General features: G+C 33.3%; 2 long non-coding RNA genes and 2 pseudogenes across 2 annotated transcripts; 2 read left to right on the top strand and 2 right to left on the bottom strand.

The window, feature by feature from the left end:
* Nucleotides 1-11,045: 11,045 nt before the first annotated feature.
* LOC126767590 (putative nuclease HARBI1) lies at nucleotides 11,046-12,288 on the top strand (annotated as a pseudogene).
* A 113-nt stretch (nucleotides 12,289-12,401) lies between these two features.
* Nucleotides 12,402-12,793, bottom strand: LOC126767592 (uncharacterized). The gene is made up of 2 exons (XR_007669125.1): nucleotides 12,702-12,793; nucleotides 12,402-12,639 (listed from the first exon to the last, which is right to left on the bottom strand). It is a non-coding gene; the product is annotated as an uncharacterized LOC126767592 (long non-coding RNA).
* Nucleotides 12,794-26,635: 13,842 nt separating this feature from the next.
* LOC126767589 (putative nuclease HARBI1) lies at nucleotides 26,636-27,669 on the bottom strand (annotated as a pseudogene).
* A 9,057-nt stretch (nucleotides 27,670-36,726) lies between these two features.
* LOC126767591 (uncharacterized) lies at nucleotides 36,727-37,799 on the top strand. The gene is made up of 3 exons (XR_007669124.1): nucleotides 36,727-37,195; nucleotides 37,257-37,433; nucleotides 37,493-37,799. It is a non-coding gene; the product is annotated as an uncharacterized LOC126767591 (long non-coding RNA).
* The last annotated feature ends 16,824 nt before the right edge of the window (nucleotides 37,800-54,623 follow it).

Below are 54,623 nucleotides of genomic sequence, written 5' to 3'. Positions count from 1 at the left end.
GCAATGTGGAGTCTCCACAGGCAATAGGCACGGCAATACAGTTAGTAAGACATAGATTTTATCCTGTCGAGATGCCCCGTAATGTCCAAATAAAAGCTACTTTTTACAGACATAAGTATTTCTTATCTTTGATAATATTATAAAATTTAGTATGCATGTAGATATATATGCAATATACATATGTACATATATGAAATATTATCGTAATATCCTAAAAATGTAATTAGGCTGTTCACGGTAAGGTGGTTATCGGGTTATGTGATTATTATATTAAAAATAACCTCTATGCTCCGTGAACATCCTATGTATGGTTATTTGCTTATTTTTACACAAACAGCTGTTCATTATTTACAATTTTAGTTCAATGAATAATTGAATAAATAGCAAAATAATCGAATTTAAAATAAGTTCGGCTATTCAGGAAATGGACTTTATTGAAGGTGTGTGCTTATTAAATAATCCGAATTTTAAGGGTTCAAAAAATTCTTTGTATAAAATTTGCAGACATCTTGCGCCCTGAACAGTGTCACAATGCAATGGATGAAGTAGTAGACGGGGAGATGAACTACATGTTCGGAAATCTATTCATTGGCGAGAAAATGAATCATTAGAAATATTTTCTAATGGTATGAACTTTACTAATTCGAGTTTACAAATACCTCTAGATTTGCAACTCGCAATCGTATTGCTCCGATTAGGTTCATCGGGTGAAAGTGCTTCTGTACGTAAAATCGCTACAACTTTTGGTGCGGGAGATGGAGGTACATTAGACTGTGCCAAATAAATAAAATATTTTTTTTTTTTCGGTCCCATATCAAAATTTCGTTGAGAGTCACGAAAAAAAAATTGTGTCAAAATTTGAGCCCTTTATCTTCATTTTTCAGTTAGCGCTCGCAAAAATAAGAATTTTGGTCAAAAAATGTTTTTTTCATTCATTTTTTGGTTATAGATAATTTAAAATACCAAATATAAAAAAAACCCTTGGTATGGTTTTGCAGCAAATTAAATTCTCTACAAAAATTATCCTTTCCCGAGATTATAGAATCAACACCGTTTTTTTTATTGCTCATTCAATTACAATTTGCTTTATGATTTTTATTTTCAATTATTGATAAACACTTATTGAACTTCTTTCCAACGAAAAAAACAAACTAAATCAATTTTTCTAGGAATGTTTATGATGTAAACAAGTAGTGTTTATACTTTGATAAATGTGAATACTCTTAAGTTGTTAATATTTTTTATTTTTGAAATAATGTTTTATGCTAATTTTATCTTTTTTTGCTTTTGTCCTTATTATTGTGTCAAAGCTTAGTTAAATTCATGTTTAGAGTCAGAATTCCACAAATAGTAGATACATAGTTACTACAAACAAAATATCTTAAAAAGCTTACATTAAGTAAAGAAATGATGAGCTATTGTATTTTTATTACTTTCATTCACATATTTCATTAATTGTTAAGATCTTACATCTTTTCTCTAAAAGATCTTCCTCTGACATAAAATTATCATGATAAACATATTTCTGATCTTGTAATAATAAAGGCTGATAAGATCTTTACTCGAATGACTTTAAAGTCAATTATGAAATCCAAGTAAACATATTACTCACATAAATTTCGTTTATTACGAGTACAATTGGGATATTTTTTGCGATGTTCAGCAAATACGAAGTTTATAATAATTACCATGTTCATAGGTATCATTTTCAATTGGTTCAAGAGGAAAACTCTCATCTTCTACGTAATCTGGTAGAGGTGTTAACCGGCCTTAACTTTTTTTACTAACAAGAAAAGTTCTTCAGGACAGGAGTTATCAGATATATCTTTTTTGAGTCTTATATCAAATAATTCATCCAATTTATTGGTAAATGTTTTTATTTTCAACGGATGAAACTCAGAATGTTTTTTAAATCGACTTTTATCTAAATTTCTCCATTCTGTAAAAAGCGTTTCGATTTTTGTGATAGCATGTTGTTTTTTTATAAGTGGTATGTTCATAACACTCTAAATCTCTTGAGCTTCTTCTATAACCTCGGCAGCACATTCACGAATTGTTTTCTTTAAGATATTGTACTTAAACATGAAATAATTAAAAACATCTAAATTTTTAGGCAGCTTGCGTGATGCCAAATTATTATGAACGGCACCCAAAAGATAAACATAATTTGAACTATTTTCCGACATAAGTAATATATCATATCTTTACAAAACAAATAACAATAAATATCCACAGATCTCAAATTATAGAAGAGAAACTAGTCAGCTAATGCAGCCAATTTCATCTAATCAGGTGTGACACATACATACTTATACTAACGACATCTATAAGGTAATTTTTGCAGTTGTACACTGGCGGGGTTAAATAACTGCCGTTTCAAGTTACAAGCTCTATACCAGAATCCTTTGACGTATAAAAAGGTCCAAAAAAGATATATCTTATAAATTTTACATCATAAATAATTTATAAGACCGCGAGACTTATAAATAAAAATTGTAAAAAGATTAATCTTTTTGTCTTCATTATATTTGTTAATAAAATTATTTTTATATTTTACTGTACCATATAACAATCAATTAAAGTATAAAAACTACTTGTTTAGATCATAAACATTCCTAGAAAAATTGATTTAGTTTGTTTTTTTCGTTGGAAAGAAGTTTAATAAGTGTTTATCAATAATTGAAAATAAAAATCATAGAACAAATTGTAATTGAGTGGGCAATAAAAAAAACGGTGTTGATTCAATAAATTCGAGAAAGAATCATTTTTGTAGAGAATTTAATTTCCTACAAAACCATACCAAGGGTTTTTTATATTTGGTATTTTAAATTATCTATAACCAAAAAATGAATGAAAAAAAACATTTTTTGACGAAAATTCTTATTTTTGCGAGCGCTAACTGAAAAATGAAGATAAAGGGCTCAAATTTCGACACAATTTTTTTTTCGTGACTCTCAACGAAATTTTGATATGGGACCGAGAAAAAAAATATTTTATTTATTTGGCACAGTCTAAGGTACATTGACCAATATCATGATTTTTGATGCTTTATGAGGGGAATGTTCGTTCCAGTATCCCTTTTCGAAGAGGTTTTGCGCAAAGGGGGAGGAGGCTGTGGGCTTGCCCCTCATTTGAAAGGTAATGAATAGAGCTTTTGAATAATAGCAGCCTCCTGAAAATGGTGTAAAATCGTAGTTTTTCCATACAATTTTCAGTAATTATTATAAAATTTATGTATTTTTACGCATAGAGTGACTCTATGTTTATTATTTTTATTATTTCATTAAAGTGGAAATCCACTTTATTTAAATAATAAAAACACTGAAAATTAAAAATTGTATATGTATCAGTAATAATGCATACAAGTATTTGAAGTACCAAGATAACACAACCAACCATTTAAACAAGACCCCCTTAATAATAAAATTGGGTTTTCATTTGAATGGAGTTTTTTATTTCGTGTTATACGCATATTTAATAACACCCAGAAACGAAATAAATGGGTCTGTCTTTTTTGTATTTCCCGCCTCCATAAAAATTCTACTATTACATCCGCAAAGTTTGCCGAATTATTATAATTATCCTTATAAAAAAATCTCTTCACTACATGCCAATGAGATTCGATCCTTTGGGTGTGTGTGCCATCTTCGGCGATGAATGGATTGCCAGGGTCACTATGGTTAACCCTTTCATGGATGTAACCATACTCAGGAAGGCGTTCATATGCGCGCCAAAAATCGGTCCTTATGGTTGTTCCTTCGTGTACATGCTTACGAATAAGAGGGATGAGGACCTCAGCGGAACGTACATTGTCAGGGCATACCTCCAGTCTGAGGTCCTCACTGCCATCCTCTATCATTTCCAGCACCCAATGGCCTTCTGCGCGTCTTCCAGAAAAAAAAGAAAAGTATTTGAATAAACATAATTGCATTATATATAAATTATTGTTATTACCTTTGTTGTATTTGGGTTTCCCGAATTTACTTTCGTCAATCTACACTACCTTACGTGAACCACCAACCTTTGACTTCTTGGTGGTCTAACTGAAATATAACTACCGCTTCCCTGCAGTAGCTATACCAGTCGGAGATAGTGCCAGATGAAAATTTTTTCCAACGCTCGCATAATCCTCCCTATAAATACCTTCCCGCGTAAAGCGGTGGGCAAAGCAATACGTGAGGTAAAACACGTGGGGAAAGCTTAATTTGACGCCTTCAAACCACGTGCCCGCTGCCCTTGAAATAAGGGACTTTGTCTTACAATTGCCCCTACAGCATTTAAAGTACCCTACTGGGTGGCGTTTGCGCAATGCCATTTGGGTTTTGTGAACGGCAACAAGCCGGCTTTTTGGCAACAGACCGTATACCTCGGCAAATGATTCACAAAATTCATGTGAGCCTAAGTATTTGTCCATTCGCACTATATTCTACTGCTGTATCATGGTAGCATCACGACACATTACTGCTGCAGCGCTCGTGGATGGAATATCATCATCTTTGAAAAAGATTAGATATTATTTTATATAATACTGTTTTCAAAGAAAATTTCAAACCTCCCTGAAAAGCGCGGCAGGCGAAAATTTCGAAAAAAAATCGCGCGATTTTTTATTCCAAATTTTCGCTTGCGGCGCATGTTTCAATGTAATATATTATAATATAATTTTCGTTATATGGACGTAATATTTTGCCCACTTTTCAGAGAGCTAAATAACGTATTATATTTACCTGATTGGTTATTTGACATCATTATAAAGTTTGAAAGCAGTTATTTTATTTAATTATATTAAAAATTTCCAATTACAAAAACGCACGGGTTTTAATTAAGGCACGCGAATATAGTATAAAAAAAATTTTAATTCCATTGAAATCAATATTACACAAGAACAAAATTTTCATTCATGAACGCAAACGTACTTTCAGAAAGCATATTCGGTTGATTCATAAAAGCAGACGCCATTACATCTCCCCGAGCATACCTTTCCTGACAGGCGTTTCAAAATTTAATTTTCGCGATGATTTATTGAATATTTTCTTCAAGAAACAATTCTTGAATTGAAAATCTTCGAAAACAAATGTTGTCGCTAAAATTCATTGGTAATTTGCGGAGGTATACTACATACATATTTCTGAAATTTTATGGAAAGAGTCACAACCCCGCAAATATAAGAATTAAAATATATTAGAATAAAATTGACAACATAGTTTATTTGTCGATTTTCAATTCAAGAAATGTTTCAAAGAAAATATTCAATATTCCTCTGATTCATGGGTACAGTCAATCGCGGCTAAGTAGTACACCGCTTAAATGAAAATCAAATCCCTCCCTCATCACTCTTAACAGCCTAAATTATATCTTGCTGCATCTCACGGTTTGTTTTTTAAAATACATACATACTTATGTACATAGAAGTTATTGTTTAAGTACCACTTGCTTACGTATCCGCACTCGCTTATGTGCCATATTACATTTTTATTTTTAACAAACCACAAAATTCTGTATCTGTGATTGTAATACATAACTGGGATTGACTGTATTTCTCAAGGAAAGTAAAAAATATTTTGTAATTCTGAAATATTTTTACGCAGCTGCGTCGATATGTATGTATGCAAGCTCACGCATAAACATACATATGTACATATTTACGCTGGTTTGTAGGCGAAGCTGTTTCAGCGGCAAAGGGAAGCGGTGACAATCGGCGGCCATTCGTTTATTTTTTTCGGCACAGCATTGATTTTCACAAAGCATTTTGACAAAACGTGAAGATCGGCCAATGGTTGTCCGTGAAAACGGAGTTTATGTATGAAACTATTCGTGTATATATTTACATAAAAAGTTGTGTGTCGACAAATTTACAAACATTATGCGAATGATTCTTTCAAATTTGTTTACATGAATACAAAATTACATACATACATACATACTTATGTATGTGAATATGTGAACTTTATGCGTACGGTTTTTTAAAATCTGTTACATGTACACATACATAATTAAATGCATACATATGAGTTTTAAGATTTTTTTTTGATCCACATTAATATGCATTGATGTTTGACGATGAATATCTCGTAAGCGCTTAACTGAATCGAAAAATCATAATAGCCAATATAAATTATATACAGTTAGGGACTTAAGTCTTCATACATCCCCATAATTTCACATATTCGCTAATCAAAGAGTACCAGAAAAAAAAATTTTAAGCCAAAAAATTCCATTCCATATTAATTACTCTTCCAAAGCAAAAAATTTTAATTTCTTTAAAAATAACGGTAAATATGGAAAAAAAACGTAAAATAAAAAGAGACAAAAGTGTTCATACACTACATTCTCTTCTGGTAAACTTTTTAACAAACCTTTTGCTACGGTTCAGTGCTTTATAAAAAAGTTCAAAACTACTGGTTCTGTAGAAAACAAGCCAAGATCAGGGCGCCCAAAGAAACTCTCCAGGCGAGATGTCAGTCTTCTTTTAAGTTTCAGCGCCTAAATTAGCGGAAAGAATCGAAAAATCTACGGATAAAAAAGTTCATCCAAAGACTATTCAAAGGGCATTACGTGATCAAGGGTATGCAAGCCGAATTCCCCGCAGAAAGCCCTTGATATCTGAAAAGAATCGAAGACTTCGGCTCGAATTTGCGAAAACACATTTAAATAAAGACATCGATTTTTGGAAACGAGTTTTATATACTGATGAAACCAAGTTTAACTTGTTGGGAAATGATGGACGAGGAAAGGTTTGGCGTAAAAAGAACGCAGCACTTGAACCAAAGAATGTTGTGCCAACAGTGAAACATTGCGGTGGCAACGTAATGGCTTGGGGCGCAATGGCAGCATCTGGAGTTGGCCGGCTAGTGTTTATAGATGGTATTATGGATCGATACTACTATAAGCAACTTTTGGAACATAATTTGCAGCCATCGGTGGATATGTTGGGTCTTGGTCAGAGTTGGATCTTCCAACAGGACAACGATCCCAAGCATACCGCGATCATTGTCAGAGATTGGCTGCTATATCATGCACCAAGGCAATTAAAATCCCGTCCTCAATCGCCGGACCTGAATCCTATTGAGCACGTTTGGGATGTTTTAAAACGAAAAATTGCTCATGTTGATGTTCCCAACAAACAAAAGCTAAAAGACGCTTTACAAAAGTGCTGGACCGAGATTACACCTGATATGACCGAACATCTTGTTGCATCAATGCCAAGACGTCTGCAGGCCGTGATTGACGCTAACGGTGGACCAACAAAATATTAATTAAAAAAAAAATAACTTAAAAACTATATTTTTATTAAATACTAAGATGTGTTTTGCTATGTATGAACACTTTTGTCCTCTCTTCTTATTTGTTTTCTATTGTTTTTTTCTTTATTTTAAAAGTTGAATGAAAAATTTTGTTTTCGTATAGTAATTAAAATAGAACTGAATTTGTTAATTTAAAATTTTTTTTCCTGGTACTCTTTAATTGACGAAAATATGAAATTTTGGGTATGTATGAAGACTTAAGTCCCTAACTGTACATATGTAAATTAAAAACTCCGTTTAGTTTTCGTGGGCAACTACGGGCAACTGCCCGTGAGCAACTCCCCGTGGTCAACTACGGGCAACTGCCTCGTTTTCTTTATTGCATTTTCTTAAATACAATATTTTGCTTAAGCCTAGATACAAATATTAATCTTACATTCTAGTATATCTACAATCCACTTGAGATAGGACATATGTAGGACATATGTTACATATGTAGGACATATCTTACAATCTATGGGTTACATTTTTGGACCACCTAAGTAAGCAAAGTACATAATGTTTCAATACGGACCATATGGGTCGTAAGTGTCATGTTACATATTTATGACAGATAAAGAATATGTTCATGTAATGTGAACTGGTGGTATTAACTTGTATGTACTACATAGTCGCTTGCGCATTGTAAATATCCGCATCTGTAAGCGTACATTTCTAAACATTGAAATTAGCATAATTTTTCTCATTTATCACTGAAAATACTCAATTCTAATAGAAAAGAGTACCCCTGCTTTTGTGGTGAATTCCACTAATAGAAAAGAGTAACCCTCCAAAAAATGAAATATCGTTAATTTGGCAATGCGGTGAACGTTTTCTATGTTATACGTTCTCTGGTAACATCACCAAGCCTACAGCGCAAAACCAAATATGCCCTGCGATAAAAATTTTATGATTCTAAATGCCCTTCTAAATACCTTTTATGTTCCAAGTTTTTTAAAAATAATAGTGAATATATCCTTAAAAGACATTTTGTTAATTTTCATTATACTATTAATTATTTAGATGAAAAAGAACGAAAATGTCTTTTTAAAGAAAAAAGAAATGTGGTGTCGTGGGACACCAGGTAGGAACGAAGTTCCTTCGGCTAATGTAGAATCGATACAATTTGCAAAAAAAAAATTAATTTTATGTAGGTTGTCTTGATATTTCTCTCAAATTTTGCTGATTACTTTTAATTTAAGTACAGATAAGTTTTAAGAAAATTTAAGATTTTAAGAAATAATGAATTACGTAAAATAAAAAATAATTCAAATTATAACTAAAATAACAAAAAATATGTCTCTTTATTTTTGTTTGACACCATAAAATTACATAGAAATAGAGAGAGAAGGAATGAAAGAACGAAAGAAAGAGGGAGAAAGAGAAAGGTATTATGCAGTACTCGCTGGTGTATACGACTGTCGCATCTGATTTTTTAAGGAAAACGAATTGAAAGAATATGGCAACACAATGATACATTCAAAGCTCTAAAGCTAATTCACAAAAGCGCAACGTAAACTTTTTCAATGGTGAAGAAATGTGCAGGGGAGCGAACACTTAGTTAGAGCCCGCCTAAAAGTATGCAATTAATACTTACTGTTCATGATAAGGTGGTTATCGGGTTACGTGGTTATGTGATTAAGTAAACAACTACAAAATGCGGTATGACAAAATAACCAACTTTGACCAACCTAAGCCCTTGTTTACAGATTATGTGGTTGTTTGCTTAGTTAGAGCCCGCCTAAAAGTATGCAATTAATACTTAGGCTGTTCATGATAAGGTGGTTATCGGGTAACGTGGTTATGTGATTAAGTAAACAACTGCAAACTGCGGTATGACAAAATAACCAACTTTGACCAACCTAAGCCCTCGTTTACAGATTATGTGGTTGTTCGCTTATTATAAGGGGTATTCTCTTGCTCTTGCAAGACTCGGTGCACGGTGCAAGAATTGCAGATTTACAACGGCACAACAGCAAACACACGCAGAAAAATATTTGCAAGGGCTGTAAAATATGTCAGACCAAAACCTATGTATATTTGCGTGCAATGTCAAGCAAAAATATAATTGCAACCCTGTTGTAGTTGCCATTTTACATAAAGACATATTGCGTCGTTAAATTGTTGAGGAAGATAAGTTTTAAATGGATTTTATTATTTCTATTCAAATTATAAAGATTTGTAACAGTTTTTTTTGTTAAAAATGTATGCAGAAGGTGCGCCAATTCACAATAGCCATGCTTAATAGTCATTCACAACAAATTGACCGAATTAGCCATTCATATATCACTAGATTCTGCAATGGGTGCTCTCGTGCTCTTTTATATTTCGGTGTAGTATTTTCACAATCTGCAATCTTGCAAGAGCAAGAGAATACCTCTATAGTGTTAGAAAGTCGTTGGAACTTTACTAAATGGCAGCACAAAAAATAAATACAACTAAGCGAATGGCATTTCCATTTAGATTTTCTTTTTTCTTAAAGGAAAATCTGCTATTAACTTCTGTTTTTTGTTTACAATCAGCAAATTAAAACCGAAATGAAAAGCATCAAAAAATAGGAGATGAGCGAATTGGCATTTGCTGACGCGCAGCATTTGTAAAAATTTCCATCGTCAAAGCAACACAGGACATTTTCTCGCCAATGAATAGATTTCGGAACATGGAGTTCATCTCCCCGTCTACTACAGATGATTAAAGTTACATATATCCTCTAGCAGTTCTTCTAATACTTCATCCATTGCATTGTGACACTGTTCAGGGCGCAAGATGATGCAAATTTTATACAAACAATTTTTTGAACGCTTAAAATTCGGATTATTTAATAAGCGCACACCTTCAATAAAGTCCATTTCCTGAATAGCAGAACTTATTTTAAATTCGATTATTTTGCTTTTTAAACTTTGTTTAGGCATTTTATAAGTAGGAATTTCATTGAAATTAAATTCTAAACAATGAACAGCTGTTTGTGTAAAAATAAGCAAATAACCATACATAGGATGTTCACGGAGCATAGAGGTTATTTTTAATCTAATAATCACATAACCCGATAACCACCTTCCCGTGAACAGCCTAACTTTTTTCTAACGCCAAAAAATATGCAACAATTCAACTCCCCGTAAACGTACTTAGTGCAAGCACAATTCTCACCCAAAACTAATTTGCATACAAAATTATGTTACAGATTTTCATGCCTAATTATTCGATTTTTCGAATTTTAACGGTTTTACTATCACTTTTTTTCAGTTAGGTCCCGCAGCAAAATCCCTATCTTCTCCAAGCCTGCCGTAAGGAACTTCGTTCCAAAAATATATATTTTATTGCAAAAAATATCTGACTGGTTACCTAAAAACGAATACTTATAGCACAACCAGTCAAAAACGCTACTCCCCTTCCTTCCTTTTCCTTCCTTAGCAAGCAAAATGTGTGAACAGTTGAGCCCGTGGTAAAAACGGAGAAAAAAAAATGTTGCCATTGCTCAATACGCATATATATGTATGTAGTTTTGTACTCATCTATGTTTTCAATTACATTTTTTTATAATATAAAATATCAAAACTGAAAAAAAACTATTAAAAATAGTTTACATATTTATAAACACGAGCATTCGACTCTGATTTTCAGTTATTTTATGAAAATTTCAAACATATTGAACAGTAGTGCGTTTCTGTAAGACAATATTCTGTCGACAATATAATCGATTATAGTGACGTCATTTCGATTCGATCCAAATTAGTCGATTGATCGAGAACGAGTGTTTCTGTAAGCATAAGTCGACAAAATATGAAACAGTGAGAGAAATGGAACGCCAATCGACAAGAAATCTATCGAATCGGACTGACAACTTCATGTTTGAGAAACTATTATTGAGAAAAGTAAGCATTATAGAAATGTGTGCACAAATATTTAATTCTTATTAATAAATAAAAATTGATTGTGTTTCAGCTATGAGTTTATTGGTAATAACGCTCGCCATACGGCATGACAGAAGGAATATGTTGCGAATACAAAGGCGCACTTTAAGGGACTCGACAGATCCATTCAGCATTCCCGAGCCGCGTTTTCTTGAGTTATTCCGCTTCAGCAGAACTGCAGTACGGGCACTCCTTGTGGAAATCGAGCCTTTTATGGACACAGCAGTAAGAAGTACATTTATTCCAAACTCCACTAGGTTGTGTGTAGCGCTGCATTACTATGCTACAGGATCATTTCTTAGGGACGTAGGTCAGGATTTTGTTTGCCCTATAAGTAAGACCATGGTAAGCCGATGGATTTTGCAAAATCATATGGCGCAACGTTACATAATTTTTCCAACTACCTTAGAGCAGCAGAATATTGTGAAGCAACGGCAATTGAAGTGTTATAATCTTGAAGATTAATGGTTATTTATAGCTGGCTTATGTTTATATTCACTTCCCGGCTTCACTGCTACTGGATTTCCTGGCATCTTAGGAGCGATTGACTGCACTCACGTCAAAATTAAGAAGCCACCACTTGCAGTAGAACACTGCTACATTAATCGAAAAGGATATTTTTCCAAAAATGTGCAATTAGTGTGCGACTTTGATTTAATATCCTGGCGTGCTTTGCAAGATATGGGGGAAGTACGCACGACGCCTACATATGGGAAAGCAGTACACTAAAGTCCCATATGCTGAATGAGTACACTGCCAATGGGTCAACAGGATGGTTGCTTGGAGACTCTGGATATCCGTTGCAGCCGTGGCTAATGACTCCATTCAGAAATGTAGAGAGTATTAGTCAGCAAAGCTACAACGATTCTCACGCATGAGCTCGAAATTGTGTGGAACGCCTTAATGGAGTTTTAAAAAAATTATTTGGGTGCCTTTCCCAAGACCGTGGCCTAACGGTGAACCCCTCATTTGCAGGATCAATAATTAATGCATGCTGTACGCTACATAATATTCGAGATATAATTTTCCACTTCCTGAAGTTGATCCACTTGAAAATTTTCCGCATGGAGACAATGATTCATTACTCAACATTTTAAATGATGGAAGAGCTAAACGAAATACTATTTTAAGAAACCACTTTTGTAGTTAATTCACATACAGTGGTGTTCAGAAAAATATGAGGAACACTCCAAATGATACTGTTTGCAAATTATGTTTAACTCTTTATTTTTTATAATATATATTATAATAACAGTCGATTGTAGTGAACATTACTGTCCTTCCGGGAATAGATTTCAATGCAACAACAATTGGAGCGCGTCTATGTAACCCCGTTTGAAGCAGCTACTGCTATTGGTGTACATACGCAAAGCCTTGGCCCCAACCAATGAATATAATATTTAGAAAATATGAATATTTTGCTGTGCCTACTCCTTATGCAACAGTCGCTAGAAGAAAAGGAATATTTATGAGATTTAAAGAACGTACAAATTTTATCGCAAATTGTTACCTTCCGTCATGGTTTCCAGCAGAGCTCTCAGTGTATCGTGAATTCCATTTAAAACACCCATGTGCTCCTTGTGTTGTCTCTCCAAAATCTCTTTCAGCTGCATTCCGAACGGATCACTAAATAGCTTAGTTTTTAGTTTTGTAATATGTTACTTACGTCCAACCCAATGTTGGCAGTAGCATCACCCTCATCCTCAATGGTAACATCGACCATTTCAGCAGTTGTCTGCAATATACACCAATTTTATTATCACATTTACATATAATCACAACTTTAAATTTTGACAGACGTTACTCACCGACAAACCAATTTCGGGAGTGAGCCCATCACCGTCCATCATGTCGCTGGAAAAAAACTCCAGAATTTCCCGGTCCATGGCATCCAACGGTTTTGGACCGTCCTGCAACGTCAGGTTTCCAGTTCGTCTGGCGAACGCTCTGTGGGCATTGTGCAGCTTCTTGACTGCCGATTTCCAGTCTATCCAACACTAAAAACCAACACACATACAGTATGTCTCATAAATCTTTTCACAATGCAATATTTAAGTATTTTGTTTTTTTATGAGTAAATTACATAATTGTTTATTGGTTTAGATTATTTTTTTTTGCAAAAGAACACATTCCTGGCGCATATTTCTTGTTTATGTGAAAAAAACAGTTATTTGAATGTAACATATACAAAACCAACAACGTAAACAATAATGCGTCATGTTTTTCGTTGTCTCGAAACTGTTTTCACAATTCAGAGAAACGCAAAAAAAATACCGGACAATTAACGGTAAACTATGTTTTTGTACATTGTTTGATTGTCGCTGCTCTTAGAGTTGATGCAACATTTAGTTACATGTAATTCGCGTAGTTGGCGACACAGCATCCGTTATAAAACGTTTTAGCAATAATACCGGGTAATCGTACAAGTGAAAATATTATTCAGTTGGTTTATTATAATTTTCATAAAGGTAAATCAGCTAAAGAAATGGCTGAAATGTTTTCTCTAAATATTAAGACAGTGTACAACATTATATATCGCGCAGAAAAAGAAAATCGGTTAGAATTAAAAGAACCCAGTGGCAGGCCAAAAAAGCTTACATCAAGGATGGAAAGGTTAATAATCAAGCAAATTGACAATAAACCACAGTGCAACCTTAGAATGTTAGCTGCAGATTTGAAGGAACGCAATATTGTGCAAGTAGGCCATGAAACCGTGCGAAGCGTTCTCTTAAAACATAAATATAGTTCAAGACGTGCAAGAAAACAACCATTGCTATCACAAAATAACGTTGAAAAACGACTTTATTTTGCTCTAACTCACATTTCACATCCAATGGAATACTGGGAAGATGTAGTGTTTTGTGATGAGACGAAAATAATGCTATACTACCACGATGGACCTCAAAGAGTTTGGAGGAAGCCGCTTACAGCCCTACAAAACAAGAATATTACACCCACAATAAAATTTGGAAAGCTGAGTGTTATGGTGTTTGGTTGTATTTGTTGCAAAGGTGTTGGTGAAACCAGAATTATTGAAGATAATATGACAAAAGAAATATATTTCGACATTTTACGTAGCAATTTAAAAAGAAGTGTGCAAAAATTTGGGCTAGTGGATCCAAACAATCCCTATAAATTGAATTACAAATTATATCAAGACAATGATCCCAAGCACAAGTCTTATATATGCAGGACTTGGTTGCTATATAATTGCTCAAAAGTGCTAGATACTCCTGCGCAAAGTCCAGACATCAATCCTATAGAAAACTTATGGGCATATTTGGAAGAAAAAGTGGCAAAACGGTGTCAAACAAATGCACCTAATACAGTACATCAAAAGGAGTGGGAGAAGATCCCACAGGAATATGACATAAAAAGGCTAATTTCAACGATGCCACGGAGGCTACAATGTGTAGTAGACGCTGCAGGTGGTCACACCAAATATTAACATAAAAATGCTCGCATGTACTGATTGGAACTTTAATTGTGGTGAAATGTGAAAAGAATTTTGAGACAGTACAGAATAAGACATTTTTTGTTTTTTGATTAATTTCTTCTAATATACTTTAAATATATAATTGTTTTTGATTCAGAAATAATAAAAAATATAATGAAAATTATTATGTTATAAAAAAATTCTTAAATAAATATGTGCACTTTCAAAATTCACTTTGAACATTTTACTCCGTCAAATGTTGTCATATGAAAAGATTTATGAGACATACTGTACATATGTAAATTGTAATGCTATACACAAGAATATTTTAGTTTTACATTTTTCCACTTATTAGGGGACTTGTGGGACCCTCCCAATGCATTTAATTCAGCAGCAACGGCAGCCCAAACCTCTTCGTGCTCCTTCCTCGCGTTTGGTTTCATAAATTGGCCTCTTCCAACGCTGCAGTGCTGCTGCATTAAGTGCAGTAACCGCCTCTTTTTGCCATTCGTAACAGCCCCGACGTACTTCTCTGTAAAGAAAATGCATCAAATCTTTTTTAACTATTCATATGTAATATATTTACAAAAATTTACTTACATTTGCTTTAAATTCAACTAATTCCATTTTGAATTTAACGAACAATTTTTTTGTCATCACCTCAAATGTAAATGAGAAAACCAATCGACAGTATTTCATTCAATTTGGTTACAGAAACACATTCAATCGAGCATTCTTAGAGGTGTCTAGGAACCTATTTTTCAGAGTACCAAACGAAAAACAACGCTTAACTTAATCGAAAAATTATATGAGACCATTTTTATAGAGTAGTAAATTTCCTACAAAACTGTGAGTTTCATCATTCATAATAATTTTTTTTCATTGAGTTATAAAATTCATAAAAATAAAAAATTTTCCCAAAAATAATCAAACTTTAACTGTTAATATCTTTTAAACGTTTGGGTTTACGAAAAAATCGTAATAGACCTTTTTTGTAGAACATTCAATTTCCTACAAAATCTAAGGAACAAGATATTAATTTCTTTTCAATTTTGCCAGAATTCAATAATACTTGATTTGTATGAAACTCCCCGATCACTTCTTAGAATTATTAATTCTGACTGCTAGTAAAATTCATATCGACTAGTATGTATGTATGTACATACTTACATATATCGCAATGAAAGAGATTTTCAAACAAATCTAGTAATGGTTGGATTTTTTCAAATTTTTTGAATCTGCCTTCAAAACTATTAAAAAGAGTTTCTCATATTACAATGTGATCACATTGTTTGATATATTTAATTTTTGAGAAAATCAATGCAGTTTTGAGGAGATTTGCATAATTACCTTCTTCGATTTCTGCAATTAATAAAAATAACTTCGTTTTTTTCACATCCTCTAAGTGACTTATTTAATTCATTTAATATTAAGGAAATATCTGTTATAAATGCTTAATTAAAAATAAATTTATTATCTTTAAAAAAACCGACTACAAATTTTTCTAGACCTTCAATCTCGAGGAACTGCAGAACTTCTTCTCTTAGCTGAAATAATCTGTTGAGACACTCCCCTCGACTTAACCATCGAACTTCTCTAAGCATTTTTATGTCTGAGACCCAGCACTCTTACATTTTAAAAATTTTAAAAATTTTCTGTGGGTAAGTGGGTTATGCCCACCACGTATTCTGTTTATGATTTTCTTTGAGATTTTCACTAAATTTCTACTTAAGAATTTGGAGCAAGGTGCATTGCATCATACATCAAGATTATGTACATTTATACCATGCTTTTTCAGCTGCCCGATAAAACCGTCATAGTTACCAATCATAACGTTTTCTCCATCTGTACACACTCCTGCGAATTTTGTCATATCGACAACTGAAGAAAGCTTTTCATTAACGACCTCGAATAATAACTTTCCAGTTACATTCGAATCAAAGCTTTCTAGAGAATATACGGTTTCAAATATATCATAATTAGTATTTACGCATTGCACGCATTAAGCTTATTGAGATACGTCATTAAGGTCTGTGCTTTCATCTAAACAAATACAAAAAAAAGCATTTTTTTAATAAAGACTTCATCGGAAAACGGCCTACCCTGCCTAACAATCTCCAAACTAATGGAACTTTATAGCTGTGTTTTAAGTTCGGCTGATACAATCTATGTATCTTATGGGCGCCCAATGTAAGTGAACAGTGAAAAACGCTACTCCCTTCTCTCTTTGACGTAGGATGCCGTGAGAATTCACGGCATTTTGATTTTTGCCGTAGAAATATGGCAGCTGATTGCTCTCTCACAACGCAGGGTTGCCAATATCGATATACTCTAGTAATTATCACCTTTTACGTTTCTGTAACCCATTTCGATCAATGTTCTCGACTCAAATTCTCGATTTGATGTCACTCTCACTCAATGTGTTTCTGAAAAATAATTACTCGATTCAATCGATTGTCAGCTGATATGTTCCATTCCATTTCAGTATGAATGCTCGATTGAATGTGTTTCTGTAACCAAATTGAATGAAATACTGTCGATTGGTATTCTCACTTCCATTTGTGGTGATGACAAAAAAATTATTCGTTATGAGCACAAAATTGATGTCCGTTTTACGATTCACTATATAACTTTTCCGGAAAATGCGAAAAACCAGCGTTGCCATATGGTAACCGTGGGTCGCCTAGGGTACAGGTTTTTTGCTCTTCCTTTTTGAAATAAAATCTTCGAAAAATCTTGTTTTATGCATTTTTATTGAAATTTAAAGTAAGAAAAAATAAATTTTATGACAATACAGTTATGGTTTTGTATGGTAGTCTGCAAAACACTTGACGCAAAGTCCAACGTTACATTTTCCATATGCTGTTCGCCCGTTAACGCTACAATTTTCACCCGCACAACGTCTACGATTTGATGGCACTACAAAGTGCCCAGTTTGATCGTACCGGAGAGTATGTTCTACGCGACTTGGTTGCTGGGCATATCTGTGAGAAGTCATGGGACCAAGCGATTTGGCTTTGGTACCATAATGTCTGCAATAGTATACGGCCAGTTGTCGTCGAAATTCAAGTTGCGTCATTTTTGGTTGCTCTTTTCGATGAAGCTGCCAAGCATTTTGAATAGAAGCATCTATCAGCCAGGTAAATATGCTAGACCACCACTTTTTCCCCTGTATGCGATGCGGTACTGGGCCAAGTTTTGATCGAAACGATCTACTCCACACATATGTATATTTGTTATATTCAGTGATCGCACAAGGACGGGGTACGTTTATTCGGCATTTACTCTGCTTTGAATAACGTTGTGCCATTGACTTAGGATTTTCACCAAAAGTGGTAGACAATAAGCAGACAACATTATTATCTTTCCATTTCACCAAACGAATACCAGTACTTTTCATAACAATTGATTCCGAGTAACCTCTATCCATTGATTTAAAATTTTTCTTGTGCATCAGAGGACAGCTTGCAGGAATGCGGTTTTCACGGGATTGTTCCCGTGGCATTATATCCACATCTTTTCAGAAAAGCTAACAAAGGATAACTAGCGAAAAGGTTGTCGAAATAAAACGAAAATGGCAACACTTTCAATGAATCAGGAAAATCGTCAACCATACTGACCAAAGGAGCAGCACATTTTCCAAACTTCGCTTCATAATCTTCGTTTGCACGAGGATTCTTTCCTTGGTAAATTTCGAAGTTCACCATATAGCCCGATGGAGTGCAAAGGGACCAAACTTTATACCCAAAATGTAATGGTTTGCCCTTGATAAACGTCTTACATCCGTGTCTGCCAAAGTAGGAAATCATACTTTCGTCAAAGGATAGATTTTGTTCGGCATGAAAATGATCAATCATTTTTCCTTTTAAATGATCAGTCAATGGTCGCAATTTCCACATTTTATCGGGATTGCCGTCGCCGTTTTTTGAAGATGCATTAGAGTTGTCTTCGAAGTGAAGATTTTGCAAAATTTCCTGAAATATATTTCGACGCATTGTGTTACTCACTAAGCTGTTGCGAATATCTTCATCTATGCTTGGGTTAGGTCTATTCTGTCCGATCGCATACATTACGCTTTGTTCGCAAATGTGTCCCAATAATTCATCATCGAAAAACTTTTCAAATTGCTGATGCGGTAGTAAATAACGACAATCCTCGTAATTTGCATCTGGGAAAATGGGAATAAGAGATGACGCATCATCTTTTATCCATTGAAATGTTGTTTGTTTATTACTTTGTGGCAGTGAAGCATTTGAAGATTTTGGTTGCACTCTACGTAACCGCTTTCTGTCTGGTGATGTACAATTGGATGATGAAGGTTGACCATTAAAATCCATACTTTTATATTCTTTTTCCACAATAACGACGGGCAAATCTTCGATATTTGGAGCTAAAGAATCCAAGATAATTATTATTATGTAAATATGAAGCAATATTGTTTTCAAACATGCCTCCAATTTCATTTTCATCAAAATTTTGTAAACGTCGTCCACTAGCCATTACAACTTCACATCTGCTTTTAAGCTGAGCGGGACAAACATTATCTGGTATTCCCCCAGATTCGTCTTCCGCATCATCTTCACCAGATATATTGCCATCCAGAGGGGGTTCAATATAAATAGTAGCTGGTACATCATCTCGATCACCTGCTTCGTCAAGCTCTTCTATAAAATCAAGCATTTGTTGCAACGATAAACCTCTAAGCAAAATAAAACAAGAACATATTCAGACATTTGTTTAATAAAAACATAAAAATACTTCGTACAAGATCCAAAATGCAAAGAAAATCACAAAAAATTAAATGAAACACGAATAAAAAACCTGTCCCTAGGCGACCCACGGTTACCATATGGTAACGCCTAAGGTAAAATGTAAAAAAATAGTAAAAACCAACTATTTTTTTACCTAACTGAATTCACATTTTATGGTTTATTTATTTAGCTTTCGATTGGTATTAATAATTTTAAAGTCTGTCGAAATATAAGCATTATATAAAAGCACTTACCGACATGCCATATCGAAAAACGAGATTTTTTCACCTTTGCTTTCGTCAACTTATTTTCAGATACGATAATTACTCGAATTGAACTCCCAATAATTCAAATTTCACAATTCTGGAAAGCTGCAAATTTTTCGCATAAGAAAACGGTTTGTAGTTTGTAGTTTTGTAGTGTAGCTTTCAAGTTATTTATGAAAATGTAACATGACATTTTGCGTTACCATATGGTACGCGTGGGTTATTTCGGGTTAAAGCAAATGTAAGTATATTTTTGTTAATATATTATACAGTCAGAGTCATAAGTCTACAAGCAGTCAATATAAAAATGTTTGTTTCAAAATATGTCCAAAATTTATTTATTTTTTTAGTTCAAGTTGTATTTTTCTTATGTATACTGAATTGAATGTAGAATGCTGGCGCCAAGTTTCTTTGCACGTGTTCGCAAGGCAGACGAGTGAACGGCACTTTTCCCTTTCTAGGTAACAATACAAGCGATCAAAAGTCTACGATCACTAAATATACTATGAAGGCGTTACATTGTAAAATTTAAATTGTTGTTCTTTAATAACGAGTTGGATATCCACGGCGCTTTATGACCTCTGCTAACCGTTTTTTCATCGAACCTACAAGTTTCGCTGTTCTCCTGAGGTGTTATTTTAGACCACTATTCTAATACACCCTGCGAAATAAGTATAAAGGCACTACAAAAAGATTTCTTAAAAAAGGAACTTTCTAATATTTTGTGAATTTATTTATGAATTATATTAATGTATTTCAGAACGATTTAAAAAGAAATGAACAAAAATTAAATTTTTAACCCTTTGAGCTCCAAGGAGGAAAAATTAAAAAAAAATTCAAATCTAGTGCGAAATAATTATAAAGGCACAAGAGTATTTTAGTTTCTTAGGTAAATATTTATTAATTTAATAAGAAGTATGTCCTCCGTTATTGTTTAGAACTTCTTCCAAACGCTTTGGCATTGAGTTAATGAGAGAATGAATGTACGATGGCTCAATGTTCCTCCATTCTTGTTGAATTTTTACTTTGAGCTCTTTAATGTTCTTAAATTGACGTCCATGACTGAAAACCTTACTCGCTAGCAGTGACCAGAGATTCTCAATTGGGTTTAGGTCAGGACTAATCGCAGGCCAATCGAGAGTTGGAACTCCGCGGGATAATAGGAATTCTTTTGTCTTCCTTGAACGATGGATTGCTGCGTTGTCCTGCTGAAAAATATATTCTGGAACAGATATATCTTCTCCAAACGATATTAAGACATCATCTAGAAGCTGGATATAATAAGCGGAGTCCATCTTGGTGCTAATGAAGCAGATAGGTGTGGTTCCTCGGTAATTTATTCCCGCCCAAACCATTAGGGAACCACCTCCAAAGTTTCGGCGTTGACGTTTTTGCTTGGCAATGCCTTTCTGGCGCCAATACTTATCTGCACCATCCGGCCCATCCAAATTAAATTTCTTCTCATCCGAAAATATTACAGTTTTCCATTCTTCATCCCAACAAATATATTTTTCAGCAAACCGTAATCTAGTCAATTTATGCCGAGGTAGCAGTGCTGGTTTGGAACATTTTTTTTTCGTAGGAGAGAGTTAAATCTTTTTTTAAAATTTGTTGTACGCGTCGCACACCTACTCCTAAGTCCATTTCTCCAACTATCTCTTTTGCGCTTAAGTTTTCCTTCACTGCAAGCCTGGAAATCTCCCTTTTCGTCCTGTTGTCGATCCTTGATGTCCGTCCTGGTCGCTTTTTTTTCCCATATAGATGGCCCATTTTTATGAAGTTGTCGATGACACAGCTAGATCTGTTTAACCGCCTCGCAATATCGCGATTCGACCGTCCCTCTTCATGACACGCTTCAATTTTTCCCCTTTCCTCAAGGGTTAATGGTTTGCCGCGTGGCATTCTGAAATGTTTACATATTAAATATAAAATACTTGTGTTATTTATTAAAAATTGACTAAAATAAGAGATACTTACTTGTATTTCCTTGTAATGTCAGTATAATTTTTATAAAATATTAATTTTCACACTGCCTTTATACTTATTTCGCACTTACGAACGGTTTTAATCGCGTTTTATTTTTCATACACACACAAGGATGAGCAAAAATTATCGATATTGCCTAAAGTTGCCACAGAATTCAATTACGCATTTGCAAAAAAAAGTTATTTTGTGGGTTGCAAATCAAGAGAGTAATGATAAGAAAAACATCCGCCTTTATACTTACATATTTCGCAGGGTGTATAACGTTTTTAAGCTGCTGTGTACTCGATATTGAGTGATTACCTATCATTCTTTCCAAAAATGCCCGTAAGTGCTCGATTGGGTTTAAGCCTGGTGACTGTGGAGGTGTGCATAGTTGTTTGGGGGCGTTGTAGAGCAGCCAAAGCCGTACGATTTCTGCAGTGAGCTTGGGATCATTATCTTGTTGGAAGTGAAACCTGTTTGTCAATCCTAAGTTTTCAGCTCTCGATCGCATATTACGCTTTAAAATGTCTAAATAAATACACCTATTCATTGTAGTCTCCACAAATTCTAGGTTGCCGGGGCCGCTGGCTGACTTACAACTCCAGAGCATCACCCCACCACCTCTATGCTTCACAGTGGAATAAAGATTGCATTGGTTGAAAGCTTCACCTCGCTTACGCCACACTAATTTGCGTCCTTTTATACCGAATACACAATATTTCGTTTCGTCGCAGAAAAGCACATTATTCCAGAACTCATCTGGCATATTTATACATAAACATTTGTTTGCGAAAACAATTCGCTTTATTCTATTAATCCGTGAAACAAAAGGTTTTTTTCGTGCTACCCTACTATGAATCCCAGCCCGTCTCAAAATTCTTCGCGCAGTAACGACAGAAATATTTTTTGCGAGCCTTTCCTGCACATCACGTGCAATTGCTGATGCAGTTATTCTCGGATCTTTCTTCACCACATTCAGGATTGAGCGACATTCACGGTCCGAGAGTTTCGGTGGGCGACCAGATCTAGGCTTTGACGTGATGATTCCCGTACTTTTGAAGTTTTTTATTACGGTATAGACCGAACAGTGCGATCTTCCAACCAAATGTCCAATTTCCCCAATTGGATTTTCCTTAGTTCTAGAATTTAATGATAACAGTTCTTTCGTACTGATTTCTTTTCGATTAGCAAAAGATTTTACTTCACTTTTCTGATAAATTAAATCAAATACAATAAAATATAATTAAAATTTACTCAAATTTACATGAAACACGCACTAATGCCCTGATATTATTAAGTGTTTGTAGACTTTTGATCGCTTGTATTGTTACCTCGAAAGAGAAAAGCAAGTGCAAAGAAACTTGGCGCCAGCATTCTACATTCAATTTAGTATAAGACAAATACAACTTGAACTCAAAAAATAAATAAATTTTGTACATATTTTGAAACAAATATTTTTATATTGACTGCTTGTAGACTTACATATGACTCTGACTGTATATGAATAGTTAAAAAAGATTTGATGCATTTTCTTTACAGAGAAGAACGTCGGGGCGTGTTACGATTGGCCAAAAGAGGCGGTTACTGCACTTAATGCAGCAGCACTGCAGCGTTGGAAGAGGCCAATTTATGAAACCAAACGCGAGGAAGGAGCACGAAGAGGTTTGGGCTACCGTTGCTGCTGAATTAAATGCATTGGGAGGGTCCCACAAGTTCCCTAATCAGTGGAAAAAGTTAAAACTAAAATATTCTTGTGTATAGCATTACAATTTACATATGTATGTGTGTTGGTTTTTTTTAGTGTTGGATAGACTGGAAATCGGCAGTCAAGAAGCTGCACAATGCCCACAGAGCGTTCGCCAGACGAACTGGAAACCTGCCGTTGCAGGACGGTCCAAAACCGTTGGATACCATGGAACGGGAAATTCTGGAGTTTTTTTCCAGCGACATGATGGACGGTGATGGGCTCACTCCCGAAATTGGTTTGTCGGTGAGTAACGTCTGTCAAAATTTAAAGTTGTGATTATATGTAAATGTGATAATAAAATTGGTGTATATTGCAGACAACTGCTGAAATGGTCGATGTTACCATTGAGGATGAGGGTGATGCTACTGCCAACATTGGGTTGGACGTAAGTAACATATTACAAAACTAAAAACTAAGCTATTTAGTGATCCGTTCGGAATGCAGCTGAAAGAGATTTTGTAGAGACAACACAAGGAGCACATGGGTGTTTTAAATGGAATTCACGATACACTGAGAGCTCTGCTGGAAACCATGACGGAAGGTAACAATTTGCGATAAAATTTGTACGTTCTTTAAATCTCATAAATATTCCTTTTCTTCTAGCGACTGTTGCATAAGGAGTAGGCACAGCAAAATATTCATATTTTCTAAATATTATATTCATTGGTTGGGGCCAAGGCTTTGCGTATGTACACCAGTGGTCGGCAAGTGCCGAGTGCACGCATACAAAAATATTCTTGCTTGTGTGTGTGGCAAAAATACTCATTGCCGCTGTCAAATTGTACACCCAAAAAATTTTGCGCGCAAATAATATATGTATATTTTTTTGAAAATTTCACAGAACACTTTAAAAATAACTGAGAATTATTAGATATTAAAAAATAAAAAATATCAGAACTGCTTTTCGAAAATTTGAAAAATCATTCCCTTGTAAGGGGTAGATGTCTGAAAAAATGTTAAACGTATTTTGAATAATATTATAAAAATGCACAAAGCTAATTCGATTCACCTTGCAGTGCTAGCGCTCCGTAAATTGGCGTGATAGGCCGCGTGGATTATATAAGTATGTACATATGTCATTTTCAAGCTTAAAAATAAAACACACTAATCCACAAATTTGCTTACTTCTTTGTTTATTGTTTACTTCAGGTATTTTTCATTAAAACTAAGAAAAAAACGTAAATGTATTTCATTTCACTAAAATAATAAAAAAAAATAAAAACTTCAATTTGTTAATCATAAAAAGTTTATACATACATATGTAATCCGCACAACCACTGCAGGGTTAAAAATATGAATATTTAATTTAAAAGAAATATTATTAATATTATTTGAAATTATAGGTTAACTTTGCGTTTACTATTTGCACCTTAAGTTTAACCATTAAACAGTTTTTAAAATGTCATCTATATTTACTATATCAGTTTTGTTAAGTTTAATTCTCATGAGGTCTTCTAAATTCGTGTCTGTTAAACGATTCCTATGTTTGCTTTTAATGATTTTTAATACAGAAAAAGCGTTTTCGCACATATAGGTGGTGCCAAACATTGAATAGAGCTTATATATTTCGGTTGTGCAATTCGGGTATTTTTTTTGCGTACTAGTTGCTTCCAAAACTCCTTTCCCGTCGCCAAAGGTAATGAGACATCTTCTATCATTTGTTGTATTTCTTTTGTAATTGCAGGGCTTTGATTTTGTACATCAGAAACATAAGTGTTATTGTGAAGGTCTATAGCCGGTAATATTTTATTAAAATCTTCAAATCTCTTGTTTATGTTGTGAAATATTTCTTCACTTGTTGTAAAGAATTCTTGAAATAAATAATCTGAAATACATAAATTAAGTGATCCAGTTTTCGGCAGTGAGCTTATATTTTTATTTCTTAATATTTGTAATTTTCTTTTGAAATTGTTAATAATTGGAAATAATTCAAATATACATATGTTTATTTTCGCCCTGCAGTGCAAGATTAAGTTCATTAATCATATTACAAAAGTCAGTAAGGAATGCTAGTCTGATTAAAAAATCGTTCTCGCTTAAATGACCCGATAATCTTTTAGAATCTGGAGACTGATCCAGTTTTAAGAACTCTAAAATTTCGCATCGAAGTTCAAAAAACCTTTCTAGACTTCTTCCTCTGCTAAGCCACCTTACTTCTGTGAATAACAATAAATCACCGTAGTCAGCTTCAACCTCCTCAAGAAATGTTTTAAATTTTCTATGATTTAACGCATTGTGACCCCCTCTTATTTTATTTATAATTTCTACACATATTTTCATCACATCATTCAAGCATAAATTTTTAGCAAATAGGGCTTGCTGATGTATAATGCAATGAAATGTTGGCACATCAATATGTTTGGTTAAATGCCCAATAAAGCCCTTCTTTTTTCCCACCATCACCTTTGCTCCATCCGTGCAGAGAGCACTCAATTTATTTTTGTCAATAATTGAAAAAACTCTCTCATTAACAGCTTCCCACAATGTTTTCCCATTTACATGACCATGCAAAGAAACTAACCCAACAAAATCCTCATGAGTAACCAAATTTTCGTGGACTGTTTTCAAAAAAATTATTAATTGGCATGTATTACCTATGTCAGTACTGTCATCTAAACAAATAGAAAAAAAACAAACATTCCTGAAGGCGTTTTTTCAAATCCTCAAATAAAAAATTTTTGCTGTACGGCGATTAAGAGTTCTGGCTGATAATGGAATCGTTTCAACAAGCAAAGCCATATCTTTCCCACTTTGGCCAAAGCAATTTAAAACATTTTCAAAAAGATTTTTTACAAAAGGACCGTCTTCATATGGACGACATTTCTTTGCAAATGCAAGCGCAACAACATAAGAGGCTTTTAATATTTGGCGTTCTTCACAATTTTGATTATGATATGGCTGTTTTAAAAATTTATTGAACACTTTGGCTTTCATTTCGACAAGTAGTTCCGCTCTTTCATCATTTTTGTACTTTTCATAATCAAAATGGTGTGACATGTAGTGCCTTCTTAAGTTATATTTGCTGCATTTTGCTAATTGTGTCGAACAAATGTAGCATTGCGGCTTTTTTAAATAATTTTCAAAAAAAAAAAACATCAATTCCCAAGAATTGTCAAACATATTTTTGCAGTGTATTTGAATTAAACAAGCGCTCATAATGTTGCTTTAAGAAAAGTCAAGCAGAGACTAGCTGCTTTGTGTATACAAATCTCTTGCGTACATGTGAATTGCCGATCGTGTCTGTGTAAAAACACGATTGCAGTCGGGCCCGCGGGTCTATGGACTGTTATTATAATATATATTATAAAAAATAAAGAGTTAAACATAATTTGCAAACAGTATCATTTGGAGTGTTCCTCATATTTTTCTGAACACCACTGTATGTGAATTAACTACAAAAGTGGTTTCTTAAAATAGTATTTCGTTTAGCTCTTCCTTCATTTAAAATGTTAAGTAATGAACCATTGTCTCCATGCGGAGAATTTTCAAGTGGATCAACTTCAGGAAGTGGAAAATTATATCTTTTTCGAATATTATGTAGCGTACAGCATGCATTAATTATTGATCCTGCAAATGAGGGGTTCACCGTTAGGCCACGGTCTTGGGAAAGGCACCCAAATAATTTTTTTAAAACTCCATTAAGGCGTTCCACACAATTTCGAGCTCATGCGTGAGAATCGTTGTAGCTTTGCTGACTAATACTCTCTACATTTCTGAATGGAGTCATTAGCCAGGGCTGCAACGGATATCCAGAGTCTCCAAGCAACCATCCTGTTGACCCATTGGCAGTGTACTCATTCAGCATATGGGACTTTAGTGTACTGCTTTCCCATATGTAGGCGTCGTGCGTACTTCCCCCATATCTTGCAAAGCACGCCAGGATATTAAATCAAAGTCGCACACTAATTGCACATTTTTGGAAAAATATCCTTTTCGATTAATGTAGCAGTGTTCTACTGCAAGTGGTGGCTTCTTAATTTTGACGTGAGTGCAGTCAATCGCTCCTAAGATGCCAGGAAATCCAGTAGCAGTGAAGCCTGGAAGTGAACATAAACATAAGCCAGCTATAAATAACCATTAATCTTCAAGATTATAACACTTCAATTGCCGTTGCTTCACAATATTCTGCTGCTCTAAGGTAGTTGGAAAAATTATGTAACGTTGCGCCATATGATTTTGCAAAATCCATCGGCTTACCATAGTCTTACTTATAGGGCAAACAAATGAAATGATCCTGTAGCATAGTAATGCAGCGCTACACACAACCTAGTGGAGTTTGGAATAAATGTACTTCTTACTGCTGTGTCCATAAAAGGCTCGATTTCCACAAGGAGTGCCCGTACTGCAGTTCTGCTGAAGCGGAATAACTCAAGAAAACAACGCGGCTCGGGAATGCTGAATGGAACTGTCGAGTCCCTTAAAGTGCGCCTTTGTATTCGCAACATATTCCTTCTGTCATGCCGTATTACCAATAAACTCATAGCTGAAACACAATCAATTTTTATTTATTAATAAGAATTAAATATTTGTGCACACATTTCTATAATGCTTACTTTTCTCAATAATAGTTTCTCAAACATGAAGTTGTCAGCCCGATTCGATAGATTTCTTGTCGATTGGCGTTCCATTTCTCTCACTGTTTCATATTTTGTCGACTTATGCCAGAGAACGTACATTTATAGAGAAGGTTCAGGGTGTGCCGATTGTCAAAATGTTCCTCTTTTTGGAGGGGTTGAGTTTTCTATTAGTGGATCTCACCAAAATAAATTATTAGCGGATTGCACCAATATTTAACATGGAGGGGTCGAAAATAACAGAATATATATGTATGTACATGCGCTTTTCGGTTGAGGATTGGTATATTAGATTTTTTTGATATACATATGTATGTTTTCATGGAGGAATTGCGCCAAATGTATTTGCAATATACATACATATGTATGCGCTTTTGGCATATTAGGCTTTTCATATTTATGTTTGTACATAGATTTTTACGTATATATGGATATATGGTATATAATATAGGTAATATATGTTTTAACGGGGAAATCGCGCCAATAGGAACCGCAAAAGCTAATACAAATGTATGTACATATGTGTGTATTTACAATACACCCAACTCTTTTTTTTACACGGTTTGGAAGTTACGCGGTTGATTGTTTTTTTTGTAAAAAAGTCGACGGCGCAAGACCTTTCGGAAAGTAGTCTGACAGTTCAAACCATCGAATAATTTGATGAATATCTTCAGTGATGTTACAGACTTTAGTCCAGTTCATCGCAAATGCAAAAATGCAAAATGCACTTGTTATCAAGTAGCGCGAATAAGTATGTAGTTACATACATATGTATGTAAATATTTTTTCTTTATTTCTCCTCTAGTTTTTCTGCTCTTAATTTTTGATTAGCAGATTTCTTTTGTTTTTTTGCTCTTCCAATTTTTACCTGTATGAGTCATGTATTTTAAGTTTTAATGCTCAATAAAATGCCATATGAACATACAATTTGTATGCATATCTGAAATTTTATAGTTTTCAACATACAGTGGCTCACAGTGAAAATGGTCCACCTGTAACTAAACCCCTTTAACTGTTAAAAACCTAACAAATTAATACATATACCAAAAGTTCTTGTGAATTGGATCAGTTCAGTTTATTCAAATTACAAATTCAAAAAAACATTTTTTTTATTTTATTAATTAATAAATTTATTCGTCAAAAAGGATATCCAACAAAATATTAGTAATAAATTTAATAGCACTTTATTTAATAGTTGCTGTAATGGACCATTTTCACTGTGACATGAATTTTTCTCTTATTTTGTTAAATTCTTATTTTTATGAAAAATGTAATTGAATTAAAAAATGTTTTGTTATATTTATAATTGGAATAAATTGAACTTATCAAATTCAGCAAAATTTTTTGTATTTATAATGATTTTTCAGATTTGCTTGCAGTTGAAAGCACTTGTTTACATGTGGACCATTTTCACTGTGAGCCACTGTAAGTATTTTACACGGTTTTTCGAAGTAAATACATAAGTTCTTTATTTCATCTTACGCGGTTTTCAGATGACATCTAACGTATTCCCCATTTTACTATAGGAAACGCCTCTGTTTTTACACGGATTTCTGAGGAACGTATCTACCGTGTAAAAAAAGAGTTGTTGTACATATGCATATGTTTGCGCTTTTTGGCTGAGTATTGGCATATTCGACTTTTCTGATATATGCTTGTACTTAGATTTTATATATGTACATACATATGTATATGTACGCAATATGCAAGAATGATAGAATACAAGATTACTACAACCGCCATTATGAAACGTCATAGTTACGTGTTGAGAAGAAGAAGAGTGAAAAACTGTCAAATGGCTTGCAAATTGTAAACAGAAAAGTAAACACTTTTGTAAATTCGCAAAATATTATTAATTCTTTCGATTTTAATAAAAAGTTTTAGTGAAGCGATTGAATATTGTTGAGTGAAAAGATTTGGATCATTTCTAAAGAAATATGTATATCGGCCTATTGATAATAAAATTGTCTATTAAGTTGTGATTCAAATGGAGAAGACGTTTCTTGTGTTGTATATAAATATATACATATATTATAAGTTCAGATGTATCAGATGTATGAAATTATGATAAAAGAATTGTGAAATTATTAATTTAGTATTAAATATATCATTTCTTTTGCAAAAAAACACCAATTTTTTGGCAACTTTTCAATCGGCCGGAAAACTGAAAAAACTCGTTTTCGATCCTTTAATTGCATAATAATTATTACAACAAGCCACTGCACATTTCATTTTAAAAAATTAATATATTTATGCTTAGAAATTTAAATAAATACAACAGTACACTTACACTGGTTTTCTTCATTTGAACAATTTCCACTCATGCTACTCTATTTATTGTGGATGTGCCTAAAACTAATTGTATACATATTTTCTCGCAACAATATTCTAAACATTCCTCTGAAATTTTTCCTGCAAATACGAATGAATTAATATTATTTTGGGAATTTCAAAAAGTGTTTACTTTTCTGTTTACAATTTGTATGCATTTCTATGCTTGTTCGTCTTAACGCATAAGTGTGACGTCACGAAATTGTTGCACAATGTGTTTGTTTTTGTAAGAATTGTCAAGAGCTAAACCGAAAAAAACTAACTGTAAACTAGTGTCGTAATCTTGTATTCTATCATTCTTGCGCAATATGCAAGTAGTTAGATTATTATATGTACTTACGTACTACATAAGTTTTTGCGGGGAAATTGCGCCAAAACGAACCACAAATGCATGTGTGGTATGCAGGTGGTTTTTGGCTGAGTGTTTGCATATTAAATTTTTCTGATATATGTACATAGTACATATGTTTTCATGGAGAAATTGCGCCAAATCTAATGATAAAAAGTACAGTAGAATCGAGCAAAATTTGGAAATACAGTAGAATCCGATTTGGAGCGTCCATGTACAGCTTTAAAAAGTTAACTTTAGGTTAACGTTTTTGAACTTTTGTATCTATTTTTTTCAAACCCAACCGTTTGTTTGGCAAGATAAATAATTGTTATGTTTTCCCCGAATTTCTATGTAAAAAATTATTGTCGAAATATTAAAACACTCTTGGGACATTTTGGTTAACTTTTTCGATATTCTACTGTGCGTACATACATATGTACATATATGTATGCAATATGTAAGTAGTTAGTTTTTTCTAATTGGTGGTAATATATGTTTTAACGGGGAAATCGCGCCAAAATGAACCACAAATGTACATATGTATGTATGGTATGCAGGTGGTTTTTAGACGACAAAAGCTAATACTACATGCTTATGTACATATGTATGTATGTATGTAAATGAAAGTGCTTTTTGGATGGGAAGTACTTGTATACATATTTGCGTCAAAACCAACGTTAAAAAGAGAAGAATGTTCATGATTTGAAAAAATTCTTGTACATACATATGTACATACTTATGTATATTATATGCTTAGATTTTTTTTAATTGTAAGCGGTAATGGGGAAATTGCAAGTTAAGCAGAAAATTTTCAACGAAATTTTAGTTTTAAAAAAATTTCGACGCGTGAAGTCTAACTCTACCGTTCGTTAGTTAAATAAAATTATTTTTATTAATTTTTATTAATACAAACTTACATACTTATGTCAGAAAAAAGAAAGTGCCGTGTTCGCGAGTGCCGGTGCACGCGTAATCATTTTTTTCTTTCCCCAGCGATCCGGAGCAGGCAATAAAGTGGGTGGAAAACCTGAGGATCGCACCACCGCTGGACTTACCCGCCCACAATGCATTCGTTTGCATAGAGCACTTTGAACCAAGTGCAGTGGGCGTGAGGAAATTGAGGGCAAATGCGGTGCCAACCCTCAACCTCGGTGAGTTTTTTCATTTTCAATATATGTATTTAATTATTAATTTAATATATGTATGTACATACATATCTAATTAAAATGTGCGAATAGTGTGAATCTCAATCTGCCATCCCGATATCCATTTTTTTTTTGTTGAGTGGGTTGGTGTTGTGTCGTGGTGTATCAAGCTGTTTATTGCAAGGGTGCGCCAGTTTTTCCCGGGTAGAGTAGGTGGAGGCTTATCTCATATAAGCAATGTTTAAAAAAAAATTGTGAATATAGTAAATATAATATAGTGTCTGAATATAGTGATTTAATTATTGTAAAACTTGTGCACTATATTCAGATTTTTGATGAAAAAATATATTTAAAATCGATTTAAAATGTGTGTGCGAATAGTGTATAATAGTGTGAATAGTGTGAATAGTCTGCCATGCTGGTGTATCAAGCTGTATTTTGCAAGGGTGCGCCAGTTTTTCCCGGTATAAGCAATATTTTAATAAAATGTGTAAATATAGTGAATAAATATAGTGTCTGAATATAGTGATTTTATTATTGTAAAACTTGTGCACTATATTCAGACTTTTATGATAAAATATATTTTTTAAAATCGAATTAAAATCGAATTAGATTTTTGATGAAAAAATTTATTTTTGTGTACAATTTAGTGGAGGCTTATCTCATATAAGCAATATTTTAATAAAATGTGTAAATATAGTGAATAAATGTAGTGTCTGAATATAGTGATTTTATTATTGTAAAACTTGTGCACTATATTCAGATTTTTGTAAAAAAAAAAGTGGAAAGAAAAAAAATCATTGCACTGACCAAATACACACATTTGATTGCAGATCTATTCCACTATTCGCAATATTTAGCATTTTATTTGTACGCATAAGTATACATATGCACTTCATCGTTCCCGTTTAACCCTTTCGGGACGGAGTTTTATTTAAAACCCGGAAATAGTCTCAACAAAAATTTCTGCTCATACTGAAAGACTGAAATTTTGTCCTGCATACTCAGAAATCCTAAAATCGTCCTTTTATCCTGGGACATATAATCCCAATAAACATTTACTGTGGGATATAAAATCCCAATAATAGTTTTTAACGACTATTGTAAATTTGAGAAATAAATAAAATCTTAGAAAAATAGCTATGTACATTGTTATGAAATTTCATATTTATTATATATATATAATTATTCCCAATTTTATAAAATGAACTCTAACTTACCCTATAATAGCAAAAAACACCACTAAACAATTAAATGCAACAAAACGAACACTTTTTTATGCAAACAAATGCAAATTTTGTTGATCACGCTTTTATTTCGACCGATTTCAGCAAATTAGTGAAGACAACTGATCAAATTTCACGTATATTGCGAAATACTTTGCGTCTATGCGCTGAAATTTACCGCTATCTTTTTGTTTACAATTAAAAATATACACTTAAATCTGTTTGTGGTACTAATTATATAGGCAATCGCATGCAAGTTAATAACTCTGTTTGAGTTTTGTAAGCAACTACGGGCAACTGCCCGTGGTCAACTGCCTCCTTTTCTTTATTACATTTACAATTCATCTTAATTTGACTCCTAAATAAATATTCGATGCAATCGTCTTTGTATTCTTCTAATTCTTTTTTTATGGAAGTCTTTTTATATGTGATATCATTTAGACATAAAATTTCCTTTTCTTGTATGTTTAATTCTGCTTGATTTATATTCGGTATAGGTTGAATGTATATTGATTGATAGGTCTCTTTAGTAAAACTAGGAATCTTTACTAAAATCACAATATTTTCGTTTTGAGTGACAATTACAATTTTGATCTTACCCAATTTTTCAAAAGGTATATTCAATTTTAAACTATCGTCATCTGAAATAATATCTCTACTTAAGAGGTTATTTTGGCTCGTCATTATGATCTTTTTTATTCTTACGATATTAGTCTCAATATACAATAAATTCCCCAACAGTTTGTTTGTCCACCGTTCCTTTGCTATTTTATTGAATTCTGAGCTAACTGCGTTTATATTCTGAAATAATTTCCTGTAGTGATTGTTAGTATTATCGCTAATAGCTTTAATTTGGTAGTTAAATTTTTCATTAATGTTTTTCTGAACATTGATTTGTTCGATTGCATTGTGCATTGATTGTATTTATTTCTAATTTGCCTTCTATTTCTTGACGGTCTTCGTCGTCCATGACGCCATAAATATATTTAAGACCTGTCCCTATAATATTAACTAATCCCCTTTTCTCAATTCTATGATGTGGGGTGAGTGTATATACATATCTGAGTTCTAATATGCTTAATTTTAGCCATTACAAGCGGATTTGGTTCTTTTTCTTTGAGTGTCATTTCCTCTAAATTGTCAACTATTTCTTTGTACATTGTTGTATTAATAAGATATGTAATTCTGTCGTATTTTTCAACCAACTTTACTTTTTCTAGGTTCAGAAGGGAATATCCATTCCCGTGATTGAGATCCATGATTTCGATTTGAGCTGTGATGAATGGCATTGCCGTATAAAGTATGATGATGTATAACATTGTGAACCTAAAGAATTTAAAGATTTAATATTATCTTTATGTATTATTCTGATTCTGTTTTGTATTTTAATTGTATTTCCTAAATCTTCTAATACTACTTGTCTTTTGTACTTGAGGTTCAATTTATTTCTTTCCCCATAAATTTTTTCATAAATAATATCTCCTTTCTGATAACTTTTCTGAAGCCTTTTCTTGTTATGATGCTCTAGCATTTTGCAACACATTTTTCATATTATCGTGAGGCTCTTTATTAAATAAAATGTTGCAAGGTTGTTTTTTGAGTAGAATTTTGGCGGTTGGTTGTGCGATGATCGTCGTTGGAGGCCGTGTGTGAGGTTTAGATGAAATAAGATGCTTTTGGCGAAATTTCTGATTTACAGAAATGTTTTGATTCTTTTGTTTTATGAGGGGCTTTCAGCGTTTTTTATGTGGACGTATGTTTGCTTGTTGTTCGCTCGTAATCCGTTTAGACGAGGCGCGTTCGATTGGCAGTAGGCACAAACACACACTCGAAATTTTTTCAATAATTTTCTAAGTGGCGCTGAGATTTTTTGATTATGTGTCTCTTTTTGGACTTAGCGTTTTTTGAACTTTTTTTTTTTACTTTTCTCCTCAATTGAGGATACTTGATTGTTTTTCAAACGGTAACACGGGGATTTTTTGTCCCCTTAGATGGTTACCGCCAAAATTTATTGTTACATTTTGGTCCGCCATAGATTATTTCATCTCCTGGCAGGATCGCCTGTTAATAACTCTGTTTGAGTTTTGTAAGCAACTACGGGCAACTGCCCGTGGTCAACTGCCGTGGGCAACTCCTTGTGGTCAACTGCCTCCTTTTCTTTATTACATTTTCTTAAATACAATATTTTGCTTAAGCCTAGATACAAATATTAATCTTACATTCTAGGAAGTATATCTACAATCCACTTGAGATAGGACATATGTAGGTCATACATATGTTATAAGTGGGAAGATTCATCTTACAATCTATGAGTTACATTTTTGGACCACCTAAGGCGGACAGTAATAGAAAGTACCATATGGGTTACATATTTATAACAGAAATACAATATGTTCATGTAATATGAACTGGTGGTATTAACTTGCACAGTAAAGAAAATACGAAAGTTAGAAATTTGGTGGGATGTATTATCCCAGTAGTCCCGAAAGGGTTAAATATTGCACTGCTAACTAACACAACTTTCTTTTATACATACATATGTACATATAGATTTATAATATAGTTGTGTCTGAATATAGTGATTTTATTATTGCAAAACTTGTGCACTATATTCAGATTGTTAAAATGTAAAAACTTGGGTATTCAATATATCGAGGTGTTTACTATTTAGAGTGGGCACAGTTGTACAGACTACTGACGTCCGGAACACGTAGAGCGCGACAGACTGCAAGCGACATTTGTGAGATATTAAAATACACACGTTCTTATTAAGGCAGCTGCACAACTATATAACTGTGTCCATAAGAACGTGTTTTTATATATTTCACAGATACAGCTGCGCGTCAATGATGCATGTTTGTGAGTATATTAATATATACACAAAATATGTTCTTGTATGTTTTTAAGCATGTACGCATTTCATTGTACATTTAGAGTGTAGTGCTTAACAACATATACATATCGTCACTGTGTCCATAAGAACGTGTGTTATCTTATTGATTTTAATAAATTATAATACATACTTACAAATGTCACTTTTTCAGTCTGTCGCGCAAATATAAACCAGATTTTAACCAATGTGTAAATTTTTTTCCATACATAAGTATGTCAGTATGATAGTTTTGTTCCGATGCATTTAAATTATCACAATGAAAATGAATATCCGACCATGTACATATGTATGTATTATATATATAGAAAATACTATATATAATTTGGATACATATGTACATACATACTATAAAATTCGATTCTCATATTATAATTGCTCAATGCTACGCATATTTGTACATATTAAACATGTAGTTTAACAAAAGCACCTATACATACATATGTACATATCGTCACCTAAAATGCAAAATAATGTATCATCAAAACATTCGAAATTGATTATCTTATTGATTATGATTTTTCAAATTATAATAAAATACTTATATAAGAATATTTTATATATTGTAAGGTCACTATCAGCTGATGTTATGTAAACAAAGGCACAGCTGAGAGGTGCCACTGTAGAAACGTCCAGTGTAGTCCGGGGTTGAGTTTCTATTGGAATCCAAGATGGCCGACTTTTAACCGGAAAATGGTTGCATTGCGTTATTTTCTTAAAATTTATGGAAAAGTTGTCCCAAAAATATTGGTTATATATAAAAGTTTAATATATTTTCAAAAGAAAATCGTTTTATTTTAATATATATTCTTAAAGATGAGAACAATATGAGCAAATACGTGAAAAATTAAGTTTTTTTATTTATGCCTCTTTTTAACTTACCACAGTAATAAATGTTCACCACAGAAAAATGTTACGAACAAATAAGCAACCATGCCGAATAGTGGGGTTCAGATTATGCTCATTCACAGCCATATTTACATTTTTGCCAACGAAGGTTTTTGCAAGACAATTTGTTTGAGTTTATTTCATGGTTAAATGCTTTACGATGGTTTATTTAGTTTTTTGAATCTGGAAGAAGTGTTTACAAATTTCCCTTGGGACGATGAACAACAGATCGGCTGATATTTCATTGCAATAAAAGTACGAAATAACTAAACATGGTCTCGTTAATATTGCTGCTTAATGGGCGCTGTTCCAATTTTATGATTTAAGAGAAGAAAAGGCGATACGGGATGCTGTGAAGTACTCAACTGTAGTTAACAAATTAGTTGGTCGTGAATTCGAGACAAAATTTTAAACTCAATAAACTCGTGGAGGGTGCACGTCGCATTGCTAGGTAAGCTAAAATTAAACTTGATTTCAAAAGATTTACCAAGTATTTTTAAATTTTTTTATAGAATCAGCAAAGGAGCTGGTGTAGAACGCTAGTCCCAAACTAATGAGCTTTGTGCTTGAGGATGGAAGCAACTTTTTGAAGAGCAAATACTACTGTGAGCACATTCGAATGTTGCACAAGCTATTGTCAATTGCGCAAAGGATCCCGATTCTGCTGGTCAGGTTAATCAAGCTGTTGGGTAGGTTTTGAGCAATATTGAATATACATAATGCTAAACACTTAACACCCACCTTGCAGATCAAAGCGTTACCAGTTGAGCGAATTAATTGACTGGTTTCATCGTGTTATGCGCAAAATATGCGCATATCGTGCTGCGCAATATTATGATGCCGAATTGGAAGAGTGGGAGGAACCAGTTCCACCAAAATCGACAGAAGAACTACGTATGTTTGCATAAAACTACTATAATGGCAACAACGCTAACAACAACCAAGCAAATATAAAACAACACTCATCAAATGAAAGTTGGTGGCGTTGGTGGCCAAGCAGCGATTTAAAAAGAAATATTTGCATCTACGCGAATTACAATTCGTCTTTACATCTAGTGAATTATGAATATGAAAGTATATAACTAATCGCAGTTATTTGTTTTTATTATTGCATTTAGTTTTACTTTGTGAACAGCAAAACTGGCGGACCCTTTTTCTTCCGATTTTATAATTATAAGCCCAAATAAGAAGTAAATTGTAACTAAATGTTTTATTTAAGTAGATTTTATTTATTGTTTCTTTTTTTTACATATTTTTGTGCCTATGTTGCATTTTCCACACCACCATGAGGTATGCAACTAGGCGCGTTACCGATTTTTTTGGGTGTTCGGTTCCCCCGGAGGCCTATTTGCACCCATATACCTTAAAACTAAGTAACAAATATTTACAGAAAATTAAAATTGAAATTAAAAATAACAAAAACAATTCATTTTGAAAAAAACGTAACAAAAACAATTCATTTTGAAAAAAACGTAACAAAAACAATTCAAAAATATTGCATAATAAAATATATAAAAATACATACATAATATTTAATATGTACATATGCCAACAGTGGAGATCTAACAACAGCCTGAAAAATTTCAAATGATATGTGGTGGGAATGGGGGGGGAGTTCTATGAATAAAAAATGCGGAATGTGCCTAATAGCAAGAATATACGAGTGTGCATTCCTATCGTAATATTTAATTGAGCACTTCAAAATATCAAAATTAAATTATGTTAATAATTTATAACTCGGACAACCATTGAAGATTTTTTTCAGACAAACACCCGGACAAAGGACTACAGACAAATTTTACATGTGTGTAACACATAAAAATTTCACATGCTTGAAAGCAGTTGTGCTCGTCTGTTTATTAAAAATTTTTTTATTGAAAAATACGTTCTTATCCTAATGAAAAGGCATTTAAGAACGTCTGGCTGAGAATTAGCACAGCAATAAAACGGCTCTATGTGTCCCATTTTTTCAAATAAACATTTTGAAAACCCACGGACATGACAGCAAGAATCAAAATTCTCGCAAAATATTTCCTCCATTTTTTCGAGGAAGTTTATAAAATCTGCAGGTGGTTTGACCAGATTGCAGTCGTTATATTCTTTTTCCATAGAAAAAAGAAAACGAGAATCAGTTTCTTCTTCGAAATGAGGAATCGGACTCAAACAACTATGAAGTTTTAAAAACTTTGAATACATATAGCCGCAAAAATAAACAAATGAATTTTGTTTCAAGAAAAAACTTTCACTTAAATCAATTTCCGCGATTTCAATATTTTGAAGTGGTTCTAAGGGTGGTCTTGGCAAACTTTGAAAGGTTTGCCAAGAAAGATCATTAATCAAAACGTCGTTGCAGACGCTTTGAAGGGCGCTAGAACTCAAAGCTTCCCATTCTTCCCTAGGCAGAGGTTCGCAATTTCCCTTAGTCACGTAGTTAACAGTCCTAAGGCCCCAGGATTTTCGGAAAAGACATGAGAACATGTACGGAGTAGTTCTCACGTTATTTCCGCCCCCCCTACGAATCTGTCCGAAATAATGTTCAAGTCTGTCTTGACAAAGATTTCTTGTCCTAATATTTGCGAATCCTTTGGTGGACAAGATCTTCCACAAATGTCGTAAACCTTTTATGTTTAGAAGCCATCCTTTAATAAATGAAAATGTATTCGTGATATCACGACCTACGCTATCATTGACTTTCAATGATTTAAAAAAATTCTCGGCTTCTAAGAGAAAGTTATTTTGTTCCGTACTACTGAAAAAAGGATCATTAAATTTTCGTAGGGCTCCAAGCCTACTACTATTAAATATATTAAAAATTTTATCAAAAAAAAGAACAAATTCGGCGGTGTTGAAGAAAGTTGGAGACTTAGAAATATTTAATTTCCCGGAGCTATATAACGCGAACATTGCACTAGCAACCGTGTTGCTGAAAACCTGTGTAGCTAAATGCACACTCATTTTTTCAAAAGTTGATGGCCTAAGATGAGCCGAAGTTATCTTAGGCGCACACCTAATACTTTGTTGAGCGTCTTGCTCATGGAAGTGAATTATATCACTCCATTTCACAAGACGTCCATTGAAACTAACTACGTTCTTGCTATTTTGCAAACAATTTCGCGCACTTTTTATAAGATGTGGAGAATCGTAAAAAAATACGATTTCTTCTCCATTCACTATAAAAAATGGCCTATCTTCTGTTACTCCTACAACCCGGGCAAAATGCACAAAATTTGACCCTTGGTCACACACAAAATGGCAGGGGTGAAGACCTATCCCCTGAAGTTGTGTCACAACTTCGAATACGTATTGTTTTAAAACATCTCCTTTGCATGATTTATGCACAAAAAAATAAGCAAGTGGTTGAGACCAAGGCTCCCCACCTATGCCTTGAACCATAAGTGTTAAAACACTTGAAGCAATTCTGGAGGTACGATTTTCATCACCATAATCCTCCAGACCTACAATTAAATCCCTATACCTATCATACTGCAAATGGGTCTTCAAAGACATTTCATCGCAGCAAATTGACACGTATTTCTGGTCACTAGTAAAGCCACGGCTTCGAAGTTCCAGAGTTTTTATGCTGCTATACGTGCAACCAGGACTTCGTGGCCAACTTTGAATAAATTTGGACAAAGTTCTTTGTGATGGCCAATTAAAATAGGGCTGTAAATACCTGTATGCTAGAGGTGACAAGAAATGAACCCCCAGAGCTATGGTTTTTAACTCCCTATCGTATCTATTACCGTGAAGATTACGGTTATTATTAGATAAACTATTCCTCACACATGCAGCAATATGTGGAGGCAATTTGCTACATAGCTCAACAATTTGCCTATTCTCACTATTTTCAATAGACAAACTGTTTCCTTTTAGGGCCTCAATTTCTCTTTCCTTCTCTTCTAATTGTCTTTTTAATTCTTGCACCTCATTTTCTAAATTAATATTTCTTTTTTTTAAGCTAACTATTTCGCTAACAAATTTTCTTTTCCTAGGTGTCCTTTCACTTAGGTACGCATCTGTTTGCGTTTTGCTATTTATCGCCCTATTACCTAAACTTCCTAAAGGTGAGGAATATGAGTGTTCCTCAAATATATTGTGGTGAAGGGACACCTTCTCATGCACTTCATGTGAACGCGAAGTACAGTCTCCTACCTCGTCACCGAAAGTGGTGGAAATAGACTCTATATGACCTAAAGTATTTTCATTGTCCTGTTCGTCAGGTTCGCAAAAACTATCTTTAACTAAACTACCACAGTCCGAAACTATCACCACTGTTGGCATTAACAAATTTTTATCGGGGACTGCCCCTTTCGATAGTCTTAACCTATTTTGGTGGTGGAGCGAAAAATGCCTATCGCAGGCATACAAATTTTTATTATTTAAATGGGATACACCAAGAAGGTGCATCCATTTCATCCGCCTAAAAAGCAAAAATAAATAACAAATATATTAACATACAATAAAAAAGTTAGTATTGTTAGTATATTATTAAAAAATAATAAACTAATATTTAAAAATATTTAAATATAAGTATAAAACAATTATTTGTAAAAAGTCATCGTACAAATACCAAGCCAGCTGTACAAAAAAATTAAGCAGCGGAAAAGTATTATTATTCATATCAAGAAATAAAAGCAGTTTCAACAAATATTCGTAAATAAAAAATACATACGGGTACTGTTTGTACAAGTAGATCCACAGGGGAGGTAATTAAGAGACTCTCCCACTGTATGTCGGTCGGCTTAATTTTGGCTGAAAAATTATGAAATCAAATATACATAGTTACAATATATTAATTAATATTTGACCACAGCAGTTTTATATTATATTTATTACTCATAGTCTGTGTTATATTATTTGTGCTTCAAATTGAAATTTTTATTATCAAGGGGAACATCTGCGTGAAATTTTGAATAAATTATTTTTTGTTTTCTCATATTTTGATTACTCAAACTTTTGAAGTTAAAATAATTTTTTTTTTTAATTTTCATATACTATAATTAAATAAAAAATATATTCAAAAACTAATTATGAAATCACAAAATAGGGTTTCACTAAAATTAGCATAGGAAGTTATATAATTAATATTATTATTAATTATTTATAATAAACCCGGAATACGAGGATTGCAGTACACACATTCATATCCATCTTTCATTTAATATTATAAATCAATATAATAATATTATAAATGTGATAGGAAGTATGCATGCATTCACAATCCCAAAAAAAACGTGTTCACCTTTAATCGTTAATGAATTTTTCACTGTATTGAATTATTTATTATATATGCACCCAATACGAAAAATAACGTATGATCAAAAAATTTTAAATTGAGTGTCTTATTGATTACGCTTCACCACTTCAAATTACAAAAATAGTATTACATATCGTCACCTGAAATGCAAAATAACGTATCATCAAAAGATTCGAAATTGAGTGTCTTATGAATTACGCTTCACTACTTCAAATTACATACATAATATTACATATGTTCAGCATTTTCTGGTTCTGCGATAAGATATAAACCAGTTTTAACCAATATTAAAATTTTGTTTCACTCATGTTCCATTTTATTTCATGTTTCATTCATGCCACTGTAAATATCCGAAAATGTTGTTACGTTATTTTGCATTTCAGGCGACGATATGTACGTTCAACAGTTTCAGGTTCTGCACTCAGATATAAACCACTTTTAACCGATATTAAATTTTCTTTCACTCATGTTCTATTTTATTGCGTGTATAAATAAGAAAATAAAATTAAATATTCTACTTACATGGGCATTTCTCGCTCCCCAGGAAATTTGTGCAGCCGTAACGAGCCTTCACACCCTAATACGCATTTGCGAGGCATTTTCCTTCTGTAAAAAAGATTAAATTAGTAATTGGCTATAATTTAACTTATAGCATACTAACCTGTCGATTGATCTCAACGGGAACGGGATAGGATTGACCTGTGAAAATAATAATAAAGTAATAATTATATTTAAAACTTAAATAACTTACTTTTAAAATGACCGTCCGTCAGTTTGAATATTTTCAAATATAATGCCAGTATTGCTATTGAGCATGGCAAAATAGTGTTGCGTAAGCTAATTTAAACTCTTTTTTTACTACTAAGTATCTACTTATGTAGATATTGCAAATTCAAAAAATAATTATTTTAAGAATCATTTTTATTTAAAAACTTAGTTTGGAACTAAAAATAAATATGGTAAATCTGTTAGGATGGTCAAACACTCCATTTGGGAACGAGTAGGATTCCTGATCGCCGGCGTATAGCTAAATTCTGACATATAAAACGTGTATGTAGTTTGTGATTACAAAAATGTATACTTAAAATATAGGAAACATGGCTATTATAATTTTCTCTTGATTTATCTTACAATAAAAAATTGTGTTTTACTGCTCAGACGAATTATTATAGTATGTAATATCAAACTTTTCTACAATAGTTATCTCTTATGGTCCACTCATTATAAAATATAATTTCCAATTTGTTCATGAATAAGTTAACTAAAACGCTTAAAAATATATAGCATATTTATCTATATCATGAAGGTATAATTAATTTTTTTAATAACAGCTATAAACATAACTCTATAACAAAAATTGAAAATAGTATTTATAAATGAACAAGTAAAGTACTATAAATTTATAATTTAATATTATAGCATTTTCGCTTTCTGCAACCCGTTTTGACCTCTCGCCACCCTTATTCACCAGAGGTGGCCATGACGTTTTATTGTGAACGTACACTTGAGGGGTAGGTTAAGGACTGTGAATGGCTCTTTTTTCTACGGTGAATGGGACTTTCCTTACTCCTCTATACCATGGGTCTGGAGACTGTGTAGGCCATTTCATGACCTCAACCCTGTTCCTCTGAAACCAGTGCTGCGCCAACTTGCTTGTGTGCTTTGGGTCATTGTCCTGCTGGAAGACCCAAAGTAATCGCATTTCTTCGCTAGCAAAAGGGAGCATGATATCCTCCATAATTCGAACATACACAGTACGATCCATGATTTCTTTTATCCAGTATATCGGTCCAACACCATAAAATGAAAAACATGCCCAAATCATAATACTTGACCCTCCATGTTTAATAGTTTTAGTTGTGTATTTCGGGTTGTATTCGGAACTAGCGGGAGATCCTCTTGCACCATGCAACACGATTTTGGATTCATCTGTCCACAAAATATTTCTCCATTTCTTAAGGGGCCATTCCAAGTGATCGTTCGCAAACTTAAGCCTTTGCGCTATATGCTTCTTAGTCAGTAATGGCACCTTTCTTGGGCTATGAGCTGCTAAGTCCTGTTCCCGCAAACGTCTACGGATAGTTTCCACGCTTGCTTCCAGCTGCAAGTCACTCTTGATATCAGTTGCAGGTGCGAAAGGATTACTTTTCGAGTATCTAACCACACGATTGACTAATTTAGCGGTCATTGCGGGTGACCGTCCATGTGTTTCAGGTTGGGATTTATATTTTAACGCGTTTGAAATCATTGTCGGTGAACAGCCGATAATTTCTCCAACTTCTTTGTAAGTTTTCCCGTTTGAAATTAGTTTTTTGATAAGGTTGCGCTGTTCAGCGGTGCAGTGCTTTCCTCGTCCCATAGCTGAACGATCTTTATCAGATTATCACAAAAACTTATGAAAATACATCAAAAAATGCATTACTTACCTTTTTGTAAATCTTGGACACAAATAAATATTTTTTATGAATTTTTCGGAAGCTCACTCCTTGCACTACTATTATTTTGACCGACTCAATAGCCAACACATTTGAAAGTAAATGAAATAACGACTCCACGTGCTAACGTATACAGTTATAACGGCACTTTTTTTATTGAACTCTGTCTATAAAACATTATATTAAGGAGAATAAAGGGCAAAGAAGAAAACGCGAAAAAATAGAAACATTTAACTCTGTGCAGTAGTAGCACTACTATTATTTTGACCGCAACTGTATGTCCACCAAATCATATAATTTCATGCGTGACGATTTAGGTTTCTCTTTGCCGAGCAAAAGTTCCCTTTTGAGATGGCGCCCCATAAAATATGTATGTTGTTCCTGGCTTCGATGCCAATGTCATAACAAATTTAGGCAAAACCGCCAAAAATATGTCCGATCTAGAACGTAATTGCGTTCTTTTATTTGATGAAATCATCATAAAGTCCGACCTAACTTACAATAGAGTTAGAGATATTATTGATGGGTCTGTAGATTATGGGGACGACCATCGCGAAATGAAAATAGGCAATAAGTGTTTTTTTTATGGTAAAAGGGTTAAGTTCAGGTTGGAAATATGTACATACATATGGGTTTTCATACTATATTTCCAAAGGTGGACTTACTATTCAAAATTTATCCGAAATTTTGAATAAAAATATCACAGCACTAAAGTCCATTGGACTTAATGTTAAGGCTTTGGTCTGTGATCAAGGGGCTTCAAATTCTTCGATTTTTAAAACGATAAGAATTAATGTAGGAAATCCTTTTTTCATGCACGATGGTTCGAAAGTGTATTGCTTATATGACTATTGCCATCTAATTAAGTCCGTCCGCAATACGTTGATGAAATATGATATTTCAACTCCTGATGGAATAGTCAGTTTTAGTGTTATTAAAAAACTATTCTCTATTGACCAGAGCAATACACACTTTAAAATATGTCCGAAACTTACGGAGTCACATATGTATTTATCCCAGCGGTTTTGAAAAAATGTCAGTGAAACGTGCCACTCAGGTTTTTAGCAATTCGGTCGCGGCTGGCATCGAAATGGCTTGTAGCCAAAATCTATTCGGCAGTGACGAATATTTATTAAAATGTGTAAAGCCTACGCAGTTATTCGTCAAGAGAATGAATGATCTCTTTGACGATTTAGACTGCAAGCAATTTAATTCCAAAAATCCGTAAAATGTCCGCTCATAAGAAATGAATTCGGGAAGGTCCAACGCCTCTATGATCACATTGAATTTTTACGATCCATTAAATTACATGTCGGGGCTCGGGTTAAATGTATTGATGGCCTTTCCAATACTATTAGGGGTATGCTAATGTTAGCAGAAGAACTCTTTAGGGAACAAAAGGAATTAAAATATATATTCCTTGGGAAAATGAATCAGGATGCGTTGGAAAATTTCTTTTATAGAGTCCGAGCGAGTCAGGGTATTAATACCCATCCGACTGCCCATGAAGTGCAATATATTGTAGGTCGCCTAATATCTATGAAGATACTTAGGCAAAATTTTGAAAATAAGGGTGCCAATTGTGAGGATGATGACGATGTCAATTTAGATTGGAATTTAGACCCCGAAGATCGTCATCTAGATGTACAGGGAAACGAACCGGAATCTGAGCAACTCGACCTGGAAGCTTTCACTATTCCAGACGAAAATTTTGTTGAAGAGGACGACAAAGCTGACGTCCAGATCAAGCGGTATTACACTGGCTATGGTATTTACCAAAAAATTCTGTGTAAGATCCATTGCGAAAAATGCACCAAAGCAATGACGAAGACACAAAGCGATTTAACGCTGTATTCGGAGGCCCTCATCAGAGCAAAAAATTACAAGGATGACAGCGATTTAAGGCTGCTCAATCCTAGTGATAGGGTCTTCGAAGTGTGTCGACTGCAAATGATGTGATACGTCAAGCTCTTCAACGAATATGCTCATCATTCCAATGTTCGTTGTTTAATGTTGTCCGCTATACAACAAAAAACCGAAAAGGTTTTTCCTCAATGGTTTGATCAAGCCGATGAGTGTTTCGCACACATGCTAAAATTGTTAGAGTATTTAGTGACAGTACTCCTTTTCAAAAATTCAAAGTGGTTTGTATCTAAAAGAAGAGTTAAATAGGGAACGACATCGGAAGCGCGATGAGAAAATAAAAAAAACTTAAAAGTAAGTTGCAAGTCAGAACCCTTTGGCTAGCGAACATCTTACTTTTGGGTAAGTAATGATTTACATAATAATAATATATTAACTTTTTTTAATGTTTTTGACTTTATTCTATTTACAGGTTTTTTCTATTTTCAGTTTTTTTTTCTATTTTCAGTTTTTTTTATCTTTCCAGGTTTTTTGTTTCTTTTTCTAACGTTGCAACTGAGCCTAGCTTTTTTAAAAAGTAATATTAATTAAGATGAATTAAATTTAATTCATCCTGGTTAATATTATTGTTTAAAAAAGCAGGTGAAATTAAATGACTTAATTTCATTATTAAGTCTTGTGAGAAATTTCCATTTTAAATGGAACATTTCGTAATTCAGTTTTAAATTTAATTTTTTATATTAATAATTAATTTAATTAAAATTTTTAAATTGTTAGTTTTAAGTAAAATCATTTCAATAAAAATACCTTACATATTTAATAAAAAAATAAAAAAAAGTTGTCTTTATTTAAATTAATTTAACTAAAATTTTTAAATTGATAGTTTTAAGAAATAATATTTCAATAAAATTATACATATTTTATAAAAAATAAAAAAAAAATTGTCTTTATTTAGAATAAAATCATTTTGGATTTGTTTCAGTTCATTGTCATGCAAACCAACAATTGTATATACATATATGCATGCATATGTAAATTTGTATAGTAACGTCGGCACGACAAAAAATAAACATACATACATTTGTTTCAACAGAAGCATACACACTTTTACAAACATACATCGCATATGAGCAAGCGCAAAATCAACCCTTATTCGTGTACAACGTGGCACGCGCTAGTCAATATGTATAAGTTACATATTTGTATATATGTATACATTCCATGACAAAAACAGTCAATCCCGGTTATGTGCCACAATCAATGATGCAGATATTTGTAGTAAGTTAAAAATAAAAATATAATATGGTACATAAGCGACTGCGGATACTTAAATGAGTCGTACTTAAAACAATAATTTCTAGGTATTTCAAAAACAAATCGTGAGATGCAGCAAGATATAATATAAGCTGTTAAGAGTGATGAGGGAGGGATTTGACTTTCATTTAAGCGGAGTACAACTTAACCGGGATTGACTGTGCACAAAAATCAGAAGAATATTGAATATTTTCTCTGAAAAATTTCTTGAATTGAAAATCGACAAATAATCTATGTTGTCAATTTTATTCTAAAATATTTTAATACTTATTTTTGCTGGGTTGACACTTTTTCCTTCCCATACATTTCAGAAATATATTCAATTTATGATTTTTAGATTTTGAAATCGTCGCGAAAAAATGTTTGTAGGCAAGGCATGCTCGGGGAGACGTAATGGCGTCTGCTTTTATGAATGAATCGAATATGCTTTTTGAAAATACGTTTGCGTTCATCAATGAAAATTTTGTTGTTGTGTAATTTACTATCAATTTTGACGTCGAAATTCGGCTGCCATATTGGTTTCTGATGCTTTTTTAAACGATTGTTGTTTTTGTAGAACAATATTTGTAGTTTTTGAGGGTGACATATTCACATGTGTACGCATATAAGTATGTATGTTGTGTATGCATTATTTGTGTGGGAATGTCGTACGCACATATTTACATGTCTACGCATATATGTATGTAAGTGTGTATGATGATGCTTGAGGCGATTGTAGAACAATATTTGTAATTTTTGCGGGTGACATATTTACATGTGTACGCATATAAGTTTGTATGATAATGTTTGAGACGATTGTAGAACAATTTTGGAATTTTTGCGGGTGACATACATACATACTTATGTTGGTATGTTTGTGTATTCATTATACGGCAATGTTATATGTATGTTCATATAAAGTTATGTGAAAAATAATGACAGTGACCTGCAGTTAATGAAGTTAATGTACATCCAGATATGTGAGGAAATTAGCGGCAGTTAACTAATCTTATTTATTGCGAAAAAATTAAAAATGAGTTTTTTTTACAGTTTTACACATATTTGGCTATGTTTTGTATTTTATTTGCAATTATTTTAAATTGACGATATTAGGATGTGAAAAAAATAAGGACACTTTGCGATTAATTAAAAAAATACAATATTAAGTAAAAAAAGTAACTGGTTTTCACTCAGAAGTTATGATATTAATTAATTATTAATTTAATATTTTGTTATTTAAAATTGACATGTTGTACAATTTTGTTCTTGTTTTGTTTTTAAGCATCCCTGCCCTTATTATTTTTCACATAACTGTACATTAACGCGAATTGAAAACATAGATGAGTACAAAACTACATACATATATATGCGTATTGAGCAATGGCAACATTTTTTTTTCTCCGTTTTTACCACGGGCTCAACTGTTCACACATTTTGCTTGCTAAGGAAGGAAAAGGAAGGAAGGGGAGTAGCGTTTTTGACTGGTTGTGCTATAAGTATTCGTTTTTAGGTAACCAGTCAGATATTTTTTGCAATAAAATATATATTTTTGGTACGAAGTTCCTTACGGCAGGCTTGGAGAAGATAGGGATTTTGCTGCGTGACCTAACTGAAAAAAAGTGATAGTAAAACCGTTAGAAAAAAACCGTAAAAATCGAAAAATCGAATAATTAGGCATGAAAATCTGTAACATAATTTTGTATGCAAATTAGTTTTGGGTGAGAATTGTGCTTGCACTAAGTACGTTTATGGGGAGTTGAATTGTTGCATATTTTTTGGCGTTAGAAAAAAGTTAGGCTGTTCACGGGAAGGTGGTTATCGGGTTATGTGATTATTAGATTAAAAATAACCTCTATGCTCCGTGAACATCCTGTGTATGGTTATTTGCTTATTTTTACACAAACAGCTGTTCATTGTTTAGAATTTTATTTCAATGAAATTCCTACTTAGAAAATGCCTAAACAAAGTTTAAAAAGCAAAATAATCGAATTTAAAATAAGTTCTGCTATTCAGGAAATGGACTTTATTGAAGGTGTGCGCTTATTAAATTATCCGAATTTTAAGCGTTCAAAAAATTCTTTGTATAAATCACAATGCAATGGATGAAGTATTAGAAGAACTGCTAGAGGATATAACTTTAATCATCTGTAGTAGACGGGGAGATGAACTCCATGTTCCGAAATCTCGGTTTTAATTTGCTGATTGTAAACAAAAAACAGAAGTTAATAGCAGATTTTCCTTTAAGAAAAAAGAAAATCTAAATGGAAATGCCATTCGCTTAGTTGCATTTATTTTTTGTGCTGCCATTTAGTAAAATTCCAACGACTTTCTAAGACTATAATAAGCAAACAACCACATAATCTGTAAACAAGGGCTTAGGTTGTCCAAGTTGGTTATTTTGTCATACCGCAGTTTGTAGTTGTTTACTTAATCACATAACCACGTAACCCGATAACCACCTTCTCATGAACAGCCTAAGTATTAATTGCATACTTTTAGGCGGGCTCTAACTAAGCAAACAACCACATAATCTGTCAACAAGGGCTTAGGTTGGTCAAAGTTGGTTATTTAGTCATGCCGCAGTTTGTAGTTGTTTACTTAATCACATAACCACGTAACCCGATAACCACCTTATCATGAACAGCCTGCAATTGCATACTTTTAGGCGGGCTTTCTTCACCCTGCACATTTCTTCACCATTGAAAAAGTTTACGTTGCGCTTTTGTGAATAAGCTTTAGAGCTTTGAATGTGTCATTGTGTTGCCATATTCTTTCAATTCGTTTTCCTTAAAAAATCAGGTGCGACAGTCGTATACACCAGCGAGTACTGCATAATACCTTTCTCTTTCTCCCTCTTTCTTTCGTTCTTTCATTCCTTCTCTCTCTATTTCTATGTAATTTTATGGTGTCAAACAAAAATAAAGAGACATATTTTTTGTTATTTTAGTTATAATTTGAATTATTTTTTATTTTACGTAATTCATTATTTCTTAAAATCTTAAATTTTCTTAAAACTTATCTGTACTTAAATAAAAAGTAATCAGCAAAATTTGAGAGAAATATCAAGACAACCTACATACATAAAATTAATTTTTTTTTTTTGCAAATTGTATCGATTCTACATTAGCCGAAGGAACTTCGTTCCTACCTGGTGTCCCACGACACCACATTTCTTTTTTCTTTAAAAAGACATTTTCGTTCTTTTTCATCTAAATAATTAATAGTATAATGAAAATTAACAAAATGTCTTTTAAGGATATATTCACTATTATCTTTAAAAGACTTGGAACATAAAAGGTATTGCATGGCACTACGGGCATTTAGAATCATAAAATTTTTATCGCAGGGCATATTTGGTTTTGCGCAGAGAACGTATATTTATAGAGAAGGTTCACGATGACGAAAATTTAGGGATATTTCAATTTTGGGATATTTACTGTTTTCGATGAGCGTGTTTCACCACAGAAAATTATTAGCGTGTTTCACCACTTAACATCAGGGGACACGAAGTATGTACATATGTATATATTTTAAAATTGAGATATTTTATGATGAATTCCATAAAATCTTTGCAAATATACATATATGCGCATACATAAATAATTCAATAAGAATTTAGGTATTACTACCTAAATATGCATTTTATATACATAAGTAGGTTTGGTACGACATACATATACATATGTATGTATTTACATACTTAAAAAAATACTTGCTTTGGTCATTAAACTTTTCGATATCATGTTAAAAGACCAAGCGGTCGCACATTTGCCCATATATGTACATATGTATTATTATGTGTGCATATAAACAAATATAAGAACCATACGCATAATGTTCGTAAATTTGTCTACATGCAACAAATGTATGTAAATATGTACATACAACGCTTCATGCGATTTCCGTTGACGCGAACAACCAATGGCGAAGCTCATATTTTTTGCTTTCATGTCAAAGAGTCATGTGCTGAACACTATGAGTTCGACAGACTGCAAACGACATCTGTCAAATATTAGAATACACATGTTCTTATGGACACAGTTATGTAGTTCTGCAGCTGCTTCAATAACTGTGTCAATAAGAACGTGTGTATTGTAATAATTGACAGATGTCGCTTGCAGTCGGTTGCGCTTTGTGTTCAGCACTTCAATGTGGCCAAAGCTGACGCGTAACAACATTGTGTTGTTGGTAGAAAATCCGAGCTGTGCCGAAAACACAAACGAACGATCGCCAATTGCCACTGCTTCCCTTGCCGCTGTACCAGCTTCGCCGACAAACCAGCGTAGATATATTTGTTTGTGTGTGAGCTTGCATACATATCGACGCAGATTTTTGCGAGTCACGGAAAAATATTTTAGACAAATATTGTAAATCGACAACGGCTATGTTGCCACTTTTGTCACTTCTTTCTGTGAAGAGCATCAGAAAGTTGTTCAATTTATGATTTTTAGCTTTTGCCATCGTCGCGAAAAGACGCTTGTGGGCAAAGGCATGCTCGGGGAGATGTTACGGCGTCTGTTTTTATGAATGAAGCAAGTTTGCCTGTTGAAAGTGCGCTTGCGTTCATGAATGAAAATATTGTTGTTAGGTGTTTTTCTACAAATTTGGGCATCGACTGTTTGGCTGCCATATTGACTTATGACGCCGCTGATGCTATTTGAACCCATTGTTGTTTTTGTAGAACAATATTCGTAATATTTGCGGGTGACATACATATCTATATGTGAACGCATATAAGTATGTATGTTGTGTATGCATTATCTGTGTGGGAATGTCATACGCACATATTTACATGTGTACGCATATTTGTATGTTGGTTTGTGTATACATTATTTGTTGGGCAATGTCGTGCACATATGCATATGTACATACATATGTACATATAGAGCAGTGCGCTCACGCTTTTTACTGATAAATGATAATATCACGATTTGAATTTGAATTGTACTTACATATGTATGTATGTAACTATGTGCTAATATGTAGATGCGTATGAAAATTTAAATGAAGAAATGTAATTTACAGACAATATTCTTGTAATATATTAAGTTTTTTAGGATATTATGAAATGGGCATATTTGAAAAAAAAAGTGGCAAAAACGATATGTCATAAATATATATATATAACGTATCCACATACATATGTATGTATGTACATACATATTTGTGAATTTATGACATACATATGTACATATTATCAAACATACGAAATTTTTAAAAGGTATCTCTTATTTGTACATTACCTACAAATATTACCTTGAAAATAGCATAATTTAATGATAATGTTATCAATTTTGAACGAATTCAGAAAAATTCGCAAAATGATATTCATATCAATTAATATGATTGCATGTAAACGTATAAAAATATAAGCGAAAGGCCAACATACGTCTGTAATAGCAATGTATATTTCTGAGCATAATTTTCATTGAATGCTTAGCTCTGTTCACGCGCCACTGTTAAGATTTCTCCTTCTGATCTTGCATTTTGTTTATTTTTTACGGTGAAACACGCTCATCGCATTTTGTTATGCCAAAATTAACAGGGGGTCGAAAATAGCAGAATTGAGCTTTTTCAGTGATAAATGAGAAAAACTATGCTAATTTCAATGTTCAGAAATGTACGCTTACAGATGCGGATATTTACAATGCGCAAGCGACTATGTAGTACATATGTATATAATTTATATTGGCTATTATGATTTTTCGATTAAGTTAAGTGCTTACGAGATATTCATCGTCAAACATCAATGCATATTAATGTGGATCAAAAAAAATCTTAAAAGTCATATGCATTTAATTATGTACAGTGGATCACAGCCAAAATGATGCAGCCATCTGAGAAATTGTAAAGCATGCTTAATAAAAAATATAAAGCCAAAATTGGTTTGTTTATGAGTGCCAATTATTAGTGGCAAATGTATTTTTTTAAATATTATTTTTAAAACTCACATTTTACACTTATTTCATTTAATAAATACAAAGAAACGAATTCAGCCTTAAATTTTACCTCACAGCGAAAATGATGCAATCTCTAAATAAGCAAATACATAAATAAATAAATAGATTTTTTTTAACAAAACTTAAATTTTCGGTTGATCAATACTTCGTAGGATAACCTTTGTTATCTATGACAGCTTTCATGCGCTTAGGCATCGATTCTACCGATTTGTTTGTGTAGTTTGTGGATATTTTGTTCCATTCAGCTTCCAAAGCAGTTTTCAGATCAGCCTGATTTCGAATTTCATATTTTCGAATCTCTCGCTCCAAAACTGACCACAGATTCTCAATAGCATTTAAATCTGGAGATTGTGCTGGCGGTTGTACCACATGTGGGCAGTTCCAAATAAGCCAACTTGGGACAACGCCCGATTTTTGCTTTGGATCGTTGTCCTGGTAGAATCGAAAACCTTCTCTAATATTTAATTTTGAGGCACTTTGTAACAAATTTGCTTTCAAGATATTCAAATACATAGTTTTATCCATAGTACTGTCAATGAAAGCCAAATTTCCAACACCAGCAGAGGACATGCAACCCCACACCATTACATGCCCTCCACCGTGTTTTACAGTGCTCCGCGAATTCTGTGGATGAAGCTCTGTATTTGGCTTTCTCCATACGTAGCTCTTACCATCTCTTCGAAAAAGGTTGAATTTACTTTCATCTGCAAAAATTACGCTAGTCCAGAACCTTTCATCCTTACATAAATGCTCTTTAGCAAATTTTAGTCGTGCACTTCGACTTTTTGCGCTGATATATGGCTTATTACGAGCTGTGCGTCCATTGAAGTCTGCTTCCCTAAGGATTCTTCGCACGGTTTCCGGGTGGCACTTCTTTCCGAGATATTTTTCCACATCATTTGTCAATGCTGGAGCACTTAAATGAGGGTTTTCCCGTATTTTCCGAACTATCCAACGAGAATCAACTTCATTAAAAATTTTATTATGGGAGTTTTTAGTTTTATTTTCTACACAATTTTCAAGAATGTAGCGTTCAATGATATGTTGAACAGTTCCGTGGCTCAATTTCAC

Source organism: Bactrocera neohumeralis, unplaced genomic scaffold (assembly GCF_024586455.1).
Source record: "Bactrocera neohumeralis isolate Rockhampton unplaced genomic scaffold, APGP_CSIRO_Bneo_wtdbg2-racon-allhic-juicebox.fasta_v2 ctg984, whole genome shotgun sequence".
NCBI lineage: Eukaryota > Metazoa > Arthropoda > Insecta > Diptera > Tephritidae > Bactrocera > Bactrocera neohumeralis.
This window is presented reverse-complemented; position numbering and strand designations above follow the sequence as displayed.